This window comes from Arachis hypogaea, chromosome 12, assembly GCF_003086295.3.
Source record: "Arachis hypogaea cultivar Tifrunner chromosome 12, arahy.Tifrunner.gnm2.J5K5, whole genome shotgun sequence".
NCBI classification, from domain to species: Eukaryota; Viridiplantae; Streptophyta; class Magnoliopsida; order Fabales; family Fabaceae; genus Arachis; species Arachis hypogaea.
In genome coordinates, this window is record NC_092047.1 from 14,089,458 (window position 1) to 14,161,546 (window position 72,089).

At 33.8% G+C, this 72,089-nt stretch overlaps 4 protein-coding genes and 1 long non-coding RNA gene across 6 annotated transcripts; 3 read left to right on the forward strand and 2 right to left on the reverse strand.

The window, feature by feature from the left end:
• The first annotated feature begins 1,406 nt into the window (after positions 1 to 1,406).
• LOC112726940 (protein SPIRRIG-like) lies at positions 1,407 to 18,943 on the forward strand. Its single transcript, XM_072208878.1, is given in 22 exon segments — positions 1,407 to 1,482; positions 1,567 to 1,754; positions 2,374 to 2,382; positions 3,144 to 3,212; positions 3,321 to 3,406; positions 4,025 to 4,160; positions 4,247 to 4,303; positions 4,412 to 4,591; positions 4,936 to 5,127; positions 5,261 to 5,326; positions 6,462 to 6,576; positions 6,749 to 6,853; positions 6,856 to 7,892; positions 8,020 to 8,719; positions 8,820 to 8,922; positions 9,026 to 10,137; positions 10,240 to 11,887; positions 12,039 to 15,101; positions 15,360 to 15,668; positions 15,952 to 16,258; positions 16,374 to 16,520; positions 17,123 to 18,943. Coding segments are annotated over 21 exon segments (10,785 nt in total). The 5' UTR covers positions 1,407 to 1,482; positions 1,567 to 1,586; the 3' UTR covers positions 18,299 to 18,943.
• Positions 18,944 to 23,133: 4,190 nt separating this feature from the next.
• LOC112726941 (pentatricopeptide repeat-containing protein At3g63370, chloroplastic-like) lies at positions 23,134 to 29,815 on the forward strand. Its single transcript, XM_025776516.3, has 4 exons — positions 23,134 to 26,511; positions 27,665 to 27,777; positions 27,895 to 27,923; positions 29,622 to 29,815. Exon 1 carries the CDS (start codon positions 23,265 to 23,267, stop codon positions 26,199 to 26,201), a length of 2,937 nt encoding a protein of 978 aa, XP_025632301.1. The 5' UTR covers positions 23,134 to 23,264; the 3' UTR covers positions 26,202 to 26,511; positions 27,665 to 27,777; positions 27,895 to 27,923; positions 29,622 to 29,815.
• A 4,304-nt stretch (positions 29,816 to 34,119) lies between these two features.
• Positions 34,120 to 46,164, forward strand: LOC112726943 (uncharacterized). The gene is made up of 3 exons (XR_003165490.3): positions 34,120 to 34,842; positions 37,643 to 37,675; positions 46,019 to 46,164. It is a non-coding gene; the product is annotated as an uncharacterized lncRNA (long non-coding RNA).
• On the reverse strand, positions 42,422 to 44,381 carry LOC112726942 (uncharacterized). Its single transcript, XM_025776517.3, has 4 exons — positions 44,204 to 44,381; positions 43,545 to 43,702; positions 43,315 to 43,392; positions 42,422 to 42,691 (listed from the first exon to the last, which is right to left on the reverse strand). Exons 1-4 carry the CDS (start codon positions 44,277 to 44,279, stop codon positions 42,557 to 42,559), a joined length of 447 nt encoding a protein of 148 aa, XP_025632302.1. The 5' UTR covers positions 44,280 to 44,381; the 3' UTR covers positions 42,422 to 42,556.
• A 3,906-nt stretch (positions 46,165 to 50,070) lies between the features above and the next one.
• Positions 50,071 to 52,959, reverse strand: LOC112726944 (2-methyl-6-phytyl-1,4-hydroquinone methyltransferase, chloroplastic). Of its 2 annotated transcripts, none has more exons than XM_025776519.3 (4): positions 52,729 to 52,959; positions 51,995 to 52,617; positions 51,174 to 51,480; positions 50,071 to 50,338 (listed from the first exon to the last, which is right to left on the reverse strand). In XM_025776519.3, the coding sequence occupies exons 2-4, from the start codon at positions 52,585 to 52,587 to the stop codon at positions 50,183 to 50,185; spliced, it is 1,056 nt and encodes a 351-aa protein (XP_025632304.1). In that variant the 5' UTR covers positions 52,588 to 52,617; positions 52,729 to 52,959; the 3' UTR covers positions 50,071 to 50,182. The 2 variants fall into 2 exon arrangements, with proteins under 2 accessions (XP_025632304.1, XP_025632303.1); XM_025776518.3 differs by having other exon boundaries at positions 51,995 to 52,602; positions 52,729 to 52,935.
• Positions 52,960 to 72,089: the final 19,130 nt, after the last annotated feature.

Here is a 72,089-nt window from a genome sequence, read left to right on the forward strand (position 1 = left end):
TTTATTATAAATAAAGAAATTGGAAAGATATTGGCATTTGGCAACAACTCCTTCAGCGTAAAATGGCAATGCCCCAAAGAAAAGGAACCTATCTACGTCACATAACTCACAAGGCTTTGTCTTTAAGAAATTTAATGTAATTTAATCTGCTTTGAAATAATGCCTCTCCTAACATTATTAACAAATCCATGGTGGTCGAATGTCCGTTAAATAAGTTTTGAATTTTTTTTTATATATGTAGTAATTTATTGGTCATTATTATTATTCATTATGTATTATTCATGTATTATTGTCCAGCTCATAAGAATGAGATCCCGAATAATATGATAATCCTTTAATATTAACTTAATTAAATAAGAGTAATATAATGAATTATATTTTTTGAAAACTTTATAATAATTTAAAGCTCCATAGAAAAAAAAAATTCCATAAAGTATTAATGATGAATGGTAGATTTATAAATTCTTGACAGAATGTAATAGAAGACTGAATTAATTAATCAAGTAATATTTTAAGAATTAATATAATATATTAATAGTGTAAAACTTATTGCATATTTATAATTTATATTTGTTTTTTAAAGACTATTTACATGATAAACATAAAGATAACTACTTTACTAAGGTATAAAATTATTTATATTAATATGAAAATTAATTCTTAAATTAAAAGAAAGTGCAAATCAACAACATTGGGACAGGCCACAAATCAAATGTCAAACTTAATATTATAATCTTGAAGACCAAATCTCATGCAGACCAAAGACGCCAACAAAGTAGAGAGAAAGAGGCCTTTCACGTTTGCTCCTTCAATCACGGGCTTCCACGTGGATCCCTCCAATTCGTGGACCCTAATGCTGACATGGACAAAGGGAGTGAAAAGAGAACAAGAAAAACTGTACCAGAAAAAAAACACACACTAAACTCGCACATATAAATACCATCAGCAAAACACAAAAGCGAAATAGGTTGAAGAAAAAAAAAAAAAAAAGAGCCGTCCCAGCAACAATTTTAATTTTTTTTCCAAAAAATTCTCCATTTTTCCTTTTTACTTATTTTTCTTCTTCTTCTTCTTCCTATTTCTTTTTTCTTTTTCCAATTTATTTTCTCCTCAACAAACGAACAAACATCAACCTCTCACAAAGAGAAAAAAAAAGAAAAAAAACACCGTTTCGTTTTAGTCTCTTCTTCTCTTCCCCGCTTTCTAGGCTGCGAACATTTCGAGAAATAGAAAGCAGATGATCAAGACCAACGACGACGACGAGGAAGAAGAAAAAACTGAAAAATTAAAATATAGTAAAAAAAGGGAAAAGAACGAACAAAAAAAGAAAGAAAAAAAAACGCCGCGAGAATTTCAATTTTTTCACGAATCTGGAGGGATTTCGAATCGCAATCTGGTGGTGGTGGTGGCGGATCTCGGTTGCGCTGAACCTTCCCTGCCATTTTTATTTTTGAATCGGCACGGTTGAACGCATTCGGAGCTGTAATAATCGCAGATTTTCTTTCCTTTTTTCATGTTGTTGTTGTGGATCTGTTGAAATTAACTGTGTTGTTGATGTGTTTGAAGGATCGAGAGGTAGGAGAACGATGAAATGGGGGACGTTGCTTAAGGACTTCAGAGAGAAGGTTGGCTTCACTCAATCGCCGCCCTCTGTTTCTTCTTCTTCAGCTTCTGCTTCAGCTTCCGCTTCTTTTCCTTCTGCTTCTTCCCCTACATCTCTTCCTTCGTCTTCTCCTAACCACAATGCCTTCTCAGCTTCGCAAATCTCTCCTCTCTCTCCTTCCAGGTTTGTTCCGCATCAACATTCTTCTTTTAGCACTATTTTACTTTTCCTTAATGTAAATCTTTGAATAATTAGTTAAGGAATGCTTTGTTTTAGTCAGGCTAGAGGATTGATACTTCACTTCTTATTTTATTTTATTTTTTGTGTGTTAAATATAGTTTTTTGGCTAAATCTCTCTCAGTGTGAAGTTTGATTCAAATGCATTTGATTATGAGCTATTTTGAGTTGAAAATAAGTATGATTCAGATGTGCTAGTAGTTGTTTGGTTGAGTTTAAGCAATGGAAATTGTATTCTGTTGTTTGAGTGGGAGGATTTGAGCTTGGCTATTACATTGGCTTCGAGTTTTGCTTGTGAAGAATGGAAGGGAAAGGAGAGAGAATTGTGGATTTACCTTTCCTAGAAAACTTTATTCAGACAGTTTACTTCTGTAATTGGTATTTTGTGGGAAGTATGAAGGGTTATGGGCTTATTTCCAAATCCTTTATTAACTTAGCTTTCTATTTTCTGCCATTGACTTGAGTTGTCCAATTCTAAGCTGTAAGAAGTTTTGTTAGCTTAATTTAAGGCAAAGGATTATTGCTGGGTAGAGGAAAGCAGAGTCCCGTTTGTTCTTAAAGCCATGGCAGTTATCTTTGTGTGCATGTGTGCGTGTGTGTATGTCTCTTGAATAATTTAGATTTTCGCGAGATTGCTAGTGTTTGTTTTACCATTAGTTTTTGATTTGTCAACATGGTTACTAAAATTGTTATCTTGTAGGGAAGTGCATACAGTACAACTAATTTCATTTCCTTGGCTGGTTTTCACTAAATACTATAAATAGTAATGTTCTAGTTTGTGATGATGCATGGTGCAAATGGCATCGTATTAAATTTCAGTAATAGAAAGTTGGAAACTTAACTGCGTGATAGTTCATCAGTAGCTCAATTCGAGAATCAAATTTTTAAATTGCAATCACATAGGCTGATCTGCACATTTAGCTGTTTATGACATTTAGCTCCGAGCCACCAGGTGCTCATATTTATCGAATAGAAAGTTTAAAATTAGCCAATGGTTTATATATTAATGAAAGCACATTTACAGTTAGTTTTGCACATCCATTCATTAATCATTGCCACATGGGAGCATATTTTGGAACATTTCTCATGTTGGTTTATTGTTGAGTCTAAGTTTAAAGAATAAGATATGAACTCGTTTCTTTCATTTAGTGCCTCTAATTTCAAATTCTTGTAATTGATGTATAATATTTGGTGAGAACTGATTCTCAAGCTTTTTATTTTTATGTTCAATTTTAAATTATTACATCACATGCTTCACTTTTAATGTTACATATGATTATGACCTTTTCTAGCTTTAAATCAGGATAAACATGAACTGGAATTGGACTTCAAGAGATTTTGGGAAGAGTTTCGGTCATCCAGCTCTGAGAAGGTTCTTTCTCTTTATTGCTTAGGTTTCTGGTGGTCTCATTCATATTTGACCTTGAATTGTTCATTATGGTAAATTATCAGTTGCTTATGCTTTGTCATTTGCTTGCAGGAAAAGGAAGCGTCCTTGATTTTGAGTATAGATGCCTTTTGTAAATTAGTAAAGCAGCATGCTAATGTAGCTCAGTTAGTTACCATGTAAAGACACTATTTCTCCTTATCTTCATTCCATACTTATTCATGGATGCCTTACCTTATATGCAACATTTTGGTGTGATTAAGCATTAGGGCAAATGTTTTGTACTCCAGTAATCGCATTCCTTGTTTTGTAAATATAATTGTCTGTTGGAAATTGCAACATATTGCTTATTTTATTTACTATCCAGTTTGTGTGGTGCAGTAAATGCTTCTTATATGCTTGACTGTTCTTTTCCAAGTGCTTTGTATTGATAAGGATTGCTAAAGGTGAAAATGCCAATACTTAAATTTGCTGTAACTTATAATGATGACAATTAATGAACTTTGAACTGGTGGTTGATATATGTGTGGTCCAAGAGAGTAAAATCATCATACAGACATGTATGGTTTTTTGGTTGAAAAATTGTCTCATATAACCACAAGCAGGTCTAGAGATGTCATTGTCATAAAATAATCATATGGTTTATATAGTTATAGTTATTCTTTCTGAAGATTTTTGGAAAAAAAGGTAGATTGGTGTTTCCTTCCTGAAGATTTACTGTTCTGAAAGATAAAATGTTATTCATGTTGCTGGTGGGATTTTGTTAAGTGATTTTTTATTACATTGATGGCAAACAGGTTAGTTGAGACACACATATTCTCTTTCGTTGTTGGAAGAGCATTTGTAACAGATATAGAAAAGTTAAAAATAAGCAGCAAATCAAGATCTCTGGATGTTGCTCAAGTTTTGAACTTCTTCTCTGAAGGCAAAAAGGTATCTCTTGAACATTCTCTCTCGAAATTGCCCTTTTTAAAGCTGTATATCCTTTTGTGAATTTACAGTGATACCATTCTTTGCAGGATGACATCAGTCCAGGAGCAAATTTATTAGCTTCAGTTGAAATCCTTGTTTCTGGAGTATGCTTCTTGAAAGATTTTGTGAAAGATTTTATGTTTCCATCGTTGTAAATTCCTTGATTCTTCATAAGCATTAAGTGGAGTTTTTGTGTGTGCATTTTTCTGCAGCCTATTGACAAACAATCTCTACTTGATTCTGGGATATTTTGCTGTCTCATTCATGTTCTAAATGCCCTTCTAAATCCTGATGTAACCAGTCAACGAGCAAATACTGCTATTGATGATGAAGAGCAGTTGGTATTGCAAAAAGATTATAATGGTGATATTGGGGAAGGGCGCCGACTTGAGGTTCCTTTCTCTCCATACTATGTATATTTTATGCGTGTTTTTGTGGTTCAATGCACGAGTGGGTGGCATCTAATCATGTTTTAAAGATTTGAATTTTTCTTGTGTGTGACAAACTTAGGCCTAGCAGCCTTTGTTAATTTGAAAATATTGAACAATGATTTGGGCACTAAATTCTAATTGCTATTGCAGCACAAGGCATAATCACTGTATTGCAGTAGTTCGTATAGCAGTTCCTTTCTGTATCCATAGAGCATTAAGCATAAAATACACGAATTGGTTATCAGTTTATAACTGGAATTTTCCAATTCCTAAATTTGCATTTTAAACTAGTTTGCTTTATGTAGGTAGAGGCTAGTGTTGTGCATATCATGAAAGCCCTGGCAAGCCATCCATCAGCTGCACAGAGTTTGATTGAGGATGAGTCACTTGAGTTACTTTTTCAAATGGTTGCCAAGGGATCTTTGATTGTTTTCTCTCGTTATAAGGAAGGACTTGTTCCACTGCACAGTATACAACTTCATAGACATGCCATGCAGGTACGTGAAATGCATGCTTCTATGGTCAAAATAGTGACAAATGATGTAAATACTGTTTATGTGAGTAGTTTGAGCTGGTTTTGTGCATCTGATGATTGATTGCCTCACAGTTTTGGTGCTTTTATAATTTTAGATACTTGGTCTACTTTTGGGCAATGACAATGGAAGTACGGCCAAATACATCCGCAAGCATCATCTGGTATGTTGTTAGTTTGATTCCTTGTTCTCCCCTCTCTATTGTCAAATAACTTGTGTCACTAGATAGATATGATACCTTTTGTTGTATGTTGTAGTTATGTATATATTTTTTCAGCTGTTAAACTTTACTGTACAAGCCAGTGGTCACCAGCAATAGCCTAGATTATTGATTGAGCCTCCAACGTTGGAAACTTATTTTCTTACTATTGGGAATTGGCTCAAGGGTGGATTGATGTAGCTGTTGGATTTGAATATTGTGAGAAAAGATCTTCTCGTTTCTTCCTCTTGTCATTTTATGCCAAGTGAATAGAAAAACAAAGCATTCACAGCTTCTCATATGATAATCATATTGTGGACCTTGAGCTGCGTAATTACCTATACATGAAATACAATGCACGTTTCATAAAGGAAACATTGTCCATTCTGTAATAGAAAGGCAGATCTGTTATTTAAAGGCAAAAGTATTCACATCAGGCTCTTCTGAGACATAGCTTAAGGGAAGTACATGGGAGAAACCATCAGAACACAATGCAGGGGTTACTAACTTCTAATTTTTTGTTTAGGTGGATATGCTAATATATTATAAACAAGTTCCATGAAGTTGGATTTCTTGTGTTGTTAATTTGATTTTGTTGATCGGTTTGGATATTCTTCATAGAAAAGACAAGGCAATGGGCCGATTTACTCAAGATATCATCTGTGCAATATTCAATTAACCCATTTAAAACTCATGCAAGCATCTCTTCAGCAACCAATACTATATATTTCATTATTTCTACGTTCTTTGTAAGCATACCATGAAATTACTATATATCAGTGCTGAAATTTTCCTGTGCTTAACTTAAGACAGTTCCAAACATCTTAGGAAGTTGCTGTACACAGTAAAACTATCATGAGCTCAAATAATTTAACATCCTGATAAAATATACATGTACAGTATCATTATAAAATATCATGTATTTGTACCTTTGTTGCTTGCCACTGGCTATATTGTATAATGCTGAGGTCGTTAGTGTTTGCACCTTTTAAGCAGTACAATCGTTGTAGGATATTGTACTGATTATGATTTATTACCCCAAGTATTCATTTTATTTTGTTGAAATTTATGTTATGTGATATATCTTTTTGTCATGCAGATAAAGGTTCTTTTATTGGCTGTGAAAGATTTTGATCCTGATTGTGGTGATGCCGCCTATACTGTAGGGATTGTCGACTTGTTACTTAAGTGTGTGGAATTGTCGCATAGAACTGGTAATTTCCTAATCAATTCTTCCGAGTTACCAAAACCAAAGAGGAAGTATGAGTTTCTGATAGATGGCATAATTATTGGCTGCATATATTTCTTCACTGCTAGAAAAAATTGACAGCATTATTGTCCCATCTACTGTTTGGGTAGTTTTGATTTGTTATATTTATTTTACAGATGCCGGCAGTGTCAGACTTCGTGAGGATATACATAATGCGCATGGATATCAATTCCTTGTTCAATTTGCTCTCACTCTGTCCAACTTGAAAAAAACCAGGGCTTTCAGTCTATTCATTCCAACTCATCTGATGAACAGGATGGTGCTACAGATGGTTCCCAAGATTGCAGAAGAGAAAATTTCGATGACTCCATTCAATATCTTTCACCCACATTATCTAGATTGCTAGATGTTCTTGTTAGTCTAGCCCAAACCGGGCCAATTGAGTCTCCACATTCTGGAGGAAAGGGTTCTAAGAACAAGGGTGGGCCTCATAACAGAAGTCACACATCATCGATGGATTGGCTTGGTGATGATTTATGGGAGAAAGACATTGATAAAATTAAGGACCTGGAAGCAGTCCAGATGTTACAAGATATTCTCCTCAAAGCAAGTAGCCGGGAGTTGCAGGCTGAAGTATTAAATAGACTGTTCAAAATTTTTTCAGGACATATAGAAAACTATAAATTGTGTCAGCAATTACGAACTGTTCCACTTTTAATTCTAAACATGGCTGGTTTTCCTTCATCTTTGCAAGAGATAATTTTGAAAATTCTCGAGTACGCTGTGACTGTTGTCAATTGTGTTCCTGAGCAAGAGTTACTTTCACTTTGCTGCTTGTTGCAGCAGCCAATAACATCAGACTTGAAGCATACAATACTCTCTTTCTTTGTCAAACTCTTATCCTTTGATCAACAGTACAAGAAAGTTCTGCGTGAAGTTGGTGTTTTGGAAGTTATGTTAGATGATTTGAAGCAACACAGGCATTGGGGTCTGGATGCACAGAATGTTAACCTCCATCCGTTGGAGAGAAAAAATAGCTCGACCAGCTTCAAGAAACATCTGGAACAAAAGGATGCTATTATTTCTTCACCTAGGCTTTCAGAACCTGGTACCGGGAAGTCCCCCATTTTTGAAGCTGATGCTACAATTGCTATTGCCTGGGACTGCATGGTATCTTTATTGAAGAAAGCCGAGACTAATCAAGCTTCGTTTCGTGCAGCTAATGGTGTGACTACCATTCTGCCTTTCCTGGCTTCTGATGTACATCGCCCTGGGGTCCTCAGGATATTGACATGTCTTATAATTGAAGATAGTTCTCAGGTTGGTTTAACTCCACAATTTCTTTTTTCTTGTGATGTATCCTGCCTATTAGATTTATTAGTGCTGTTTTCCTTCCTCTTTACTTGAATCATCATGATGATCGTCTGATTATAATGTCTATTGTCAGGCACATCCTGAAGAATTAGGTGTTTTGGTTGAAATTTTGAAAAGTGGAATGGTGACTAGTGCTTTGGGGTTGCAATATCGGCTCTCCCTTGATGCAACATGTGATACTATGGGTGCACTATGGCGGGTATTGGGAGTTAATAGCTCTGCACAGAAGGTGTTCGGTGAAGCCACAGGCTTTTCCCTTTTGCTTACCACACTACACGGATTCCAGAATGAAAGTGGGGATGTGGACCAATCTTTATTGAGTGTTTACATTAAAGTATTTACATATTTGATGCGTCTTGTAATAGCTGGAGTTTCGGACAATGTTGTTAATCGAATGAAGTTGCATGCCATTATATCTTCACAGACTTTCTTTGATCTTCTTTGCGAGTCTGGCTTACTCTGTGTTGAGCATGAAAAGCAAGTCATCCAGTTGATGCTAGAACTTGCCCTTGAAATAGTGATTCCACCTTTCTTAGCATCAGAAGGTTCAACTAAATCAAATGCCACTATAGATGAGTCATCTCATAATCTTTTATTGACTGCGTCAGGTCCAATTAATCCTGACAAAGAGCGAGTTTACAATGCTGGTGCCGTTAGAGTTCTGCTCCGTTCTTTATTGCATTTTACTCCTATGGTTCAATTAAAACTTTTAGATTTAATCGAAAAGTTGGCTCGAGCTGGCCCCTTCAATCAGGAAAACCTAACCTCTGTAGGTATGTACTATGCCTTTTTGTTTTTGTTTTTTGTTTTCCCATCTCTCTTGACAAGCTCATGCACTTTCGTCCCCCTCTCCCCTTGCTCTCTTATCTATAGGTTGTGTGGAACTTTTGCTGGAGACTATCACCCCTTTTCTTCTGGGTTCATCTTCATTGCTTTCTTTTGCATTGAAAATTGTTGAAGTCCTTGGTTCTTATCGGTAGGATTCGTACTCTTTTTTTGTTATTGACTGAAAGTGATTGTGTTACATTTAATGTGCGCCTAAGTTTAAGTTTGAATAACTAAATGTTTCTGTTGATTAGGCTATCTGCATCTGAACTTCGTACGCTCATCAGATATGTTCTGCAAATGAAGCTGAAAAATACAGGTCATATAATTGTTGAAATGATGGAAAGATTAATTCTGATGGAAGATATGTCCTCAGAAACACTCTCTCTGGCACCTTATGTGGAGATGGATATGAGCAAGGTTGGGCATGCTGCTATTCAGGTTTCATTGGGGGAAAGATCATGGCCTCCAGCTGCTGGTTATTCCTTTGTTTGTTGGTTTCAATTTCAAAATTTTTTGAAATCACAGTCAAAAGACAATGACCCATCGAAATCTACTATTCCCAAGAAGCGGTCTGGCTCCGGTGGATTGCATGAGCGGAACTTTTTAAGGATCTTTTCTGTTGGGGGTACTGGCAATGAGAATGCAACCTATGCTGAACTTTATCTCCAGGAGGATGGTGTTCTGACTCTTTCCACTAGCAGCTCTTCCTTCTTATCATTTTCTGGTTTAGAACTTGAAGAAGGAAGGTGGCATCACCTTGCAGTCATTCACAGCAAACCAAATGCTCTTGCTGGGCTCTTCCAAGCAAGTGTTGCCTATGTTTATCTTAATGGGAAGCTAAGACACACTGGGAAGTTAGGATATTCACCGTCCCCTCCAGGTAAACCATTGCATGTCACTATTGGGACGTCAGCTGGGGTTGCTAGAGTAAGTGACTTGACGTGGAAAATGCGCTCTTGCTATCTATTTGAGGAAGTTCTCACTCCAGGCTGTATATGTTTTATGTATATACTTGGTAGAGGATATAGAGGGCTTTTTCAGGACACAGATCTTCTGCAATTTGTGCCTAACCAGGCCTGTGGTGGTGGTAGCATGGCCATATTAGATTCGTTAGATGCTGATGTTGCCTTGGCTGCTACCGGTCAAAGACTTGATACTTCCAACAAACAAGGAGATCTAAAGGCAGATGGGAGTGGAATTGTCTGGGATTTGGACAGACTTGGGAACCTTTCCTTACAGCTTTCAGGAAAGAAACTTATTTTTGCATTTGATGGAACTTCTACAGAGTTCAATCGATTGTCAGCTAGCTTTTCAATGCTCAATCTGGTTGATCCTATGTCAGCAGCTGCTTCTCCCATTGGAGGTGTGTGACTAAACTTGGAAAGTTTTGGATTTTGTTTTCTTTCACCTATTTGAGTTGCTGTTCCAGTCTGAGTCTTCTTATGGTCATTTTTTATGGTTGCAGGTATTCCACGCTTTGGACGTCTCTTTGGAGATATTTATGTTTGTAAACAAGGTCTAATTGGAGAGACTATCCGCCCAATTGGTGGGATGGAGCTTGTCCTTGCCCTTGTAGATGCTGCAAAAACTAGGGATATGCTGCATATGGCCCTTACTTTGCTTGCTTGCGTGCTTCATCAAAACCCTCAGAATCTCAAGGACATGCAAACATATAGGGGTTATCATCTACTTGCTCTTTTTCTGCATCGCAGAATGGCATTATTCGACATGCAATCTCTTGAGATCTTCTTTCAGATAGCTGCTTGTGAGGCGTCCTTTTCTGAACCAAAGAAGTTGGAAGCTACTCAGACCATTTTGTCTCCTGGATCTGTGCAGGATACCAGTCTTGAGGATCATTATTTGTCAAAGTTTCATGATGATAATTCTTCAGTTGGATCTCATGGAGACATGGATGATTTTTCTGTGCCAAAGGATACATTTAGCCACCTTTCAGAGCTGGAGAATACTTATACTGTTGCTGAAACTTCTAATTGCATTGTTTTGTCCAATGCGGACATGGTCGAACATGTCTTGTTGGATTGGACACTATGGGTAACAGCCCCAGTTTCAATACAAATTTCTTTACTTGGATTTCTTGAAAATTTAGTGTCCATGCACTGGTACAGAAATCATAATCTTACAATTTTGCGTCGAATTAATCTTGTCCAACATTTACTAGTGACTTTGCAAAGGGGTGATGTTGAAGTTCCTGTCTTAGAAAAACTGGTTGTATTGCTTGGTGTCATTTTGGAAGATGGGTTTCTATCTTCTGAGCTTGAAAACGTGGTTAGATTTGTGATCATGACATTTGATCCACCAGGATTGGTTCCACAAAGTCCAATAATGAGGGAGTCAATGGGGAAGCATGTAATTGTTAGAAATATGTTACTAGAGATGCTTATTGATCTTCAAGTCACTATAAAATCTGAAGAGTTGCTTGAGCAGTGGCATAAACTTGTTTCATCTAAGCTAATTACATATTTTCTTGATGAAGCAGTTCATCCCACAAGTATGAGATGGGTGATGACTCTACTTGGCGTGTGTCTTACTTCCTCTCCAACATTTGCACTTAAATTTCGCACAAGTGGAGGTTATCAGGGTTTGATTCGGGTTCTCCCGAGTTTCTATGATTCCCCAGATATTTATTATATTTTGTTCTGTTTGATATTTGGCAAGCCAGTTTATCCTCGATTACCAGAGGTTCGCATGGTGGATTTTCATGCCCTTATGCCAAGCGATGGAAGTTATACGGAACTGAAGTTTGTTGAATTGTTGGAATCTGTGATTGCTATGGCTAAAACTGCTTTTGATCGAGTAAGCATGCAGTCAATGATTGCACACCAAACTGGTAATCTTTCACAGGTTGGTGCAAGCCTTGTGGCTGAGCTTGTAGAAGGAAATTCTGACATTGCTGGTGAGCTTCAGGGGGAAGCTCTGATGCACAAGACTTATGCTGCCCGCCTAATGGGTGGAGAGGCATCAGCTCCTGCTGCTGCAACTTCGGTTATTAGATTTATGGTTGATCTAGCTAAGATGTGTCCCCCGTTTACTGCAGTTTGTAGACGAGCAGACTTTCTTGAAAGCTGTATTGACCTGTACTTTTCCTGTGTGAGGTTTGTTTTGAGATGAATTTATCTTTCAAGTATAGTTATCCTAAATTTTCTACGTATAATCATAGGGTGACTTTACATAACTTTATTACATTTGGTCATTCATAAACTGAAAGAGATCAACTTCTTCAAGCTAATCCTTTTGTGCTTACAGGGCGGCACATGCTGTTAAAATGGCTAAAGAACTCTCTGCCATGACAGAAGAGAAAACCTTGAATGATTGTGATGATACGTCCAGTTCCCAAAATACGTTTTCTAGCTTGCCTCTGGATCAGGATCAGTCTGCCAAAACCTCCATCAGTGTTGGAAGCCTTCCACAAGGACAGGTAAGTACTAGCTCTGATGATATGGTAGCACCAGTGAACCCTATATCTGGAGGGAAACCACAAAATGGTATTACTGTATCGACATCAGAGTCAAATAAATCTGCCCATGAATGTGTCCAAACTGTTCAGAGCTTGGATGGTGACGTTGCTGATCAAGGTTCTGCAACTTCCAGTGCAAATGAGTTTAGCTTTCAGGGTATCAAAGGCAATTCGGATATCCTCCCTCCAACTGAATCCCAGAGTTCGGCATCTTTTGCTGTACCAGATTCTCCTGTTTTTTCAGAAAAGTCCAGTTTTAGAGTTGCTGTTGCACCTTCGTCACCTGTTGCTGCATTGACATCTTGGCTGGGTAGTGCAACGACAAGCACTAATGAAGCTAAATCTCCTTTGACAGCCACACCTTCTTTTGATTCTTCCATGTCTGCTTGGGAGTTTGATTCACCTTCAGACCTGAAGTCTGGTTCTCAAGGTTCATCTGCCACAAATGCTTACTTCATTGTAACCTCAAAGCTTCTTTTGGATATAGATGATTCTGGATATGGAGGTGGTCCATGTTCTGCAGGAGCTACTGCTGTGTTAGACTTCATTGCAGAAGTTCTTGCTGATTTTGTGACCGAGCAGGTGAAAGCATCACAGGTCATTGAGAACATCTTGGAAAGTGTTCCGCTCTATGTTGATAATGAATCAGTGTTGGTTTTCCAGGGTCTGTGCCTTAGTAGATTTATAAATTTCCTTGAAAGGCGGCTGTTGCGTGATGATGAAGAGGATGAGAAAAAATTGGACAAGATCCGCTGGTCCTCAAATTTGGATGCTTTGTGCTGGATGATAGTCGATCGTGTATACATGGGGGGTTTTCCTCAGCCTTCAGGGGTTTTGAAAACTCTTGAATTCTTGTTGTCAATGTTGCAATTGGCAAACAAAGATGGTAGAATTGAAGAAGCTGCTCCTGGTGGAAAGAGGCTCTTATCAATTTCAAGAGGAAGTAAGCAACTTGAGGCTTATATTCATTCAATTCTTAAGAACACTAACCGAATGATATTATATTGCTTCCTCCCATCATTTTTAGTGAGTATAGGGGAAGATGATCTTCTTTCACGGTTGGGTTTGCTCACTGAACCTAAAAAAAGATTGCCCTCAACTTCCTCTCAAGTTGATTCTGGAATTGATATATGCACTGTCTTGCAATTATTGGTTGCTCATAGAAGAATTATATTCTGTCCCAGCAATACTGACACAGATCTTAATTGCTGTTTATCTGTGAATTTGATATCGCTTCTCTGTGATAAAAGGCAAAATGTACAGAATATTGCCATTGATGTGTTCAAGTATCTTCTGGTACATAGGAGGGCTGCATTAGAAGACCTACTTGTTTCCAAACCTCATCAAGGGCAGCAACTGGATGTTCTTCATGGTGGTTTTGATAGATTATTGACCAGAAGTTTACCTGAGTTTTTTGAGTGGTATCATACTACTGAACAGATGGTGAATAAAGTATTGGAACAGTGTGCTGGCATTATGTGGGTGCAGTATATATCTGGATCAGCAAAGTTTCCTGGAGTAAGAATCAAAGCTATGGAAGGTCGTCGAAAAAGGGAAATGGGAAGAAAGGCTCGCGAAGCTGCAAAATTGGATTTAAGACACTGGGAGCAGGTGAATGAGCGAAGATATGCTTTGGATTCAGTTCGTGATGCAATGTCCACAGAGTTGAGAGTCGTTAGGCAAGATAAGTATGGATGGATTCTCCATGCAGAGAGTGAGTGGCAATGCCATCTGCAGCAACTTGTGCATGAACGAGGGATATTCCCACTGAACAAATCCTCCTTGACAGAAGAGCCAGAATGGCAGCTTTGCCCCATCGAAGGTCCATATCGAATGCGGAAGAAACTGGAGCGAAGCACATTGAAAATTGATACCATCCAGAGTGTCCTTGATGGGAAGTTTGAATTGGAGGGATCAGAGTTGTCTAAAGTAAAATTTGAAAATGGTCCTGGTGGTGCATCAGATTCAAAACCTTATTTTCAACTTTTGGCTGATGGTGGGAGACAAAGTGATCCTGATGGTGAGCTGTTTGAAGAACCGTTTTCTGATAATTTGGATAGTCTCAAAGATGCAATTTCTGATAAGAATGAGTGGAATGATGACAAGGGCAGTAGCATAAATGAAGCAAGCCTCCATTCTGCACTTGAACTTGGTGCTAAGTCTAGTACAATGTCGGTCCCAATAGAAGAAAGCACGCAAGGAAGATCTGACATGGGATCTGCATGGCAATCTTCTTCCATGAAACTTGATGATGTCAAGGTTTCTGATGATAAATCTGATAAAGAACTGAAGGATAATGGGGAATACCTAATCAGACCTTTCCTGGAACCATTTGAAAAAATACGATTCAAATATAATTGCGAACGGGTTGTAGGTCTTGACAAGCATGATGGTATATTCTTGATAGGTGAACTCTGTTTGTATGTAATTGAAAACTTCTATATTGATGATTCTGGTTGCTTCTGCGAGAAGGAATGTGAAGATGAACTGTCAGTCATTGATCAGGCTTTGGGTGTCAAGAAAGATGTCACTGGTAGTGCAGATTTCCAATCCAAATCAACATCATCATGGACGACAGCAGTTAAGTCATTAGTTGGGGGAAGGGCATGGGCATATAGTGGTGGTGCATGGGGAAAGGAGAAAGTACATAGCACTGGAAATTTACCTCACCCTTGGCGCATGTGGAAGCTTGACAGTGTTCATGAGATTTTGAAGCGTGATTACCAGCTTCGTCCTGTTGCTATAGAAATATTTAGCATGGATGGATGTAATGATCTCTTGGTTTTCCACAAAAAGGAAAGAGAAGAAGTCTTTAAAAATCTCGTTGCCATGAATCTTCCTCGGAATAGCATGTAAGTGTTAATCCCATCAGCTTTGGTTGAGTGCTTTTATGCTTTTACATTCTTGTTGATGAGTCATGCATAAAACAGTTGAGAACTTCAAATATATACAATAACTCAATACTGTTCTTTTTAGACGCTTTAATGTTATTTTGCCATGCATCTTTATTTTCTTAGTTAATTTGGTTCTCATGCGCTTTCTTTTATGCGCGTGTTATTTTGTTTACTGCTTTTTGTTGTCCCTGATCATGATATTCTGCATTGTATCAGGCTGGACACAACTATTTCAGGATCATCGAAACAAGAAAGCAATGAGGGTAGCCGACTTTTTAAGATAATGGCAAAATCATTTTCGAAAAGGTGGCAAAATGGTGAAATAAGCAATTTTCAGTACCTCATGCATCTTAACACCTTGGCAGGACGCGGATATAGTGATCTTACCCAGTACCCAGTCTTTCCATGGGTTCTTGCAGATTATGAGAGTGAAAATCTTGATTTATCCAATCCTAGCACATTTCGCAGGCTTGATAAACCAATGGGCTGTCAGACACCTGAAGGTGAAGAAGAATTTAGAAAAAGGTTGGTTTCTACCAGTGCTGTCATGGTATTCTCCTGTTTCTCTATTACGTTGGTTATATATGATTGTGTTGTTTGCAGTCATTGATATGGGATTATTTTCTGAGTTCAAAGAGGTATGCAGACAAAATGTATATCTATGGAGATGCAGAACAATTTTTGCATTTGTGGGAAATTACATTTATTCCTGCTTTAATGTTACAGTAATTATAATATGGAAGGAGATTTGTAACTGTTGCATTTGTTTCGGTAGATCCTCTTGTAACACATTGTCTTTTTTTGTTAGATACGAGAGCTGGGATGATCCGGAGGTCCCAAAGTTTCATTATGGATCTCATTATTCTAGTGCTGGAATTGTCCTGTTCTATCTTCTCCGCCTGCCTCCATTCAGTGCAGAGAATCAAAAGCTTCAAGGTGGCCAGTTTGACCATGCTGATCGTCTTTTCAACAGTATAAGGGATACTTGGTTTAGTGCTGCTGGTAGAGGAAACACATCTGATGTGAAAGAGCTGATTCCAGAGTTTTTCTACATGCCAGAGTTCCTGGAGAATCGATTCAATCTTGACTTGGGAGAGAAACAGTCTGGAGAGAAGGTTGTCCTAGTGCCAATGTTTACTTAGTTATCCCATCCGTATCTATAGACTATAATCAAGAAAGCCAAAATTCAGGTGAAGTTACTATGTTTAACAACTATTGTCTATCTTTCAGGTTGGGGATGTTATATTACCTCCATGGGCGAAAGGTAGTGCTAGAGAGTTCATCAATAAGCATAGGCAAGCTCTTGAATCTGACTATGTCTCAGAAAATTTGCATCACTGGATAGACCTCATTTTTGGATATAAGCAAAGAGGGAAGGTGGGGTGTCTTATTGCATCACTGTAGATATTTGCACCTCCATGTTGTCTGGCTCTTATATTTTCTGAAGCTTACTTTTTTACATTGTTAAATTTTCCCGTTTTTGTTGTCAAGGCTACTCTACAAACTATTGCCACTAATTAGATCCCTGCATTCATATTTATTGAAGGCTCTGGTTGTTTACTTGTGGGGATTCATAATCATGGACTCCAATGACAAAAGAAGTCTCTTTGCTTCCTTTAGTTTTGTAGAGTTAGGAAACAGTTTTTTGATGCTTTAAAGTCTTCTATTTGCATTGATGCTTGATTGTCATAATATGCAATTTTACCATCATGAATTGCATCTGAACTTTGTCATAATTGAAGTTTAGTTATTGATCACTACTATTTATCCCTTATTAATTAAATCATTAGCCAAAATTTGTAGAAATTGAATCCCATGCTATTAAAAATTTATTGGTAGTTGTAAAACTGTGACATTTCTTGATGACACGGTTAGTAAGTTCAAAATCAATGCCTAAATTTGATTTTTCCTCTTTTTTTCTTTTGGTTGTTTCTTCTCTTCTGTTCCTAATCTGTATTTCCCCCTTGTACTTTGGACAGGCTGCAGAGGATGCAGTCAATGTGTTCTATCATTATACCTATGAAGGGAGTGTGGACATAGATGCAGTTACAGATCCTGCAATGAAAGCATCTATTTTAGCACAAATTAATCATTTTGGGCAAACTCCGAAGCAACTATTCCTCAAGCCCCATGGGAAAAGGCGAACAGACAGAAAACTTCCTCCCCATCCCCTTAAACATTCCACTCACCTTGTTCCACATGAGATCCGCAAAAGTTCTTCACCTATCACTCAAATTGTTACTTTTAATGATAAAATTCTCATTGCAGGAACTAACAATTTGCTTAAACCAAGAACATATTCTAAATATGTTGCTTGGGGTTTTCCTGATCGGAGCTTGAGATTTATGAGCTATGAACAAGACAGACTTCTTTCGACACACGAAAATTTGCATGGAGGTAATCAAATTCAGTGTGCTGGTGTTAGCCATGATGGTCAGATTCTGGTCACCGGGGCCGATGATGGGTTAGTTAATGTTTGGAGAGTTAGCGAGGTTGGGCCCCGTTTCGTGCGGCGCTTGAAGTTGGAGAAGCCCCTTTGTGCACACACAGCTAGAATCACATGTCTTCAAGTTTGCCAGCCTTACATGCTGATTGTGAGTGGATCAGAAGATTGTACTGTTATTATTTGGGATCTCAGCTCCATGGCGTTCATACGGCAGCTTCCCGAATTCCCAGCCGCCATCTCTGCAGTTTTTGTCAATGACTTGACCGGAGAGATTGTTGCAGCTGCTGGTATTCTTCTCTCTGTCTGGAGTATCAATGGTGATTGCCTGGCATTGATCAATACATCACAACTGCCATCTGATTCTATTCTCTCGGTGACAAGCAGTACATTTTCAGATTGGCTAGACACAAAGTGGTATGCAACAGGTCACCAGAGTGGAGCTGTCAAGGTGTGGCAAATGGTTCACTGCAGTGAACCCGAGAGCTCCCTTAAATCAGGTTCTTCTGGATTGGGAGCGTTAAACCTTGGTGGAAAAGAACCAGAATACAGGTTGATTCTACGGAAAGTGCATAAGTTCCATAAGCATCCAGTCACTGCCCTTCACCTTACAACCGACCTGAAACAATTATTGAGTGGAGATTCCGGTGGGCATTTGTTTTCCTGGACACTACCTGAAGAGAGTCTGCGAGGTTCACTGAATCAGGGGTGATATGGGTAAATGATTATAGTTGTCTTGACTTCTAAGCTTTTGGGGCCAGCCTTTGATCATTGAATCCTGACATAGGGTTGAGAGGGTAGAATCGGTCCCAATTTGTCAAAAGATGGATTCGTGTTCATTATTCATGAAAGTTCCAATGAAGATTGCGTGGCCTGGTCGAAACAGCGCGAACAAGGTTGGCAGCGAACAGATGAGACCGCACAGCACGTAGAAGAGGGCTAACACCATATGAGCCGTTGTTTCACTTGATTGGTGAAGTATCTGTAAAGAAAGATGGATGGGTATGTGGAAACAGGAGGAAGCAGAGTTGATTCCGGTGGGTATTCTTGTATTTTCGGTGGCTGGCAGAGCATATTTTGATTTTATTTTTCTTTTTTTAGAGAAGTCCACAGTTTTATGTTAATTTGATGTAAATATGTGAAACAGCTTTGTAGTGTGTAATTAAGTTGTATAGTAAAAGGCGAGTCTGTGAAATGGAATGTGATTTTTGAAATGGTGATACTGTTGTGGGACTGCTGATGGCACGAGTGTAATCCATTCTCGGAAATTCTTTTTCCAAGTGACACTGGGGCATTTCTTTTAATTAATGGTCCCCGTTATTAAAGTTAAAGGAAAACTTCAGAAAATTTCATGTCATTTTTGTATATTTTGTATAAATATTCCATGTTTTTGCTTTGAAAAAAAGAGTCTGGTATGTTCGTTCAAGATTGAACATTGGACTCAATAAAATAAATCACTTGCAATTGTAATTTCCAGTATCGTCAACTTGTTCAGATGTTGAAATCGTTCTACTTTAGATTATATTGATACACATTTCGTAACCTGCACAGTGAACTTATAGGGCTGTGATATCTCTACTACTAAGGAAAAAGTTGGGATGGTATAACCACTTCTGGTTAAATTTAATTTTGGAATTTAATTTTAGTATTGTAATAGATAATATATGATTGGATATTTGAATAATACAATGGCCTTATTTAGACGCTATTTTCGAAAAACATATTTTTTTAAAAGATCTTTTATAAAAGTAAAAGTGATTTTATGTTTGAATATTTCATGTAAAAAGATCTTTTCGTCTATCAATTATATTTGGGTAAAATAAGATAAAAGTATTTTTTTATTCATTTATTATGTGAAAAATATCTTTTTTTAAAGAAAAAAAAGCTTTTAAAAAAAAGATGTAAATTATAGCTTCTTAAAAAAGATATTTTTTTATTTTTTTAGTGCTTTTATTTTTACTATCAAAAATTTGTCAAACACACTAAAAAATAAAAAAAGATTTTTTTCATTGAAAAAAGATCTTTCTTGGAATAGTACAGACTTTGGCATCCATAAGAAGTTGTTGGGGGTTCAAGAAACTTCGTTGGAATTCAACTCTACGGTCTTCGACAATATTTTTATTAAAAAGAGAGAATTGGAGGCTTATTTGAATTGTATTCAACGGAAAATGGAAGCTGACGATGATCCGATTTTGAAGCACAAAGAGGAAGAATTGAGAGCTGAGTATAATCTAGTTTTGGCCCAGGAAGAATTGCTTTGGTACCAGAAGTCAAGAGATCAATGGATTCGGTATGGTGATAGAAATACTAGCTTTTTCCATATGCAAACCATCATTAGAAGAAAATCTAACAAGGTTCATGGGTTGCTGGTCAGTGATGGGTCCTGGTCTGATAATCCGGAAGTTTTGCAAAGAGAGGTCGTTCATTTTTTCAAAAATATTTTTTACTCTACTGAGCCTGTTGAGGTTAATTGCATGGGAGAAATTCTTATGCCATCTCTTAGCCAGGATACTTGTGATAATTTGTCTAAACCAGTAACAATGTTGGAGGTTAAAGAAGCTCTGGATAATATGAGCTCGTTCAAAGCTCCTGGGCCGGATGGTTTTCAAATTTTTTTCTTCAAGGAATATTGGGATGTGGTGGGTCATGAGGTGTGACGTACTGTTCAGAAAGCATTCTTAGGGGAGACTTTAAGCCATTCTTTGTTGGAAACTTTGATTGTTCTTATCCCTAAATGCGACCCTCCAACTAGATTGAAGGATTTTCGGCCAATAAGCCTTTGTAATGTAATTTATAAGTTAGTGACTAAAGTGCTGGTTAATAGATTACGACCTTTTTTGGATGAGATTGTTAGCCCAACTCAGGGAGGGTTTATACATGGTAGAGGAGCGCCTGATAATATTATTGTGGCCCAAGAAGTTCTTCACTTTCTTAAGCGGACAAAGTCTAGAAAAGGAGCTATGGCTTTTAAGATTGATTTAGAAAAGGCTTATGATAGAGTTGATTGGAATTTTCTTGAGCACACTCTTGAATCTTTTGGCTTTCCTTCTCTAATTATTCGGCTTGTAATGAATTGTGTTCAGGCTTCAAATCTTTCCATCCTTTGGAATGGGAATAGATTGGACAGCTTCCAACCTCGCAGAGGGCTCAGGCAAGGAGATCTAATTTCTCCTTATTTATTTGTTTTGTGCATGGAGAGATTGGCGTGCTTCATTTCTAAACAAGTTGACGAGGGTATTTGGGATGGTGTGGCTGTTTCTAGAGGAGGACCTAGAGTTTCTCACTTGATGTTTGCAGATGACCTCCTCCTTTTTTGTAAAGCGAAGAAAAATCAAGTTCAGAATGTTGTGCACACCTTGGAGTTGTTCTGCAAAGCTTCAGGTATGAAGGTTAACATTGAAAAATCTAAAGCTATTTGTTCTAGAAATATCTCTAATAGAAGGAAGGAAATGTTGTCTGGTATTTCTCATATTCCTTTTACTAGTGACCTAGGCAAATACTTGGGGGTGAACCTTAATCATCCTCGAGCTGCTAGGTCTATTTTTTCGAACTCTTTAGAGAAGATAAAGAATAGGTTGGCTAGTTGGAAAGGTCGGCTCCTTAATAGAGCAGGCAGGCTTTGCTTAATTAAATCTGCTGCTTCTTCTCTTCCTATTTATCAGATGCAAGTGACTCTTTTTCCTACTTCGGTTTGTCAAAAGATTGATTCTGTACTTAGACAATTCTTGTGGAAAGGAAAGGTAGGGGAGCGTTGCTTAAATTATGTCAAGTGGAGAAAAGTTGTCACTCCAAGAAAATATGGAGGCTTGGGAATTAGAGATACCCAGTGTGTAAATTTTGCTTTATTAGGAAAGCTTGTTTGGCAATTACTGCATAATAATAATAAGCTTTGGGTAAGAATTATGTTGGCAAAATATTTATCTAGGAGGTCTTGCTTTTCACCCAATTTTTCTAATAATGTTTCAAGCACTTGGCGAGCGATTTATAAGACAATAGAAAAGTTTCGTGATGGTTTTGATTGGTGTACAGGCAGGATGTCTCAATCCTTTTGGTATCATGCTTGGCGACCATGTGGAACGCTAGCTCCTTTGGTTCATTTTGTACACATCTCTGATTCTCACTTGAAACTAGAAGATGTCTGGTACCATGGACATTGGCGGTGGGATATTCTTTGCACAATGATTCCGGAAGAAGTTAAACTTGATTTGATGCTCTTTGATCCTATCAAGCAGGCAGGAGATAAAACAGGTTGGTTTTGGACAAACTCAAATACTCTCACCTACTCGACTAAAAGTGGGTATGAATGGCTATTGAAGAAGAAATTTGGCTGGAACGATAATGAAAATTGGCTTTGGCTTTGGCGCTTGAGAATACCGGAGAAGATAAAGTGTCTGCTCTGGCTTTGTCTCAACAACGGAGTTCCCACAGCTAGTTACCTGTTTCAAAGAGGTCTTGCTACTTCTGATTTTTGTCAGCGATGTTATCTTGCTCTAGAGGATATTAACCACTGCTTTAGGACTTGCCAAAAAACTTATCAGATTTGGATTAGATTAAATTTGGGAATGACCGTTGAGGACTCTAGTTTGAATTTTGTGTCTTGGATTCGTTCTAACCTCAACAAAAATGAGTTTCTCTTTGCAGCGGCCTTTTGGTGGATTTGGAGGGATAGGAACAATGGCATCTTCCATCAAGATGATCCATGGAGTAAGGAGAAAATTATTCACTTAGTTCAACATGCTGCTCGTGATTTCTCTAAGGTTGTTACCAACCAAAAACATATTATTCCTTCCTCTTTTCAATATAACTGGGAACCACCTCCAATGAATGTCTGTAAAGTGAACTGCGATGCAAGCGTTTTTGAAAATGGGCAATTAGCTGGCTCTGGATGTATTATTAGAGACAGCATGGGAATTTGGATGAAAGGTTGTTCTGCCAGTATACCTCTTTCTAGTGTTCTCTCTTGTGAGCTTCATGCTATTTGGAGAGGGCTTGTTATGGTTTGGGATTGCGAGTGTAAAGAGGTCATATGTGAAACTGATAATCTTGATGCGTTTCTTCTTGTTTCGCGAGGCACAACCAGCATGATTACGAATGACTCGGATCTGCTTGACAAAATCAAAGAGATGCTTTAGCGCAATTGGACAGCTACTTTACTGCTCATCCAGCGTACAACAAACAGAGCGACTGATTTAATGACTAAGACTGCTGCTTTAAACAAGCAGGTGTATCTAGAGTGGTTACAGCCCCCTAATAATTTAGACATTATTATTAGAGAAGAGTACTACTCTTTCTCTTAGATGTTTTTTCTTTGTGTTATGTTCAGTCACCAAAAATTTAATGACGTCCAAACAAATATAAGATCAGTTCGTGCATTCAGTTTTACATATATACTTTGTTATATAATATTAGGTTAATAAAAAATAATTATTTTTTATATTTATTATGTGAATTATCTAAAATAAGATATGTGATTGGACTATTACGTAGAACATCAGAAATTAAACTCATGAGAATTAAATTCTTGATTTTGTCCAAAATGTCTTCTTTGAGAATAACTTGTTTATTATAAGTTTATAACTAAAGCTAGCGTTGGTTTGTACCATGATGGATGCGCTTCTAGCAAAAAGTGGAGTCTTTAACTTTCACACAACCACGTACTACGTTGTTGTAAGTATTGCATGAGACCTTTGTTCAGGTGCAGCGCACTGCACCTACTCCCCTGTACCCTTACCACCACCATGGCCACTTCAACCCTTCTCTCTTCCAACTTCCACCGCTCCTTTCGTGAAAATCCCCGCCTGAACCATGTTGCTACCGTGATCCCAAACTTCTCTTCTCCCAAATCCATTTCTCTCACCACCCCTTCTTCTCTTACACTGAGCCACACTTTCAAACGCACAACTCTCAAAGAAGCTTTTCAATCCTTGATGACCCTCTTTCTCACTCATCCATTCTCATTCCAGTTCAGTCACCCTGAGGCCTTTTCCATGGTCCTTGAGCTTTGTGGCAGTGAAAAAGCTGTGCTACAAGGGCAACAGGTGCATGCCTTTTTGGTTAAAATTTGTGGGTTGTGTGGTTCTGTGTTCCTTGGTACAAAGCTTGTGCATATGTATGGGAAATGTGGCTTCTTTTCTGATGCAGAGAAGGTGTTTGATAGAATGCCTGATAGAACTGTTTTCACATGGAATGCTATGTTAGGTGCCTATGTGTCAAGTGGGAACCATGTTAAGGCGCTTGAATTGTATAGAGAGATGAGAGTTCTTGGAGTGGAGCCTGATGCTTTCACTTTCCCTTGTGTGCTTAAAGCGTGTGGTGCTCTCACTGATCGCGATTTTGGGGATGAGATTCATGGCTTTGCTCTCAAGTGTGGATTTGGTACATTTGTGTTTGTGTGTAATGCGCTTATTGCTATGTATGCAAAGTGTGGTGATCTCGAAGGTGCTAGAACTTTGTTTCGTAATATGGAGGATAAAGATGACCCCGTTTCATGGAATTCTGTTATTTCAGCACATGTATCTGAAGGTAGGTCCTTAGAGGCATTATCACTATATAGAAGAATGCAGGAGGTTGGAGTTGCTAGTAATACATACACTTTTGTTGCAGCACTTCAAGCCTGTGAAAATCCATTCTTTGTTAAACTTGGCAGGGAGATTCATGCTGTTATCTTGAAAGCTAACCATTATTCTGATGTCTTTGTTGCCAATGCTTTAATTGCTATGTATTCAAAATGTGGGAAGATGGAGGATGCTGAAAGAGTATTTAAAAACATGCATTTCAAGGATAATATATCTTGGAATACACTGCTCTCTGGTCTTGTCCAAAATGATTTATATACTGATGCTCTAAACCACTTCCGGGGTATGCAGAATTCTGGTAAAAAACCTGACCAGGTGTCAGTGCTAAGTATGATTGCTGCATCAGGTCGATCAGGGAATTTGTTGAATGGCATGGAAGTTCATGCGTATGCAATAAGAAATGGAATGGATTCTGATATACAGATAGGGAACACCTTGATAGATATGTATGCTAAGTGTTCTTATGTGAAATATATGAACCGGGCTTTTGAAAGTGTGCCTGAAAAAGACTTGATTTCTTGGACAACAATTATTGCTGGCTATGCTCAGAATGAATGTCATCTTGAAGCTTTAAATTTGTTTCGGAAGGTTCAGTTAGAAGGGGTGAACGCTGATCCCATGATGATTGGAAGTATTTTGTTGGCTTGTAGTGGTTTGAAATCCAAAAACTTAATCAAAGAAATTCATGGTTATGTTTTGAAAAGTGGTTTAGCTGATATTTTGCTGGAAAATGCCATTGTCAATGTATATGGAGAGGTTGGGCACATAGATTACGCACGACGCGTCTTTGAATCTATTGAACCCAAAGATATTGTGTCTTGGACAAGTATGATTACTTGTTGCATTCGTAATGGACATTCGACTGAGGCTCTTGAGATTTTCTACTCTCTAAATGAAACTAATATTCAACCTGATTCCATTGCTCTCATCAGTGCACTTTCTGCAGCTGCTAGTTTATCTTCATTGAATAAAGGGAAGGAGATTCATGGATTTCTTATTAGGAAAGATTTTGTTCTGGAGGGAGCCATTGCTAGCTCCTTAGTGGACATGTATGCTTGCTGTGGAACTGTGGAGAACTCAATAAAGATATTTAATTCTGTAAAGAACAGAGACCTAATTTTATGGACTTCTATGATTAGTGCAAGTGGAATGCATGGACATGGAAATGAGGCCATTAATTTGTTCAAGAAAATGATTGATGAAAATGTTATTCCTGATCATATAACCTTCTTGGCTTTATTACATGCGTGCAGCCATTCAGGGTTGATAGCTGAAGGTAAGAAGTTTTTTGATGTGATGAAACATGAATATCTGTTAGAGCCCTGGCAAGAGCATTATGCTTGTCTGGTTGATCTCCTCGGCCGTTCCAATTCGCTAGAAGAGGCTTACGAATTTGTGAGAAACTTGCCTGTCCCACCTTCTTCTGAAGTTTGGTGCTCTCTTCTTGGTGCTTGCCGTATTCATTCTAATAAAGAATTAGGAGAGCTTGCTGCAAAGAATCTCTTACAATCGGATATGGACAATTCCGGAAATTATGTACTGATATCAAACATCTTTGCAGCTGATGGAAGATGGAATGATGTAGAAGAAGTGAGATTGAGAATGAAAGGAAGTGGATTGAAAAAGAAACCTGGATGCAGTTGGATTGAGGCTGAAAATAAGATCCACACCTTCATGGCAAGAGACAAGTCTCACCCAAAATCCGATGAAATTTATCTAAAACTAGCTCAGATTACTAAACTTTTAGAGGAAAAAGGAGGCTACAGGGCTCAAACTAAGTTCGTATTCCACAATGTTAGTGAGGAAGAGAAAACTCAGATGCTGTATCAACACAGTGAAAGATTAGCACTTAGTTATGGTCTACTTGTTACCCCAAATGGTACTCCTATTCGGATCACAAAGAATCTTCGTATCTGTGATGATTGTCATACATTCTTTAAGATAGCATCTGAAATCTGTCAACGACCCCTTGTTGTAAGGGATGCCAACAGGTTTCATCATTTTGAAAGAGGACTATGCTCATGCCGAGATTTCTGGTAAATTCGATTATATGTTGAAACGTATTACAGGACACTACTCTTTCAGAATTGGTACTGGATAGATAAAAATGATGACGGGCACCTGTGGTTGGGTCCAGACAGTTACAGAATTTCATGCTAAATTGCGCCGAGTTAGTCGTTTGGAATTATATGAAAGCCATGCAGAAAACGGTAAATTGTCTTCCTGTTTATTGGCTTGTTGTAAGTGGACATTGGACAAGAACCAGCTGAGATGTTGAAGTAAGAACTTCACTTGCAAGAGATTGCTGTCCTTGCTTCAAATAGTAGTGCAGAAAACAAAGTCCACAGATGTAAGTCTGTTTAATTTTTTTATGTTCAATCACATTCCCTATATTCATTTTTATTGCTTGGAATATTTTTTTCATGAATCTGTAACTCCTAGCTAAAACTACTAATAGATTTCTTTTTGTTGAGTTATATATCAAGATCTCTCATTCCTTTGGTATATCCGTTAAGAAAGATGCACTATGCCTCAACTCAATTTGTTTATGAAACTAAAAAAATTGAATAGTGAGCAGGGCATAAATTTATTTGCTGAAAGAGAATTTATTGTACTTGTTATTTATAAAGTACTCCCTTTGTTCTCTCTTATTTTGTTACTGAAAATTTGATGTATGATTGGATCAATGTATGTATCTTGATAGAATACCAAATTTAAAAATGAGAGAAAAAAGGGAAGAAAGGGAGTATAGTAGGAACTTTTTAGAGAATCATGTTATGAATTTATAATGATGTACAATCCTGATTTCTTCTATTATATTAGTCCTATTTGTGAAAGGAAGCATGTTTTGCTGGGTATACGAATAGATGGAAGAATGAACTTAGAGAACCAATTCATATTGACTAAAAAGATTAGATTAAAGGTTTTGTGCTGTTTTAATTCAACATGTTAGTCCTATTAGTCCTAATTTATCATGCACACAAACTTGGTTTTAATTCAACCTGACTAAAAGGATTGTGGTAAACAAAAAGGTTGTGTTCAAATAAAAAATGCTTAAAAGAAAGAACATTAGATTAAAGGGTTGTGTGTTGTTTGATTCTAGGTAAAATTAATTCTGCATAATTGACTGAACATAATCTATGTTAGTTGTTCTTGTAAAGTTGATTATGATCACTTCTCACAATCAATTTTAGAAGATGTGAGTGAGCAACCAAAGGCAAACAAAAGCTGAAAAATCACTTTTCCACTCCCACCCGGCCCCGCCCAACCCGGCCGGCCGGCCCCTCCCCATATTCAATACTAACTGTGCTCAACCTGTTACCAAGCACACAATTTTTAATTCACTGGTTATTTAATGTAACAGTAAATCCTATTTAATTTCTATTGCTCTTGTCCTATATGCAAACAATTTATTGAAGATGTGTTCAGTGATAAACTATTACATTTTGTTATGTTGCATTTTGAAAGTGGTCCTAAACTTTATCTTAATGTCTGTCACACAGATTGAAATCACCATTTGCAAGGAAACTCTGATATGGGGACCAGTGATCCTTTTCCTCAACCTTCCAAAGGGCATGTAAGAACCTGTCACACCAAATAGAGCTTGAATGTTATGGTATGCAACCAATTTTTGAACTCTGATTTTATGATCCTTTCCTCAAATAGTCCAGCAACTTCATTGCAATGGAATTGCTTCTCATTATGTGCTTGTTTTTTATTTCACATTTCACAGGACAATACAATATAGTACTTTCAATAAAGGTAAGCAAAATAAAAATGTAGTTTCTATTTTATTGTTATTTGGTTTCTTTCCATTTCTTGTATTTTCAATATTTGGTAAGAAAAACAAGAAAAAATAGAAATAAAGAAAAAGACTTTATATCATCAATAATTTCAATTTTACCTTTAGAAAATCTTAAAAAAATAAAAAAGAAACGTAGGAAATGAATATAGAAATCACACAGAAAAATTTTCTCCCTTTTTCTTTTTTTTTTTTTTGAACTCTGGTACAAATATTACATCCAAATTTTTTAGGCAAACAATAGGGGTACTTTATATATTATTGAAAATTTTTCTTTTCCTCAAGTATATTATTTTTGTATTAATAGACTGAACAAAAGGGCCAACTATGGGGCCACTTTACATGAAGTCTCAGGTAGAGGTAGTTATGGTACAAAGGAATACATATGAATATGAGAATGAAGGGTAAAACAAAAGCAAATAAACAAAGAGCATCAACGTACAGAGCATAATGTACCAAATAAATTTAGCAGCATACTCCACTATATGACTAATGTCTTGATCATATCAGATTTTTCATAAGTTGTTCACTCAATTATTTTTTTTTTTAGTTTATGATAAGCTTTCTTGTGATAACATTTTATTCTTTAAACTATAATTTAAAATGTAGTTATGTAGAAATATATTATTTTTTATTTTAATTAAAAAATTCTTATTTATATTTTATATACCCTCCTTTCCCTCCCTCCACCCATCAGTTGCTATTTTTTAATTACATAATTTGAAATTTTAAATGTGATAAAAAATAAAAATAATAATAAATAGGATTATCTTATGCAAAAATTATTAGAGATCAGATTTTTTTTTTTTTTAAAAAAAAAGGGAATCTTACATAGTCACACGGCATATGGGCTCATATGCTTTTGCCCTTTTGAGGTGTAAACACCTAAGTGCTAAATTAAAATTTCTCTGGAATAAATTTTGAAGTTCTATCCATATCTCCGGACAGAAAATTGAAAATTGATCCAGTTAATAAAAAATTGGTCACCCAATCAATTTGGTTCAAAATAAAAATTAATCCGTAATGAATCGGTTGGAAAATTAATTAAACAATTAATTAATTGGCCAAATCAGTTTGATTTTATAGTGGTTAACTAATTTAAAATAATAAAATAAAAATATATTTTTTAAAAAATTATATATTTTATATATAAATATATCATTTTATTATATCAAATTCAATTCTAGTTGAACCTTAATTAAATTTTTAAACTTTTAAACTTTTATCCTTACGAGTTTGGTCACCAGTTTAATCTTCAGAACTTTGCTCTTTACATTTACAATGCTGACCAGACTAGTTGTACTTTTATCTTTCATAGTTACATAGCTGTGTAACACTAAGGAGCACAAAATAATACACTATTAAATAAAGGAAAGGAGTCTAGATATAAATAAAATACAAGGACGGACTAAAGCTTCCAAGTCCAAATATTCTTAAAATCCTAATTCTAATTTAATTTAATGTTTCTTTTTATATATTCAATTTAGTATTTGATTTGTAGTGCATATAGCATATTGCTTATTATGAATAGACTAACTAAACTAAGTGACAGAATATAATTTAAAAAGCAAATTAAATTAATTTGAAAGATGAAAAAAAGAATAGGCATATGGAAGAAAGCCAACTGGATAATTAATTGGATTGTCCATACGTTACAGGTCTATGAGGCTATACAGAGACAGAGAGGTTTGAATCAGAATCAGAAATCACAGAACTTAGCTGTCCAAATTTTACAACGCATGCAGAGATCCCTCAGTGGGATATCATCATAAATATCAAACCTTTTCTCACATTTACGAATGTCTGTCCGTGACCAAATTTTATAACGGTAAATTATACTCATTTTTTGTTCTCTTTCTACTATTAAATCATTTCATACAATATGATGATGTGAATTGTATTGCAAAATTATCCCATCTAATTTTTGTATAAAACTTACAAGCTATATGTATTCCTATCTGTGGTGTTAATATAGACATCTCAAGTCAAAAAAGATATCACCTTGTGAACATGATACAATGTTGCCAAAAGTGTTTTGAAATAATGTTTCTAGTAATATTTTAGTGAAATAAATATTAAAAATAGAATAAAAAAAGTTATAAAAATTTTACCATGATTTAGTTCTTTATAAGAAGTATTTTAAGTAGCGGTTGTTTTGAGATATTGGGACAGAGACTGAAAAATTAAGATTTAATATCATGTTTGTTGGCTCAGAAATTGGTATTAAAATTTTAGTCTTTATTCTCAAAATTTCAGTACTTCTAAAAAATGGAGATACAAGAGATTAAAATTTTTGGAAATAGAAATTAAAATTTTAATAATATTTTATACTTAAAATATTTCTATTTCAATTAATTAATTTCAACTTCACTCTTTGTACAAATTAAATTAGAATTTTGTTCTTATTTCAGTCTATTTTACACTAAATATAATACTAAAACTTATTTCAATTTCTGTGAGTCTCAGACTCTTAATTTTTATCTTTTTTTCAAACACTATCTTAAAAAACAAATAAAAAATTAGTCATTCAATTAATTATTTATATAAAATATATATTAAAAATAAATTAAATAATATATTTATACATAAATATATAATAATTAAATTTAAGATGTACACATTTTTATAAAAGAAAAAGTAAACTTTATAGAAATTTCTTTTAACAAGTAATCCTTATCTGATTAGACTAGACTACTTCTAAAAGATTTTCCCTAGTAAAAAGTTGGATCTTGTTAAATTTTACTTTAAAAATATATTTTAAGATGATTATAAAAAATATTTTGTTAAAATAATTAAAAAGGTAATTTTTCATATTTTTAATGTATTAAATATATAAGATATTTTAAACTTATTATACTACTCTTAAAATATATTTTTAAAATATCAGGTAGTTAAATCTTAAAAGATTATGCATAAAAAGAAAATCAAGATGTACTGGGTTAAAGGAATATGAATGGAAAATGCTTTCGTTGTCTCGTTGACTATAGGGCTAGCTAGGGTCCAAATCCAACGGCTGAATTCAGGAATTGGCACTGTGAAGATGATAACGATGATAATAATGATGAAGATTAAATGTACTTTGTATATAGAAAGAATCTTTATAATAAATGTTTTAAGAATATCAATTAAAAATATTATAAATAAACGATTGTAATAGAAAGTATAAAAAAATTTTAGTACTTTAAAAGATTCTAATCGAAAGTATAATTTTTTTAATATTTTTAATTTACTGAATACTTAATAATAAATTAAATTTTTTTTACTTTACATTCTTAATCAATATCTTTAAGATACTTTCAATTAAAATATAAAAATTACTTTTTTCTTCAAGGTAAATTTTCATTTCAAATAATAAGAAATACAATTCTCCGAAACTAAAGACACTCATTCTTAGTTTTTTTAATATAATTATTAAAAGTTATTTATTTTGCAAAATTGTTATACAACCAAATTTTTTTTATAATTAAGTTCAATTAAGTTTGTGACGTTTTTTTTAGTCTTTTTATCTACGTTTCTTTTTCTTTTTGTTTATTTTTTCGTCTTTTTCCTTTTTTTTTTTTTACATTTTTTTTATCTCCTTCACCTTCTTTTTTAGTTTTATTTTTTTATTATTTTTTCTCCTCTTTTATTATCATCATTATCATTATCATTGTTGTGATCATTTTCTTTATATATATATATATATATATATATATATATATTTAACAAATTACTAAATACAAAAATTTTGATAATTTTAGTGTACAATATATAAATTTTGTGATAATTAATACAAAATTTTGTAAAAATCACATAAGCTAAAATATTATACTCAATCGTCAAAATATATTTAAGATCTCAAATATTATTACAATTTAACACAAAATTATTAGATAAAAATAAAAAATTATCAAAAAACAGCAGTAGTATAAATAATTTTTGAATTATGTAGCAAAATTTTTTAGATTGTGTGTAAAATATTTCTTTTATTATATCAATAAATTTGTATGTTAGGTATAAATTTTTGTATTATATTGATTTTTGTTGAATTGATACAAAGAATAAGATTTATTTTGTTTTCAAAGACACAAATAAATATATTTTAAGAAGATATTAAGAAGTTTTGAATGAAGAGGGTAGAAAGAGGAAAGAAAGTGAAAGGATATGTGTTATGAATATGGTTGGTGGTGCTAAGTGCTAACTCCATTCAATTTAATTTTTTATTTGAATTAATTTTCTCGATTGCTGAGAAGGTGGGAAAATGTTACATTGAATTGAAGTAACTGGAAACATGAATTGACAAGTGAGGTTGATCAAACACACATATATAGAGATTAGAGAGAGAGGGCCATATACATCCAAAGCCAGCCTGAATTTTCTTTTGCATAGAAATTCTAAAAACCAAAGTCATCTTCTTTTGTTTCGGAACCCAATAATTGTAGGGGCTGTGCCTTTTTGTCCCTTCCTACAACCTTCAACAGTGCAGGAATGAATGAATGAATCAACTACATAATAATTTCCCCAATAAAAGTTAAAATTTATTTAGGAGACATTCGGATGAATTTTTAAAATATAAATTTAAGTAATTTTTTAAAAAAAATATTCTAAAAATAAAATAATTTAATATTTACATATTTTGTGTAGAAATATTTTTTATTTATTAATTATATTTGAATATAACAATATAAAAGTATTTTTTATTTATTTATTATGTTAAAATATTTTTAAAAATGAGAATGATATTTTTTTTACAATGCTTTTATTTTTATTTAAAAAATTTAGATTAATGCTGAATTTATAGTGCAGGAATGAATTAAGTGCATAATTTTTTTAAAAGGCAGGGGTAGACCTCACCTCACATAATAAATTTAAAATACATATTTCTTTTTGACATTAGTATAACTATCTTAATTCGTAATTGATTAAAACCACTACTAAGGTTTCTTGTGTGTTTAATATTATAAAAATATAACTTAAACATTTTTAATAATAAAAAAATTTCTTTTTTATATTTTTCAAAGAGTAGTTTTAAATTTTTTTTGTTAGTAAAATCTTCAATTTTTTATTGTTAATATTGGATGAATTTTGAGATCCAATTAATAAAAGTTCTTATTACATTCTAACTGTTGGAATATATTAGGATCAATTAACATTTATTAAAATTATTTAGTACATTTAAATATTTATTATAAAATATTATATTTTTATTATATCGATTCTCTTAATTCTATATTGTATTATTTTACACAACTTAAATACACACAAATATTTTTTCTATTATTCTCTCTTACTTTTCCAACACTAACTAATGATAAATAAAAGATGAGAATAAACTGACTAAAAATACAAATAATATTAATCTTAAAAGTTAAAAATGAAATCTATAAATGTTCTTATATATGTTAATAACACAAAGCAATAGAGCCATGTTAGTTAAGATTCATCCATGATCTATTTCGTGCTGATGCTGTCATGTGTGTTATTTTTTAATATTTATTGTTAATGATAAATTTACTAGAAAATGTTGTGATTCACTAACATAAATTTAGTTTATTTTCAATTAAGTTAATATAGTGATGGAAAAAAAATATAATTTATTCTCTTAATTTTGATTTTTGAGTACTATATACTTTAAACTTTTAATATGTATAATTTGACTTCTTATAATATTTGTTATTTTTAAAATTTTGGTGTATTAAAAATCTAATATATCTAAACATATATTAATAGTCAAATACATTATATTATTAATAATAAAAAAATTACAAGTTTGCTAATATTTTCTTTTATATGCTCTAGTTATTCTCTACTATCCAAGATTCTATTATTAATATTATTATTATTTAAAATAATTTTATATAAATAAATTTTAATATGTTTATATTTATCATGACTACAGTAATTATAAAGTATTATTAAAATTAAAATGATATTTTTTATATTTTAATAACACTTTTAATTTTAAAAAATGTTACTAATAATAAAAATATTATTTAAATTTTAAAAATATTATAACCACCATAATGATTAAAACATATTCATACTAAAATGAGTTTTTTATATATCCTAATCATAGAAAATAAAAAATAAAGATTTATTATGGAAAAGTAAGTGGTGAGTGAGAAGCATGAGATATAGATAGGGTTTAGGTTCATGAGTGGCATGCCACCCTAGCTTAGCTTAGTAAGTAGCTGCTTCTCTTTTATCATATCTGATTTACTCTCAGTTCTGACCCTAACACTAAAAACCCTAACCCTAACCCTAATCTAACTAGCTAGTGTCTTAGCTTAAGCTTAGCATCATCATGATCATCATGCCTTCTCAGCTGTTCATTTCTAACTTTCTTAGCTGTATGGGTGTGTTCAATTTTTTCCCTTTAATTTATTTTTTGTTTTCATAGTTTACCACTATTGAAGGGAAACTCCATATAGCCATGATCACATTTTCTATTGATCTTTCACATTTGTCCCATTCTTTCTCTCTCTTTCTCTCTCTATATATATTCCTTCTTAGTTCTTAGGTTTACCTTTGTGGCTTCAAGTTGAGTTCTTCATGTGCCCATTTAGCCCTTTAGGTTTAGGGTATCCCTTAATTCATATTCCCTATTTTCTCCTTTACTCACCTTCAAAGTTTTTATCTTTCTTGACCCTTCTTCTCAAATAATTATGAGGGATTGATGAAACTAAGTAAATAATAAAGATCACAAGGGAAAAAGTGAAGCTGCCAGCATGATCTAGCTTTGGTTAGTGAAAGCTATTAACAAAGATTATTAGTACAAATTATTAACCTTTACTAGGTCATGCTGTGCCAGCCTCACTCCTTCCTATTTGGAGACCAAACCAATCAAAATCTTATTCATTTATTCATTTCAACACTACAAGCAAGGTGATGATGATCAAGGTATAGTTATGACTATATAACAATAATATATATATATTTTTTTCACTGTGTTAGCATAGTATATTCTTTTAGTCTAAGATTCTATTGTGTATACCAATAATAGTTTCTTTTTCCCCTTTTACTTGGTTTTCTGTTGTTACCTTTGCATATATTCTTTTGATCTTTCCTTTGTGTTTTCAGTGCAAACTATTATTGCTTGCCAAAATGGGAGATAATATATATATAAATGAAAGTACATGTATTTTTATGTTATATCCATAGATTGCAATGATTCCCTGTTCCTAACTTTATATTTTGATTTGCTAACAACACCATATACATTTGAAGTAGCTTTCTTCTTTGTTTTCTTCTTATTTCTTTAACCACACAAATCTTGATCCACTTGTTCAGATTCTGCCTAGTTTTATTTCTTGAATACACTAGAATGTAATTAGTTTGTACATAATATTTTTAGATATGGTGTCAACATGCTCTAAAATGAAATTATTGTGTTAAATATGTAGCATGAACATTTTTGAAATGTTTCTTCTGGGCTGCATAAAATGCCAATGAACACAGCACAATAAGATTAAATGCATTATGTTTGATTCAATGCATTTTTTTATCTAAAGTGAAGATTAAAATAGTGTGTAACTGTTTGTTGAATGGAATGTTGAAAGATCTTGAAGTGCAACACTATAAATTAGTGTTATATTTATGCCTTATATGCACCAATTATTTTTTTTCTTGATCTCAATGATGATAATAAGGATCTTAGAAATACAAATGAATATATAATCTTATTTTCATATATATATATAGAGAGAGAGAGAGAGAGAGAACATTGCCTAGAGAAATATTCTTTTATTGGTATTGTCATTCTGAAAATGATTGTTCTTGCTGGAGAATAATTATATTATGTATATGATAAGATATGGCTATATGCATTTTTTGGTAGATATTATCTGAACATGTGTGAATGTATGATACAGATAAAACTTAAAAGGATAAGAGATGTGAGGCTTGCATCATATAATAGAAAGTTTAGTTTGCTTCATCTACCAAAAAATGATAATGATAGAGTGTGTATTTTGCTATTCATGTAACCTTCAATAGAGAGAGGTTTTTTCTATGTTCTTTAATTTATTTTGGTGTATGTTTTTATTTTAGTTTTTTGCTAAATATTCATTATTTATTTATCTATTTATAGCATATGGTGTTTGTTTCTTATCCTTGCCGGTTTCATCACTCATCATCTGAGACTAGATAATCACATGATCCCAAATTGTTTCTTATATTATGACAAAATTTAATTTCTGGCATTATATTTTATTTATTATATTTGTATATATTTATTAGGAAAAAAGAGAATATTGAATGATAAAAGTTAATTTTATTGGAAGTACCTTACTTTGTTTTATAAATTAAACGTCAATTAATTCTTACAAATTCTCTTTTATTTAAATTGCAATGCTCTTGCCTTAGTCTAATTTTATTATGGTCTAAAGAAATTCAACTAGCAGTTCAAAATTTAAGAATGAATTAATAATGGTGATAGGAAGTAATGTCATAGTACATAGGCAGTACAAATCGATAAATTTAAATATGAAAGTAATTAATTCATTGGGTTTTCATTTGGCTGCTGTATTTATGACACAACTTCTCTTGTATGCTGATTCGATTTACAACAAAAAAAATATTATTTGTACATCAAAATTAGTTATTAACGTATAAATACATATATAATAGTTGATTTTAGTGTAAATAAGTACTTAATGAATTAATAATTATGTTATCTGTAATTTTAATATGAATTTGATTATGATTTTATTATTTTTAATTTTAATATAAATTTAATTTGTATTTTTTATTTTATTAATACTTTTATTAAATATGTAGAGATGATAATGGGTATTATTTTTGTCACGAGTCTCCATTTAGTTATCTTCTTAGGGATTGTGGATATATTGAGCTAATTTTTTTTAGGTAAATTTTGTTAATATTACGACTTTTTTTTTTGTGACTAATGTTTTTTTTTTTGCTGACTATAAATATTACGACTTTGATATAATAGAAGTGTTTAGAATAAATAAAAATTGTGAGTAGCGATTTTAAATAAGATAAAAAATTAAAAATAACCAAAAAAAATTTTTTTCACGATTTTAAATAGGATAAAATCTGAAAAATGATAATTTTTTAAATTTAAAAAAATTGTAATTTATAAAATTATGAAACACGATTTTTTTTTTTTATACAAATCGTCATCTACGATTTTTGTTACTTCTTACTTGACTCTTAAGTTTATCACATTTGTAGAATGCACAGGGTTAGATTCATATTAGTATATTATACAACTTAATCTATCATATATCATATGAAATATAATTAGGAACTATATGATAGTATCTATGAATATATTTTAAAAATTAAAAAAATAACATAATATAATAAGTCAAATTACCATAATTCAATTTAATCCAACTCAATTAAGTATAAATCGAACACAATTTATCATAATTTAATTTACACACACAAAATTCATAATGTATTTATTATAAAAGTAACCATTTAAAAATTAACTTAAAAATAACTTTTAACATAATAACACATAAGTTAATTTTAAAGGTACTTTAGTAATAGTTTAAAAATAATATTTAGCGGGGCTGTTTTTTTTAAACAGTTTTTTGTTTTTTTTTTTTGTTGTTTTTTTTTTCAGTCACAAAAAAAAAAAGACGCTTTAGTAATTTTACATATTTAAAAATCCAGGGAATTTCTATAAAATGGGTACTTATTGCTGTTTTCGTTTCTGTTTAATTCGCAGAGGGGGTTTAATCTCTGTCTCCATGGATAGTTGGTAAGTCATCATTTAGCCTCTCAATTGGTAAATTACCATTTTAGTCTCTTATTGCGGATACTAGTTTTGTCTCTTTCTTTATCATTCTTAGAAATATAAAATAATTAAAAAATATAAATATATTTTTAAAAAATTTTGCATTAAATATTTTTATTTTTAAAAAAATTTTAGAAGTGTGACACAAAGATTTATAGATTTTATTTTTATGAAATTTAAAAACTTTAATGTAATAAAATTTTAGAGATTTATTTAAGTATATATCCATAACTAAATATTATATTTTATTAAAAATAATTGTTTTTTTTTTTTTTTTTTTTGTGGATAGGGGTATGTAAGGTCGAGTGAAAATTGAAAAATATAAGGGCTTAGACAAAGTTTGGGTTGAAGGTGGTGTATACTATATGAGTAGGTTGAGTTTTAGAAAAATGTTAAACCTTTGAAAAGGATTAAGTTAAAGTCTAAATTCTAGAATAATCTTTGCATTGGCAATTCAAGTTAGAGCAAGGTTGTGAGAACCGGATCGGTCATTAAATTGGTTGAGTAACTTGTTTAATGGTTTAATGGTTCAATCGAGGTCGAATCGTGGTTGAATCGGTTTAATTAAATATACAGTAAAATTATTTAAAAAATTTAATATATAATTTTAAATATTTAAATTCAATAATTTCTAAACTAATAAAATTTAAAATTTAACAATTTAATACAATAAATTATTCATAATTATTATTAAAATAAAAATTCATAAACAGTTTCAAATATAAAATTTTACGACTAAAAAAAATCAAAACACAATAAATTGCTTTTTCAGATTTCAACAAATTCAAATTATCTGCTTTCTTTAGTTACTATTATTTAATAACACTTAGAGTTAGGGCTGACAATGGGTAGGGTAGGGTAGGGTTTGGACTCTACCCTAACCCTATCCGCGGGTTGAGAATTTCTCAACCCTACCCGCACCCTAAAGTTCTAAATCCTACCCTATTCTATCCGCAGAAATATCAAATTTTTTCAAAGTAAATATAAAATTCAATCATTTCAAATTTTATACATATTAATAACATAAAAAATAAAAAACTAATATTTTAAATTACTAAATTAACTAATTAGATTAGTGGTTGTTCACTTATTGTAAGTTATTACATAAGGAAAGTTGTGGGTTCAACTCTCACTTACTTCACTATATACTTATTTTTTAATAAAATATGTGTTATATATAAGGTGCAGATAGGGTACACCCTAAACCCGTACCCTACCCTACCCGCAGACATACCCGAACCGTACCCTACCCTATCCGCAGCGGGTTGGGTAGCCTATCCTACCCAAACGGGTTGGACCGGGTTGGGTACCCGCGGGTAGGATATGAATTGCCAGCCCTACTTAGAGTAATGCAAGAATGTGTACTCATTCTATCTAGAACACCATTCCATCCTAATACTTCAACAATGCATGTCATTGTTACTAATGCACTTTTAATGGTAGAATTACATACACCAGTCATTACAATAATTACAACAATTTAGAATCCAAATTATATCAAAATTCTATATAGCATTCAAAATTCAGAATCCAAACTTAAACTTATATCCAAATTATATTCAGTAAAATTCAGAATTACAGAATGATTAACCAAATAAAAAAATCAACTCAATTCAAATCAGTGGACAAAACTCATAAAAATAGATTACGGAAAAGCAAAAGAACTGCATCAATTCATATAATTAACCAAATACAAAAAATTAACTGAATTCAAATTAGTGGACTAAATTCCTCACTCCAGCAACCAACAATTCATATAGTTAATAAACAAAAAAATTAATTGAAAAACCATTAAAACTCACGGTGGCAGAAGTGCAGAACAGACGAGCAGACGACATTGACAGAGAAACTTTCGACAACCAAACGAGCAGACGACGTCGACCGCGGAAGTTTCGGAGTTCAGACGACGGAGGAACGAAACAGGCGGCGAAAAAGGAATGAAACTCAACTGCTGGCGGCGATGGCACCTACCCTCTGGCTGAGGAGAAGAGTTCGGCGACGGCTTCTGGCTACTACTACTGCTGGATGAGAGGGGCAGTGGGTTTTCAGCGACCGGAGCAAGCGGCGGGTGGAAAGAGATTTAGGGTTGGGTTGGCGTCACACAGAGAGTCAGAGAGAAAGGGGTGGGGTGGGGACGACGACGGAGAGGGAGATTGCAGTGCTGGGTTGGAGACGGCTGGGAGAGAAAGAAAATGATTTCAGAAGGGAGAGGGTTAGTGGGTTACGCGTTAGGGTTGATTTGGGACTGGGTCAGTGAAAGTGCATTTTGTTCTCTTTTTTTTTTGGCGTAAAAAACGACGCCGTTTTTTAGTAAGAAAACAAAACCGGACCTTTAAAAAATTCGGCCGGTTCGTCCGGTTCATCTGTTAACCACTGGTTCAGCCAATTTTTTAATAGGTTTTTTGTAAGATGGTTTTGTACGTGGACCAGACCGGCCAACTGACCAGTTCCTGGTTAACCCGGTTGAACGGTCGGTTCGGTCTGGTTTTCAGAACCTTGAGTTAGAGAACTGTATATGCAGTTACTTCATTTTTCCTTATGCCTTTTTGTTTAATCGGAGATAGGGAGACTCGCAATTTCTTAAATGAGTATAGAGAAACTATGCTATTTGAACTATAGCTCATTGGCTTGTTTTTTTCTTATGTTATTAATATTGCACTCCCCATAATTTCTAACTTTTCTTTTATCTAATCTTTTGTTACCAAACATTTTTTATTAATATTTTACTCCACTCGAAATACAAGAATGATTCATTTTAGTAATAATTAATGATTCATTTTTTGTCTAATTTTTTGTTGTCAAATATTTTCGATTAAATATAGTTAGTTATTTTATAATGTTAAGTTTTAACTCCTATACTATTTTGGAGGGCTATACTTTATATTAATTTTTTTAACATCAAAAATTTCGGTAATAATTCTTTAAATGCTAATGAGTTAAAAGATAATTTTTAATAAATTTTTAGAAATCGTTTAATATTCTGTTTTAACTTTATAGGTTTATAAAAAATAAGTTTATAAAAATATAGATTTTCTAAAATTTGACACAAAAATTAGATTTCTATTCTTATTTATTTTTATTTTTTTTGATATTTTACTTGAATTCAAATGAAAAGTATTTCCTTATTGATATATGTTTTAAAGTTAATATAGAATAAATAAACAATTAACTTATTTAGTAAATGTCAATAATCTATATCAGTATTAAATCGAATTAAACTGATTTGATTAACGAACTACATATGGGATGTTCACTAGTAAATCGAATTAGGTCAATTCAAATTCGATTTACTAGTATGCACTATGTTTTATGTCAATTTGATTTACTACTAAAAAACTAATTCGAATTAGGTTAATTCGATTTATATAGATATGTATATGAGACTTTAACGCAACGATTTTTATTTCAAAAAATTCATGTAATTTTGAGATACTTTGGTTTAGTTATGCATTTACCTTTGTTTTAAGAGACATAGTTATATAATATAATATTAATTTAATTTAATTTAATTTGTTGATCACTTTTAACTTATATCTATATTTTTTTACTCAAATTCTTTTTCCATATCCTTCACAATATCACATGACTTGAAGATTCTCACCCTTAAATACCAAAAAGTAAATAAATCTCACCCATCCACCCTTGTCAAACTCATTTGGTTCAAGTTAGTCATTCGAACATGTCATTGCTAATTAATTGCTAGTATATAGTATGTGAGGTAAAATTTGTCAAATCTCATTTTAATGGTAATATGTTACTAACAGAAAAATAACAAAAGTATAAACTTCTATTTATTTAGAATTACGAGAATAGTTTAGAATTCTCAATTTTTTTAATTTTTTATATAAGAAAAAATATATTTTTTGTTCTTTAAGTTTGGAGTTTCACTACACACTCAAGTAATTTTACATTCAAGTTCATCCAAGTCATTTAGTTTACGCTGTCAGACTTCGTCTTCTTTTCTCCTCCTCATCCTGCTTCTTCTTCTCCTTCTCCTTCTCCTTTTTCTTCATCTTTTTTCATTATCGTCATCGTCACCACCACCACATTTATCTCCTTCTTTTCCTCCTCCTCCTCCTCCTTTAAGTTTTATTTTATTTCAATTTTGTTTCAAAAATTTTTAATTTGTATCAAATATACTTCTGACAACTAAATTTTCAGAAAATTTAGAACTAATCTAATAATAATACATGACAACTATATCTGGTTTATATGTGCTGATAGTTGTGTTCTTGTAAAATTATTGGTGAATTGGTCCTAAATTTTTTAAAAAATTAATCATTAGAAATATATTTTATGCAAATTGAATACTTTTTGAACAAAATTAAAACAAAATAAAATTTATGAATATTTTTAAAATTTTTAACAAATTTTAAGAATAAAAAATATATTTTACCCTTTTATACATATAATTTCACATAATTACCTATAAAATTTGGGTTCACCTAAGTATTTTGGATTCTTTTATAAGTGGAAGAGGTGAATTGAAATAAAAGGAAGCAACTTTGTTAGATGAAGACTATAAATAAGGTTAAGTATATATGAAGGTTAGTTTTACGTATTCAAAGACAAATAAATCAAAGTCTTTGACCTTAATCTCACCAAGCTAAGTTACATCACCAAAGACCAAACTAGGTTGACTTTACATTATCTTTGACTTAGGTGAAAGTCTCCAACTCACGTGTATAGTATTTTCCTTATGTAGTGTAACAAAAACATGTTATGTTCAGCCTTGAATAAGTCATAAAAATTATACAAATGAAAATGAAAATGATTAGACTAAATACAAAATAAATTAAATTAATAATGCATGTTAATGGCCTCATTATTTAAATTAATGTGAGATCAATTGAGCAACATCATTCTTGCAAATTCTTCATAGCTGACTTGACCATCACCATCCAAATCTGCCTCTCTTATCATTTCTTCAGCTTCTTCATCTGTTAGCCTCTCTCCCATTTTCATCATCACTTGTCTCAGCTAAAAATACATAAAATAAATAAATAAAATTAGCTCTTTCTAGTCATGGTTAATTCATAAGTTAGAATTGAAAAAAAAATGTCCTTTAGATTATATTTGAAAAAGAGACTGAAATTAGGAGACAGAAACTAAATTACGTTTTTGTACTATATTTGATATAAAAAGTATTAAATTGAGTTATATTTTAATATTATGTTTAGTTTAAGATAAATATGAAGATTGAGGATAAATCTGAAATTTGAAATGTTAAATGAGGATATTTTTTTTAAAAAATATTATTAAAGTTTCAGTCTCTTTCCTAAAAAATTTTAATTTCCTGTATTTCTACTTTTTAAAAATACTGAAGAGACTGAAATTTTGTGTCTCAATATTAAAATTTTAATTTTAGATCTAATCACTGAACAGTGAACACAATACTAAATTCTAGTCCTCTAATCTCATTCTCCATTTTTAAAAACAAATGCTACCTTATATTGTTTGCTATTACAGAAGAGAAATATTTAAAAGACATAGTATGCTATTGGATTAAATTTTCACTAACAATATTTAGTGTGTAAGATTTTTACATTAAAAAGAAATTCCATTACAAATTGATCAGCAATACATGGCACATTATTTTTTACCTCAGTGGCTGATATGTATCCATCATTATTTCTATCAAACACTTTAAATGCATCTTTTAACTCCTCAGCCTGATTTTCCTGTTACAATAATTGACAATAACATCATTATTAATCTCAAGCAAATACTTCAAATATTTTTATTTAAAAAAAAAAGGAGAAGAAAATGCTCAAAGTTCAAACTTGGTGGCCTAATTAATAAGCAATTCCTCCATGTATATAGTTTTTCTAACCTTGATTTTCCTTCCCATAAAAGTTAAGAACTCTTCAAAATTTATTATCCCATTTCCATCAATATCAGCTTCACTAATCATTTCTTGGACTTCTTCTTTTGTTGAATTTCCATCTAATTGTTGTAAAATTGCTATAAGCTCTTCCAAAGTAATGAATCCTATATAAGACACCAATTAATAAGAATAATGTCAGCATAAAATTGAATCATAAATAAAGGCAAACATGATAATTAATTAATAAGAACATATATAATTGGTGCATATTAAACAATAAATGTAAACATTTAATATAATTTTGTTGGTTTGTTTCACTAAGCCGAAAGCCTAATGACTAATCTATACTGTAGAGACATATAAAATAGACAACCTTATCAAATAAGCAAACTCTATTTTTATCTTTTAGGAAGAATCGAATTCGAAGGTGATGGTTAAGAAATACTATAATTAAAAGAATTTAATTTTGATGCACTGTCAGTGTAAAATTATTTTACACGTATATCCAATCACATAACGCCATATTAGTAAAAATAACTACCTTTTACATTAACTGCGTGAATGGTCATCCAAAAGAACGGTTGTGATTGCGCGACTGTATAAAATGCTTTACACTATTCGTGCATCAAAATTAAACTCTAATTAAAATGCACAAAAGAACTCACCATCAGAGTCCTTGTCAATTACAGAAAAAGCTTCCCGAAATTTAGCAATCTGATCTTGTGTTAATGAAGTTGCCATTTAAATTCTTGTTGTTGAAGGTACAAAAACTGAAGTGTATATATATAGTAGCTTGAAAATTCTCTAATAGTATGAATTGGTTGTTGGGGTGAGAGAGAAAAAATGTTTGTCTTATGTCTTATGATGCTGTTTTCTTTGTCTCCTTCAGTCCTTTGTGCTTTTATAGCTGAAAGGGGAAATTTTTATTTTTATTTTTATTTTTTATTTTTCTCTTTGTTCCTTCAATTCATTGATTAGTCAAACTGTCAACACACGCTCATGATGGAGAAATCATAAATCAAAGTGGAGAAAACTTCCAGAATCCACAAGTCTTGAGTCCTCTATTAAATCGTTGAAAACTTTCAATTATATTGGATTTCATTATTCCTATGTATCTAAAACATTAAATCGTTTGTTAGTCTTTTAATTTTCTTTTCTATTGCTTTTACTTCTTTGAACAAAGTTTACCGATACAATTTAATACCCTTTTTTCTTTCTAAATAAGTGTCTATTTTTGAAATTTGTGATGATTATCGTAAATAAGTGTCTAGTTCAAATTAATTATGTTACGTGGACACAAAAATTTAATTACCTATTAACCTATTATAAAAATACATATTTGGTATTTATAAGAAAAATGATTATATTGCTATAAATTAACATATGTTTATTCTATCATTACAGTATTGATTATTATGTTATAAAATATTTAATTATTCTAACAATTCATTACTTTGTCAAATAACATGTATGAAAATATATGACAATTAATTTTATGACTTAATTTTTATGTTGAGTGAGCATTTTTTATTTGAAAAAGCTATGCAACATAATTTTTTATACTAGTAATCTTGTTAAATACTAGAGCAAAAAGAATAAATAGAAAGAGAAGACAAATATAAAAATTTTAATAAATAAATGCGACACTTTTGCGGGTTTTTTTTTTTTTTTTTTGCTATGAAAGTAAAAGTAGTGATATATTCTAACTTATAATTTTTTGTATTTTTCAAAAGTGTGAAATGTACATAAATTGAAAGGTTCGATTTTTGTACTTCAAAATTTTTTATTTTTTTTAACAAAAATCTCTCGATTCAATTTTTGTACCTCTTACAAATTGGATGGTCTAATTTCCACTTCACTAATTAACTGTTCCATATTTAAAAATAATACTTTATCAGTCCACATTTTAAAAAAATGCCATTGTCACTCCAACGTCAAAAACAAAAAGTGCACTTCTTTTGTATAATTAACTGAATTATCTAATATATTTAAAATGATTTTCCTAATTCTTATGCATAAACTAAATTAAACATTTATTTAGGCATAGGTTACTTTCATTGACCTACCAAAACAAACACACATTAATTGTAATTGGAAACAAATGGAGTAGGTAATAGATAATCTAGAATAATGGAAACTAAAAAAAACCTTTAGCTCTTATATCATTTATTAACACTTTTCTATCCGTGCATTTGTTGAATTAAACATTAAACTTTGAATTATAGGACATTTCAGAACACTCAAAAATTTAGTAAAAATTAACCAACAACTGTCATATTTGAACACGTGCATTCTATTCTAACCTTAACCCCAAATGGTTGACACTTTTGTTATTTCAGCTACGTTATAAGTTGTTGACCAAAAAAACAAAGTTTTCAAGTCGAAGATAGATTTTGCTTTTTTTTTTCCTGGTTCATAACTTGTTGAAAATTCCATTAGTGTGGTTTGGAGTAATTAATTTGTGTTCTTTCTCTCTGCAGGTCTCTGAGGGTAGCTACAATATTTATTCCGGTATTATACCCGATAAAAATTAAACAATAAATTACTCTTTTTTATTTATATATTATCGTCTATCATTTTTTGTACATCTTTTATTTGATAATAAAATATTATGTTTTGAGTTAAATTCTAAATAATTAATTTATCGCTCGTATCATTTTCATTTTGATGGGATTATTAAACCTGAGAAATACTCGTGTAAATCCATGTTTCAAAAACGTATTTTTGTCCCAACTTTAAGTATGCTTTAAATTGATTAAATGTATAATTATTTTATATAATAAAAATGTGTAAAATATATTTATTATATTTTTTTTTATGGAGAAATATATTTATTATATGATACGATACTGTTATACGTACAAATATTTTTAGTAACCAGTTATTTTATAAAATAATATATAAGAAAATGATAATTTATTTTATAATTTCAGGAAAAAAAATATTAGAGCAATTGCTTTCGATTTATCTACATTAAAATACTATTTACATATTAAAAATTAATTATTAAATCAATTATCTTATATTTATGTTGTATAATTTAATTTATTTTTAATATATATTTTATATTTTAATATGTATTTTTTATTAATAATTAATTTTAATAATTGATTTGATTGACGATAGAAGAATATAGTAAATATTAAATAAACAAGAATTGTGAATTAGTTCTTTTTAAGTAATTTTTGTCTTTTTTTTAAATTCCCCGGCTATGCACCTCATGATTAGTTCTTGTTGACGTTAATTGCATTTTTTTTTACTAGATGCAAAATATGGTTTATCCTTAAATATTTTTTATTAAGTAAAGAATATTATATTATTTATTAATTAAATAAATGTTAATTGCTAATTATTTTTGTTAGGTAAAATCGAAAGCCTACTAACTTATTTATTATCTCTAATAACATATTATTTTCTTAAAAATACTACACTTTCTACTTTATTTTTAAAATGTATTAGCATTTTTTTTTTATCAGAAAGATGAATTAGACGATCTCTAATCTCAGTCAAGTCTCGAATCCAAATGTATCTATTACACTAGGCTATGCGTGCAAAGCGTTCACATTCTAAAACGCATTAACATTTGAAACATTCATATAGCTTCTATCCGGAGCCAATGATTACCCTGTGTGAATGTTTTTTTTTTTTTTTTTTTTTGTTATCCACGGTATTTTTCAGTCCGGCAAATCAAGAACTAATCCGTTACGATATTAAGTTTTATAAGGGTTTGTCATTAGCCAATAAATTATTATATACACAAAGCGAAATTCGAATTTTTGACATCACTTGTTTAATAAACTAATAACTAGACCAACCCAACTTGGTTACCTTGTGTGAATGTTGGTAGGTTCCCAGAAAGCAAACATTTTAGGCAGGCCTGGTCCATATAGCAAGTGACAAGAGTGCACTGAACTTTCAGTGTTAGATGGCAATGTGCCATAATGAATTGGGTTCGTTATGGCCCAACTTGATTGACCACACTTTCTTCCACACATTGTAATGCAAATTTGATTCAAATGTCTTCCTTTCCCACTTCAACTGCTAATTCCATCTTGACCAAAAAAAAAACTGCTAATTCCATGCTCACCTCAAAAAATACCAATTTCATGCTGGACCATATTAATATTTTTTAATAAATTTAAATTAAATTACACTATTATAGGTGACATTCTTGTAACAAAAATAATAACAAAAGAAGGTATAATAAATATTACACTAATTATATGTAAGATTAAAGTTACATAACATTTGATAACTTATGTTTTGTAAATTGTTGACACTAAAGAGAAGTTAATACAAGGATTTGTCTATGGTGGAAAAAGAATTTTGTGGTTCTTTAAGGACCCATTGATAAGATTCCTAACTTGTGGTTAGTATTGCAGCCATATAGTATTTATGTGTGTTTGTATTGTGACCCAAAATATTTTATAACAGCAAATGGGTCTCTTATAATTAAGGCAAGCAAGCATGATTTGTAGGCCTACATTCTTTATTTGTAGTCTATACATTGGCATTCAAAGAAAAGGTTTTATGAATGATTTTTTTTTGTATAACACTTTTTTTTTTTTTTAAAAGTATAACTCTGATGAATATTTTTATTGCGTTGTTATATTTATTTGCTAGTTATAATGAATAATTTGTTTGCCTTGTTATATTTATTTGTATTTTTTTTAATTTGACAAAATAAATATAGTAATTATTTTAAAATTTTAACCTTTTAGACTTTTTTTGAATTATAAAAATATTCTTGGTTTAAATTTAAAGAAATTAGCAAACTCCATAATATATTAAAGTGCACATTGTTGTTGTATAGTTCAAAGAGAAAATTTCAAAAGACTAAAATTTTAACAATTATTTGATACAATCATTTAAATAAAAAAATGTTCACTATAAAAAGCTAAAATTTGAAAATGTCAAATCTAAGAATATAATGAGAAAATAATTTTGTATTATTTTATGTGAAGATAATTTTGTTTGATAAGGTGTAATAAATGAGACTAAAATTTATAGAATTAAAAAATATTAAAAATTTAAGATTATGAAGAAAAAATATTAATGACTAATTTGTTTAATTTTTAAAATTTTAGGAATGAACGTATATATTTTTAGGGATTAATTTGACGAATAATGTTACACATCCAAGTGTTTTTGTTAACCAAGTTAGTCTAACATTAATAAAAATTAATTATAGATAGCATTACTACTCCAAGTATTATTGTTTAACTTAGTTGGATTTGGTTCATAAAAAGATTTGGATATATAGTATTACTCGTAACGTGTTATTTAATGTAATACATCATCATCTAATTGACAGAAGGATCAATTTGACTTTTGGTTGTATCTTTTAAAGACTAATATGACTAATTTAATATTTAGAGGACTAATTTAAAAAAGGTTTAATTTTCTATTGGTCCCTATAGTTTTATCAAATTTTTAATTAGATTCCTATACTTTTTTTCTTACACTCCTTTTAATTTTATAATTAAGGCATTCATAGTGTAAAAAATAATTTTATAATTAAGGCATTCATAGAGTAAAAAATATTAGAATTAACTGAATATTTTTTTATAAATTGAAAGTATTCATAATTAAAAACCTAACTAAATGGTTGACTACATGTATTTTGAGAGAAATATTATATTAATTTTTAATATTTTTGATATGAAAAAAATCTAATTATAAAATTAAAAACAAAGACTCAATTAAAAAAAAGTATAAAAATCTAATTAAAAATTTAGTTAAACTAAAAAAACTAACAGAGTAGTTAAATATTTTAAAAATAAATAATCTTTCATGAATTTGAACATTAACCCTTTAATTAATATATCAAAAAGTATATTAATCTAAAAATATTTTGTTAACAGAAATTCTATCACAATGTTTCTTTGTTATGTTCTTCGTTCCAATTATTTTTTTTAACGAATCTTCAAATTTTTTTTACAAATCCAAATATAATTAAGAAATAAATTGAAAGATCTTAATTTTTTGTCAATAATTTATTTTTTGTCAAATACTATTAGAACACTCGTCAAAAAATAACTTATATCTATGAAACGTTTAAATAAACTTTTTCACAAAACTAGTATTAACAAAACAACACCCCACACTTTTTTATATTATAAAAGTATCCATGTCCTTAAAGGGACCCAAAGATACTTTCTCCACCCTAAAACCGTCTTTAATACAAAAATGATAAACAAATAGTTATGTATAATGTCACCTAATTTCACAAAAGAACTAGTGTAATTTACTCTTTTTTTAATGGTATATTTTTTACATAATTCTCATTACATCACTCTCTATAGATAAGTATTATAATTTTAAAAAAAAGTACAATATAACAACACTGACTTATTCAAAATATAAGATATTTTAGATAACCTTAATACTAAATTTCTTATTTTTATTTGTTCATAGTCTCTTTTTTTTTAAATGAAGTTTCTTAATTTTAACTGAGATTAAATCTTAACCTTCATCATGGAAATTAAGCTCAACTAGTTAATCAATTAATTAACATGACTAATTGTTGACATTGGGCAAACTGTATTAATCTTTCATTTGATGAAAAATGTAAACAAAACAGATAAATTGATAATATCTCAAACTACCACTTTTTATTTATAGAAACTAACCACAAACGGCTCTTAGATTGGCTGACCCTTGGGAACAATTTGATCCTTGAGCCACATGTAAATAGGAACCAACACAAACCATGTAGCTGCCAATGCACCCAAAATCAAGCGATATAAGAACACAAAGGGTTTAACAGGCTTCTCCACATCTTCTTCCTTTGGACCAAGCTGCACAACAATATAGAAAACCAAGGTGCACATTAGTATCTTGTGTTATTAGTACTTCCTATTATCATCCTAAGCTAAGAAAATATATAAATGCACTACCATTTTATCAACAGCAATTACCATATTCATTTTACCCTTAAAGATGTTCCATCGATGGATCATATTACAGATGAGCAAGCATTCAATAATGTTTTCACTAGCAGTGGCAAACAAAGTTGAAAATTTACGTGCTTGGTTGGAAAATCTAGTTTATTCAAAGAACATAAAACAATTGGGTTTGATATGGGGGTAAATACCAAAGTCACCCTGGAAGCTCAATAACATACTGTAAGCTCAGAAAACAGCAGTACATCACAAAGAAGAGAGAAGAGAAAATAAACCTCCTTGAGCATTCAGGTTAGAGAGAGAGAGAGAATTAGGGGAGTTTATACAAAAGATCATTGAATTTGTTTAGGTGGAATGAACCTTCGGAGAAGGTATATCAACACATGGTGTTGATTCAAATAGCCAACTCCATCTAGTGAGATCAGTCTTGGTTTTTGTCATTGTCGAGCAACCAAGTGGCTCTCAAATCCCAATTCTACTTTTTTCCTCATTCGTCTCTCCTTTTATATGCTTGGATAATTCATTAAGTTAACCAGAAATGGAGGGGATAACAGCAGATCACATCAATCAGAACACCATGTTAATTACACAAACGGATATTCATGAAGCCATCAACAAGATAGATACTCATACAAACCACAACTCAGTTTAAAGTAACAACAAAATCCCCAAAGAAAACAACGGAAAACATCGACAAAGATATTGATTGAGAAGCCAAGATGACAAATACCTGCAAAGGAGAATCACCAGATGCAGGCTTAACACCGGTAACTGAACAACCCATAATCAAGCCATGGCGCCGAACACCACGATACCACTTTGGGCCAATCCGTTTTAGTTGGACATCCTTGAATCCAGCCTTTTGAAACCACTCAATGTACTCTTCCTCCTTGGGGAAAAGCATCCAAACATCAGCAAAGAATCGTGACAACCAGAATGTTGGGTAGACGGGACCAATTACACATGCTTTGCCCCCAAGTTTCAATACCCTGTATGCTTCCCTGATGCCGCGCTGTGGATCCGGCCAGTACTCAATGCTAAGATCAAGAAACAACAGCACATCATCAGCATTGCCTCTTTAAGACAAGCTACTTTGTATCATAACATAAAGTAACCTCAAATATTTCAAGAGAATAAATTGATCACTTGATAACATTATAACAACAATGCAACTAATAGCATACTAATCCATACTTATCATCAAGAAGGGCATACATAATAGATCTTTATAGAAGTTCATTATATTCAATTATATGAATTGCAGATGAAATGTCACAATAGAAGCTTTTCAGTGTTAACTAAAAAAATATCAGTTTTCAAATATTTGGATAAATTTTATAAAATAACCCAGATGCGAAGATTTTTTTTTTTTGGCAGAAGCTGACAATAATAGCTTATCAGAAGGATCATTTTTCATCTTTTCAATTATACTTAAGATTTTTTCAGAAAATGAAACAAACACCCTCGCCGTAAATATAAGTGGAAAGTGGTTTTGATGGGAAACTGAGCTAATCCAAACACTTTACAAGCTTACAACATGCAGTGCAGTACCTTCCAGCAGACACATATCTGTCAGCATAATCAGTTCGAAAGGGGAGATCCTCGGCATCCCCTTCGATAATCTTGCAATCCTTCAAGGGCTCCTTCTGCTTGGCCTTGGCGAGCTGGTGCGGGGACTGGTCAAGAATGGTGACATTCTTGGCATCCACATGCTTAACAATCCCCAATGTGGTGAAACCGGTGCCGCCACCAACATCAACAACAATCATGTTCCTGTCACTTAGGTCAGCAGGCTCAAGTGCCTCATCTCTCATGTCCTCAGTCCAATGGCCAGGGTTTATGACATGGTCATACACAATTGAAAGGAACCTATAGAACCAAAATGCTTCTTTTTTGTGCTGAATGAACCTAGGTTGTGATGTTGGCCTAGAAGCTGATAAACTACATTTTGGTACTATGGTTCTAACAATCCTATTACTATTATGACGAACCCTAGCTTTATTACTGAAATTGAAATTAGTAGTGCTAGAATTGAAACCTATTCTTTTAGAGTGAAAAGTGGAAGCATTGAAGCACAAACCGTTCGGGGTTTTGCTACTGAAAAGTGTGAGGCTTTCGGTTCCACTGAACATTGATGAAGCCATTGTTGAAGAAGGAACCTGAAATTGCAAAGACTGAAAATTGAAGTGGAACTGAAATCAAGTGGAAAATGTGAAGTGTAGTTGAAGACTTGAAGCAGAAAAATAATAATTAAATTAAATTAATTAAGAAAAGAGGGGAAAAACCTTTTTGGCGTGAGAAAGATGGTGGATGAGAGAGGAGCACGAAACTTTAGGCTTGACACAAGGTCATGCTCAGACAAATGCCAAATTTTCAGCTACACAAAAAGGAAGGAAAATAAATATATATTTAAAATTTTAAGGTGAATTATTATATGGTAAGGATGAAGTTGGTATAGAGATAGATTGAGGCAACCAGGAACGGACACGTATGGCTGTGAAAGTGCTGGACGTATCAGATGAAGCAGATGGTGTTATCATATGATATTTATGTTTTTTTTTTTTAAACAAAAGAAGCTCAACACATTAAAGTGGAGCAAATAAAAGAAAGAAGAAGACACATAACCAGCTACCAACAAATAAACCAACCCCCACTATCCCCAGTACTCTCATCCTCCCCCAGGCTCACCACCACTCCATTCCGTGTAACTCATCAACGTCTTTGTGTGTATGACCTCCAGGCTTGCTCTTGCATTCTTGAAGATTCGTGCATTCCGTTCCAATCAGATGTTCCAAATCACTGCAAAGAATACTGACATCCACATCTTCTTCCCCTGTTGTCTATTATGCATTCCATGTCAACTCTCAAACATTTCTTTAACAGTTCAGGGAATCACCCACTCCCTTCCTAGTAACCTCAGCCACTTGCACCACACCTGCCATGTTACCTCACACCTAAGGAATAAATGCTCAACAGATTCTAATTCCTTGGTACACAGTACACACATACTATCCCCCAGAATGTTGACTCCTAGTTTAGTCAGCCGCTCCTTGGTGTTAACTCTACCCACTAGCACAAACCACCCAATGAGCTCAATTCTCGGAGGGACGAAACCTTTCCAAATGGAACTCGTGAAGCTATAACTCGTTATCTCAGCTGATAATGTCTCCGCTTGTATAGCCTGGATCACAGAACTAGTAGAGAAAATACCTTTATTTTCAAACTTCCACACCACATTGTCCTCCCTACCTGATGACAACCTCACTGGCCTTAACCTCTCATGCAGTTGATTGACAAGCTCCAGCTCCCATTGGAACATCGCCCTCCTCCATTGAAAATTCCAAATTCAATCAAGTCCATCCCAAAAACCACACTCCCCGATGACAAGTCCTTGCTGACTGGAAATAGAGTAGAGTCTCGGATAACTTCCTTTCAGAGTACCACCTTGAACCCAGTTATCTTCCCAAAATCGAGTCTGCATACCATTGCCTACTTCCATTGCCAGTCCACTTACCACTTTATCACGAATCCGCGGTTCTTTTATATTCAGCTGACATATGTCCTTCCAAGGGCCACCCTTTACTGGTAAAGGCTGAGTTGCTAACATGACATCCGGGTTCAACTTATTACACGAACACACAATCTTCTTCCACAGCGGGCAATCCTCCTTTGAAAACCTCCACCACCACTTAAACAGAAGCGCTGTGTTTCTCAGCACTGCATCACCAACCCCCAATCCCCCAACCTTTTTTGGAGCCTGAACTATCTCCCATTTTACCATAGGTATACCATAGTTCCCGTTCTCCTTGCACCACATAAAGTTCCGTTGTAAAGCAATCAGCTTGTCCGCTACCGCCTTCGGCATCTTGTATAGACTAAGGTAGTAGATGGGGAGACTATTCAGCACCGATTTGATAAGGACCAGCTTACCTGATTTATTCAAAACCTTGGCTTTCCACAAACTCAGCTTCTGTTCCACCTTATCAATGATTGGTTTCCAAGTCTTCACCAAGCGCGGATTCGCACCTAGAGAAACTCCCAAGTATCTAACCGGTAGAGAAGCTTGTTGGCATCCCAGCAGTCCACATGCCTGATCAATCCATCCTTGCTCACAGTTCATCGATATCAGATTCGATTTATCAAAGTTAATGCTCAGCCCAGACATCAACTCAAAGCACCGTAACAGTCTCTTATAGTTTACAATTGTTTCAGTCTCCGGTGGGCAGAATAAAATAGTGTCATCTGCAAATTGTAGGTGCGACAGTTCAATAAGATCTCCCCCTACCAGCAGTGGAGCAATGCGGCCATTCCTCACAGCCTCCCCCAACATCATATGCAACACATCTACAACTAATACGAATAGCAATGGAGAAAGTGGGTCCCCTTGTCTTAGTCCCCTCTCCATCTTGAATGGCTTGGAAGGTGCCTCGTTTACCAAGACTGCCATGGTGGCCGTAGTAACACACTCCTTCACCCAGCTCCTCCATTTTTGGCCGAAGCCCATTTTCTGTAGCACAATGTCAACAAAATCCCATCTCACTCTGTCATAGGCCTTCTGAAAATCCAGTTTGATAATGACTGCTGACTTTTTCCGAGTCTTCAACCAATGAACCGTCTCGCAGGCTATGAGTGCACCATCATGAATTTTCCTTCCCTTTACAAACACAGTCTGAGTCTCTCCAACCAGTCCCGACATCACAGATCGCATCCTGTGCACCAACACTTTCGAAATCACTTTGTACACACACCCCACCATACTAATCGGCCTAAAATCCTTCACCTCCTTTGCACCTTCAAACTTTGGAGCTAGTGTCACCCACGTTACATTGACATCCTTTGGCAATTTCGCACTTTGAAAGAACCCCATTACCGCAGCAGTGAATTCCGGCCCAATGTCATCCCAGTATTTCTTTATGAAGTTCATGTTAAACCCATCACTCCCTGGGGCCTTGGAAGATTCGCAATCCCACACAGCCTCCTTAATTTCCTCATCCGTCGGCATCACTTCTAAAGCTACAGCCTCATCCCTATGGATACACTTTACTAACCCATCTCTGATTCCAATCCTCGGAACATATTCCTGTCGATATAAATCCTTGTAGAACCCTCTAATCGCACCTTTTATTCTCGCCTGATTCCGCACAAGTCTTCCATGTAACATCAGAGCATCAATCCTGTTATTCCGTCTTCTGGCCGAAGCAATGTTATGGAAGTATCTGGTATTCCTATCCATGTTTGCAGCATGCTTAGACTGAGATATCTGTTTCCAGTGCATTTCCTTTCTAATATACCATTTTGAACAAAAGCTCACAAGCGCCTTCCTTCTAGCCTCCGTTGTACCATCATAAACTCCATCACTGACTGAATTGTCCAGCTTGGTGAGCTCCTCCTCAAACCTCATGAGTCTCTTATCCATGTCCCGGAAGTTATCCTTGTGCCATTGCCGCAGTTGTATTGCTAGAGCCCTCAGCTTGCACGGGAACTGCGCTTTTCCGAGGCTTCGCCACTCATCCTTCACCATTCTCAGAAATCCCTCATGTGTAAACCAGGCGTCTAAACTTCTGAATGGTCTAGGGGGCCCCGTTACTCTTGTTAGTTCCATGATCACTGGGCAGTGATCAGACAATCCCCTTGGGCCACCCTTAATCCTAATATCCGGAAACACCTCAGTCCATTCAACATTAACCATCACCCTATCAATCCGACTACCGGAACGCCCCCTAAACCATGTATACTTCCTATCAGTAAGAGGCAAATCTATCAACTGCATGTCTCGCACCCATTCCTTAAATTCCTCTGATGACGCCATCAAGCTAGTAGCTCTTTTACGATCCTCTACTTGTAAAATTTCATTAAAGTCTCCGAGAAAACAGAAAGAAATCTGACACAACCCCGCCACATAGCTCAGTTCCTCCCACACCCCCTCTTTGCCTCCCTCCCATGCGCCCCGTACACCAAACAGAAAGCACATCGGAAGTTGGTCTTTGTTAAAACGCCTTCAACACACAGCCACCTCTCACCTTTATACCTTTGATCTACTTGAAACACTCCTTCATCCCAAATTAATAGCAGACCCCCCGCCATTCCTGCAGATTTCACAAACTCCCAACCAGCAGTACTAGATCCCCAAAGCCTTGCAACCTCATATTTAGTAATCACTTCTTTTTTTGTTTCAAGCAATCCCAACATGTTCAAATTATATTTATTCTTCAAAGATTTCAGCATGCTTAATTTACCGTCCCCCCTCCACCCCCTAATATTCCAACAGCTCACAATCATTTAAATAAAGATTTGCTCACCTTATTTTGATTTTTTGGTCGACTCCTTCTCGCCTTTTTCTTTTGCTTCGCCAGTTTTCTCTTAGCTGCTATTTCTTCATTTTGTGCTTGAAAAATCGCCATAATATCTTCTTCCTCATCGCATAAAACCGCTCCTGATTCCACAGCCAATGCCCAGGTTGCTTGATTCTCCTGGCGCTGCTCTTCCTGTGTCCCCTCGCCTTCTAAATGGCTAACTGTGCCCAGCCTAGCCCCTGCTCCTGCCCCCCGGGCATTGCCACAGGCAGCCACCTCTGGGACGTCCCTCACTGCGTTTCCCTGTGCCCCCGAGGTACCATCCTTCCCCATTAGGCAGCTCAATCCCGCTTGGGATCCCTCATCGTGCAAGCCGGCCTCACTTATCCCATCCTGCGCCCCTTGCTCCTGCTGGTGGACTGCCGCCCTGATTCCCATCCCCTCCTGCGTAACCCTTCCCCCATCAAGCTCAACTACCACCCCATCGATCGGTCCTCCGCCCCCCACCATCTCCTCTAGTTCCGGGTTCTTATCCACCGACGGACCCCCGAGTTTAAGCGGCAACCCTCTCGCCTTAGGATCCTTCTCCGCTGGTGAGCACCCCAGCCCTCGCAAACCTTCCATCGGCGCCGCTTCAAACAGCTCCCGTGGATCCCTCCGGATCCTCAGGCCGCCCGACCCATCGTGGCCTCCAATGGAAAGAGAACCATACGCCGTTTCAGTTAGGAGGCCATCCTGGCCCAGCCCAACAACAGGCTCCCTCTCAATACTCATGTCCCTTACGGTCAGCCTCCCCCCTCCGTTCTTAGTTGGTGTTGGGCCAATTGAATGCGAGCCCATACTGTTACAATACTCCAACCGTGTCCCAGCTTGGTCCCAATCCGGATGGGCCTCTTTAGTCATACCAAATGGATCAGCCCACTTTGCATGAACTCCTCCCACCCCTCCCCATACTTGCGTGACTGTATTCTCCGACTCCCCCTCATGAACTATCTCAAATCCCTTCAAACCCGCTACTTCACCGTCCTTGGTACTAGCTGAATCCGGTACAACCGTATCCTTTTTGAATTTCAAAAAGGCAACATCCACATCATTCAATAACACATCAGAGATTACTATTCTGTCCTCACCGTGCTCAGCCTCCGTAGGCCTACCAGTAACCAGTTCCGCCGCCGGGTCCCAACTACCCTCCCCCTTCTTCATGGCCGTGCCAGCGGTGCCAAAAACTTCATTCTCCGCATAGACATTTCTGCTTCTCCCCATGCTGACCGCACCGCCCTCCTGTGGTTCTACCTCCTTCACAAAGATCTCAAACACCGTCTTCCCAACAACAATTTGCATCCATTCTCGGATTACATCAAATACCCCCGTCTCAACTTGAATCCTCCCTGCTTCAAACGATGCTCCTTCCCCCGTCATTACATCACACTGGACCACGTTGCCCCACTGCCCTCCTATTCTCTTGAACGTTTCCGGCGCCCATGCATGTAAAGGAATTCCGTAGCACTCCAGCCACGCTCGTCGAGTAATACACCGTTCCGATTCCTCCCAACGCGAGACCCTATGGAATACTTGCAACAAATTATCCATCTTGAATGTAAACACTCCCTCCGCATGCTGCACAGTATCAAATATTACCAGCACTTTGCACGGCCCGATCTCCCTAACATACACAATGTTGGGCAGATTTTTAGACACCACCTTCTTCACTGATCTGAGGTCCACTGGGTGTAAAGTGTGCCCCACTAAACTCCTCGCCAACCATTCCATATTTGCTTCAACTACCGGCACATCAATTCTTTTCACAGGTCCACTGCCCTCTGTGGCATTCTTATGGTCTCGCACTGGCTGTTCCTTCATAGCTTTGGCCGCAGCCACCCCATCCCCCTGATAAGAATCCAATGCTTCACCGCCAATGGGACTTGTTATTTCCTTCCGCACTGTGCCACCCATCTGAAACTGTCTTCGATACTTAGCTTCCCCCGTAATCTCCACTGGTTCATTTCTGCAATCGCCTTGAGAGCTCCCCCTTTTGTCGTGTACCGAACAAAGGCAAATAAATAGATCACACCACTCTTTCGTTTACGGTCAAGATAAATGTCGTTAATTCTTTTCGTCCAACAAAATAAGTGATACAGCTCCCTCCTTGAGATATCAGCCGGTAGATTATCCACAAACACAGAGAATGAATCATTTTCCAAACGATGATATGCCTCCCGATTCCAAATTCTAGGATCCTTTGGTGTTAACTGTACTCCTCTCGTACTACCCCCTGGAGTACTCACCTCTCACAGCCCCTCTGCCTCCCATTTCGTTCCCCAGTTCCCACTTCTCCTTTTAGTGTAAAGAGAAAATTTCAGGACAAAAAAAAAAAAGAAATTCAAGTGCACCATTGCACCATTATGATGAAAAACATAATATGCTTCAACTAAGTTTTGTTGGTGATCCATGTACCATGTTACTCAAATAGTTGGACTTGCATTCAAGATTAACTGATAAGAAAAACACAATCTTTTTACATAGCTGTTGTATCTCAAACAACTGCTCAACATAGTTCAAATTTAGAAGAAAACAACAATGAAACAAATCTTTGGCAACAACAGCAATGAATAAGGAAAACTATCATCATTAACATTGCAGTAAAGAGTCTAGTTAAATCAAAAGTGTGATTGGAAGGATTTCCATATGATATTTATGTTAAATTGTTAATAACACCTCTCTTTTTATTTTTTTTAAAAAATTAATATTTAATAAATAATTATACTAATTATCAATTATTTTAATTATCAATCATTTTAATTATATTAATTATTTTAATTGACAATAATTATAATATAATCCCATAAAAAAATAATTATAATATAATTGTCAATCATATATAATTAACATTTACATGATATTTACACTTAATAATTTTGTTATGCACGTGGGTATTAATAACAGATAAATTGATATTAATATTAATTTCAATAAGGTTATATATAGTACTATACTAAAGGTTATATATAATACCACATATAAGGTTTATGAGTCTAAATTTTAAAAGCAAAAAATTTTATTTAATTTTTTAGTTTGTTATTCTTCTTTGACTACTTCATAGAATAAGAGTATATTCTTTATTTTTTATTGAAATTATCCTTTTAAAATATAAGTTATAATTTGTATGATATTTTATTGATATACTCATTCTATTATTCTTTTGATAATTTGATTATTGTTCTCATTCAAGCTTATTTTTTCATCTAACATTACATTGTGATTCTTTTTTGCCGCAATTGTTTATAATGCACCACATCTATCAAATACCACATTGCGTTGTATTCAATGATCCGGGTTCTAATTACATGGACGTAAGAGTTTAACAAAAGGCAATGAACTTTATTTTATTGAAGGATAGTTGGAACTACTCATATATTATGACCAACCTAATAGAATGTGAATAAAGTTTATTTTTTTTTACGAGGACTTCAACTTTTTATTGAGCAAATATTTTCAAGAAACTTTATAAGCCAATTTTAAATAGGGGTGATAAATAATTTTTTATGGATCTTATCATTTTACTTTGGATATATTCTTTATTTGAGTATTTTTTTTACTGACTTAAAAGAAAACAAACAACAACTAAGAACAAAAAAATAAACAGGAAACTGCTTAAGAAAGACAGTTTCACTGAATACTATTCTCAAACTCCTTCCAAGGCAACGGAAGCTCCACTTGGGGAGAAATGGTCCTTATTGCAGTCTTTGCCATGATGTCTGCTACTGTATTTGCATCTCTCAAGATCAATCGGAGATCAGCACGCTATTTCCAAGACATGATATCTCGGATTTTTAACACCAAAGGATTAATAAAACCAGAGCAATCCTGTAAATTATTGACAATAGTAAAGGCCTCCACATAGTCTATTTCACATATAATATCTCTTTTTCCCAAGTCCCATGATAAAAGAAAGCCTCTCCAAATAGCAAACAACTCTCCTTGCAAAATGCTACGACTCTCAATTGTTCTCAGACAGCCTCGTTGCCACCTTTCCTTCCAATCTCTGCTAACACAAGCAAAACCAACCCGAGTACCATTGCTAGGATAGCTAGCATCACAATTAATCTTAAAGGTACCCACTGAGGGGGAAATCCAAGAGCCACTAATGGTGGAGGGGATAGACAGTCATTGCAACTCAAAAATATTTTGGAACTCCTTTTCCAAGGACAAAGCCATAACAGTCACCTTGTCTGTGGTCTAAGGCTCGTAAGGATGAAAGATCTCATTATTCCTCGAACGCCAAATCCACCAGAGACCAGAAAAGAATCTAAAGGGGCGTTGTTTGCTATAATATAAGAACCAACTCATCAAATCCACTGGTTGACCGGAGATCCCCAAAGCTTGCCAAACTATCTGGGCTTTTGGACAATTCCGAATGCAATGTAAAACTGATTCTTGACCTGAGAAACATCGTGAATAGCTATCCATGTGCGAAATGCCCCTCCTAAAACGAAATGCAGCAGTAGGAAGCGCCTCCCGAAGACATAGCCAGGCCAAAAATTTGTACTTTTCCGGAACATGTTGACGCCAAAGCCAAAGCCAATTACCCCTATCCTCCTAACTAAACATCTTCTTACTGAGCCACAAATAACCACTACGAGCATCATAAACCTTTGAAGCCGCACCAGTCCAACACCAACTGATGTTTGAACTAGCTTGAACATCCGGGTTGTAAGAGTTAATGTTGTTCTGCAGAGACTGATTCAGATGAGAATAGATATTCTCAAGGTTCCATTGTCCAGATGTCCAAAGGTCCAAGATCTTGAGATCCGAATCAGAAATGTCAACATAATTCATCTCATGACACAGTCGCCCCTCTCTTCTCCATTTAGAAAACCAAAAGTTCTATTCCAAATCCCCAATGCACCAAATAAAACCTTCCTTCAGGATATCCCAAACTCGACATATACTTTTTCAAACATAAGATCCCCTTCCTCGAGACCGACTGAAATATTAGCACAAAAAGATCTCTAATTCCCAGACCCCAAACTTCTTAGGGGTGACCAATACCTTCCAGTTAACTAGATTTAGGCCTCTACCATCAGCTTGACCCTTCCATAGAAAGTTTCACATCATAGATTCTATCTTACTAGTTACCCCTTTATGGAAGAGAGATACTTGCATGCGGTAAGTAGGAATCGCAGTCACTACCGAATTGAGCAAACAGAGTATGCTCACCTTATTAAGCAATCTCCATTTTCAGCTGGCTAGCCTTCCCCGAATCTTGTCCAAAACATCGTTGAAAGTTGCACGTGTCACCCGAGAGTGATTAAGGTTCACCCCTAAATACTTGCCCAAGTTCTGGACGAAACTGATGGAGTACACTCCGGTGAAAATCTCTTTTTTTTTTGTCGCTGACACATTCCTGGAGCATAGTGCTTTAGATTTCTCCACATTAACCTTCATCCCAGAGGCTCTGCAGAAGTTTTCCAAAGCTACCATTACAGTTTGAACTTGCTATTTTTCGGCTTTAAAGAAAATACGTAAATCATCGGCAAACATCAAATGAGAAATTTTTGGACCCCCTCTAGAAACCGCAACTGGCTTCCACAAGCCCCTATCAACTTGTTGATTAATAGAATAGGACAATCTCTCCATACACAACACAAACAGATACGGTGATATAGGATCTCCTTGCTTAAGACCCCTGCTCGGAGTGAAGCTATTTAATCTCTCCCCATTCCAGAGGATAGACAATAAGAAAGCAGTGACACAATGCATAATCAGATTGACTGTCGGAGGAGGAAAGCCAAAACTCACAAGGGTTTGTTTCAGAAACTTCCAATCCACTCTATCGTACGCTTTCTCCAGATCAATCTTATAGGTCAGGGTGCCTTTATTTGACTTTGTCTTCTTCATGAAATGGAGAACCTCTTGTGCTACAATAATGTTGTCTGGGGTTCCTCTCCCTGGGATAAACCCTCCTTGAAGGGCCCAATAATCTCTTTGAGATGGGGACGAAGTCTATTGACCAGGACCTTCGTTATAACTTTATAAACCACATTACAGAGACTAATAGGTTGGAAATCCTTCATGGAAACCGAATTTTCTACCTTCGGACTAATAACCACAAGAGTTTCCATCATCCTTGGATCCATATCCAAACCAGAGAACGCATGACAAACCATAGTCCAAACATCAAAACCAACAATCTCCCAGTATTCTTCAAAGAAGAAAGCTTGAAACACATCAGGGCCCGGCGCCTTAAAAGAATGCATATTGAAAACAGCCGACTTAACTTCTTTCAAAGTAACTGGTGCTGTGAGGCTACAACAGGCTTCATCATTCAGGAAAGACAGCGGCACATCACCAAGACAACCTAAATCTACATCCTCCGACTAGCAAAATAGGCGTTTATAAAATGATTCAGCTTCCCTTCTAAGGACCTCCGGATCCGTTTCCCATACCCCATCTTGAAGAAAGAGACTATGAATCTTATTATGCTTTCTCCGCACAAGAGTCTGGACATGAAAGAACTTGGTATTTCTATCCCCGAATTTTACCCACTGCTCTCTGGATTTCTAAAACCATAGAAGTTCCTCCTGCACAAGCATGTTATTAAATTCCTCAATCAGCTGTTGTTCTTTTTGCCGCATAGACAAATCTTCCATTGCTTCTAGTCGCTTCTGAAGGAAATTAATCTGTCTTTCCAATTCGCATGTCCTAACGAAAATATTGGCGAACACTTTAGAATTAAACTCCAAAGAATTCTTCTGCACTTCTGAAAGCTTGCCATCCATCTCTCTATAGCCAGCCTGCCATGACTGGTTCACAATATCTCTGTACCCCGGATGAGTTGCCCAAGCCGCAATAAACCGAAAAGGTCTATTCTTTTTCGGTTGGGAATGACCTGTACAATGCACTAGAATAGGACAATGATTAGACTGAAGCCTATTTAAAATTTCTGCGTAAGCCTCTGGAAAGAGAGATAACCATCCACTGTTGATACAGACCCGGTCAAGTTTTTTTGCCACCTCAACATCATTTTTAACCCTTCTGTATCAAGAAAATCGTCTTCCAATAGTCTTCAAGTCAAACAGATCACTATCCCATAGAGAGACCGTAAGCCGATCTGCATGGTGACTCGAGAAGAGGCAACCCTTAGATTCGTGAGAGAATAGTAATTCATTAAAATCACCAAGAACAATCCATGACCCGCAGAAAGATGAAGACTGAGTAACAAGATAATCCCATAGCAAAACTCTGGTATTAAACTGAGGACTACCATATATACCACTGCACCTCCAAATCACATTATTTACCTGAACCTCAACTGTAACACACTGATCGAAAGCATCAACTTGTTTGCAGTGAGCACCTTACATTGCAGAAAGGAACCAGATACCCCCTTATGACCTGATGCCTCCACTATACCAATAGAGTGATAACCAAGTCTTTCCCAGAACAGTTTCAAGTGTTGAAAAGGACAGTGAGTTTCAACCACAATAAAAATTACAGGTTTAAATTTCCTAACCAGCTCTTTACAATTCATTCGGGCTAACTTATTAGAAGCACCCCTAATATTCCAAATTATTATATTTAAACTATCCATAATATAAAATATAAAAATATAAAACAAGGAAATTAAAGTGCTTCACCAACCTCAAACCGAGGCTTGCCCCACGGGAGTGACTCCCGTGACCTTCATATTTGCCGGATCTCCATGGAATATATCCTTATTCTCGCCTACAGATGCAGCAATAGTCAGCAACACACCTTCCTTCTCAAATGGAACCGACACGGTAACACTCTCCTTCACGGCTGCAAGAGGACATGACGATGCTTCCACCGCCGTGCCTCCACTATTCTCAACTGGCGAGCTCTGTAGGGAGGCCGGCCTTGGTCGTTTCTGGAGAGAGGAGCTGCGAGGCACTGGGGTGTGTCGGGTTGAGGAGATCGACGTCTCACCAACACGGGAAGCGCGGTGTCCGACCTTGACCCGTGACCCGACCCTGGCCCGATAGGAGTACTTTATACCAACCGTTTGATCTCATTATTCTATTAATTTTTTTATCTCATTATTCAATTCGTAGTGCTTCTCCTCTTACCACTAGATGCACTTTTCTATATTTTTACTGTTGCCGTTCTTCTCCTTCCTTCACCATTGCAATTGTATTGGCTCCATCTTTTCCTCACCTTCATTCACTACAATTACAAATTTTATACCGTTTTACTACAATTATTAATTTCATGCATAACTTTCACTTTCATTTTTCTTTCTCTTTAGTTTACCCCAATATGTATTCATTCTTCTATCTTTTTAATTTGCCTCTAGTGTTTCACATAAAAAGATAATACACTGTCTTTTTCTCTCATCAATTTGATTTAGAAAAAAAGAGTACGAAGAAATTGAGCATTCAAATAAAAAAAAAGTCAACACCACCACCTGATTTGGTGAATTACAAAGAAAAAACAACAGTAAATATGAAAAATACTTTATAACTGATGATGTTGCAATAATTGATAAACTCAAAGAACTTGAAACGTCACAATGTGACTATTATTTTTTTTATTATTTATTTTTCTTTAGTTGAAGTTAAGATGATGGCATTGATTTTTTTAACCTTTTTCTACTTATTAGGTGCATTTTTTATTAGTTTATTTGTGAATTCAAAAATTCTTGCTACATTTTCTATTCTCACCAGAAAAATATCATGCTATATTTTGATTTACAAGAGTCTGATCCTAAAATAATTTCAAAACCTTTACTATTCTTTTAGATTTTATTTTATATATATATTTTTTATTTAAGAGGCATAATTTATTGGAATTGCATTTATTCATCATTAGGTAAGTATTTTAATTATTCTGTCTCTTATTCTCTTTGATAGTGGGACTGCTAGATTTTCTCATGTCATGTGAAGAATTTGTATTGTGGGGTGGGATGGATTTTGATTTGGGGAATTAGAGAAGACAGATTGTTGTTGATACAAAAAGAATAAACGAAATAAGATTATAATACTTCCAAATGTGATAAAATATGGAGTCATTGCTTTGGGAATAATGGCCGCAAGTGATGTGTTCTCAGAAGCAAATCCAACATCATATATTTCAGAGATTAGGAAGCAAGCAGATTCTGCCTGATTCCAAATTAATTCACACATTCCATAAACTATGACAAGGTAATTGTTTTAAGTAGACTTATGTGGGACAAAAAATGATTGACTATCTAACAACATTAGACTAATCCCATTCTTTCACATCCATGGCATAATTAGAATTTTGATGGACAATGGTAAAAGTGTATCTTTTACATATTTGTACACGGGTAATATAAAAAATAAAAACAAGAGTCAATAACTTGCCAATAAGCTAATACTGAAACCTTCTCTTGAATATCTATATCGATTTCTATATCTTTCACTATTGTCGTATCACTATATACCAGTATAATCTAAAAAGTATTAGTTCTCAAGTTATGGAATCCTATGCTAACTATAAAAGGTTATAGTTATCATGGTGTGAAAATAAAAGTGGCTAACTGAATACAAAGAAACCAATCGGATTGAATAAAAAAATTAAGTTATTGTGCATTCTAATTAAAAAACAAGCAACTATTTTTGGTTAAATGATTTAACATTGCATTCTAATTTATTTTTGGTTGAATGATTTAACATTGCATTCTAATTGCACTTCAAAAATATTTGTTCACAAAATGAAATATCTAAACTCTTAAGATAACTCATATTTTTCAGGATATAATAGAAAAAAAGATATTGAAATATTCACAGGGTCTGATGTAAAAGAATCTCAAGAATTCAAGAGAGAAGTTTTGGAGAAAAAATTATCTGCAAAAAGAAAAATAATTGTTGAGACAAAACTATTTCAATACATTCTTGATATATGTAGAATTTGTGTTTAACAAAGAACGGGAGAAAACTGGAATAAACTATATGAAAATAGATATAATAGATTAGGTCAATATTAATTTTGTCTTAAGTAGTAGTATTATGATAATGGTAGCACACATGATGAAGGCACTATCCCTTTATGAGAATGAATTTTTGAGAGCGAAATGAGATTATAGTTATGTTAGAGAATGTGATTGCTCATAGTGGACAATGTGTTATTTTTGTTATTAACTATGTTTGCTTAGAATTGATATTTTGTCAGTTTTAATCTTACATATAGATTGATTTCTGTATGCATATATTTAGTTTTACATGTGGTTTAGTAAGATTTTTTTTATTTCTTTTTAAAAAAATAATAATACTTTTCTATCCCATTTGATCTGTTTTTTTATAGAATTTGTCTGGGATCAAGATTAAATTTTTAATCTAAATGCATATAAAACCATATTTTATCAATTTTGTAAATATTTTAAATTGAATTATTTTTTGTAAGAAAGTTTAAATTTACTTATAATCATATATATCTAAATGTCATTGTTCAAAATTTAAAATTTGTTGTCAAATACAATCACTAATATTTATAAAAATTATCATTTTTTTTAATAAAAATTTAGGCCCTTTCCAGATTAAATACATGCTTTGTAAGAAAGAATAATTTGAATTCAAATAATAATATTTTTCATATTTTTTTTAGTAAAAACTAAAAAGTTATTAGTCTAATATGTATTTTTTATTTGAAACTAAAAGTAATAACAAATAAATTTGTTTTAGTGAATTAATTATAAAATATTTATAAATATTATTATTCATGCTCATGCCTAAAACAAAAATGTCTTATTAATGTTTTGAAACAAACTATAACTAAATTATATTATCACTTAAGTATGATAAACTGGATGTAGTTTTCGATTAGAATATTTTTTAAATCTTTAAAAAAATCACTTAATCTACTTATATATTAAGTAAATTAACTCTTTCAATATATATATATATATATATATATATATATATATATATATATATATATATATATATATATATATATATATATATATATTAATTTTTTTATTAATTTTTACATATAAAGCTTTAATCTTTTTTTTTTTGGGTGACTCTAAAGCTTTAATTTTTGAGTCATATAGATTTATTTTTTCGTCGCCAAACAAAATATAAATTTATTTTTAAACAAACAGTTTTTACACATAGACAATTTGATATTACAATTTTATGAGTTATTAATAAACATAAATTAAAAATTATTATATTACATGATAAGTCAAACAATTTTATTAAAACAAAACATGTCTAAAAATTGAAATAAATAATAAGTATACACTTATACCGATGAAATTACATCAAAATAAAATCTCTACGTCCAAAAAAAAAAAATAAAACCTATAAAAAAATGTAATCAAAATTACATCGTCAAAAAATTGAACAACTATAAAATTAAATTCCTTAAGATAAAAATTATTATTACATAATCTGATATTTACCTTAATCGTAGATTTTTGCTGCCGCAGCACCACTGATCTCGTTCGAGCAGAGAGAGTGATGGCGGAATTGGATGCTGCTGAGTCAAAAAAAACGAAAAACGGCACAGTTTGAAATGGCGAAGGAAGTGTGCCTTTGCCTTGTGTCGTATGAAAGGTTGTTCGTGATCAAACTAAGCAATTTAAAGAAAGAAGAAGTTGATGTCAAAGATTGGACTTGTTTGTCTTCACCAAATTTCGATTTGGATTTGGAACTTCCAGAGCATGATCTGTGTCCTTTCGTGTTCGACTCCAAGATCTATTTGGCGACCAGCGAGCTGCCTCTAATTATCAAGCATGAGGAACCCGTTTCCATGGAGGATCTGAAACCCTGGTCTGGCTGGCCAGTCTATGAATTCAAATTTGAGGAGGGTCGTTTTGGGCGTGCGGAATCACTGGATGATGCACCCCTCCCTCTTCACCAATCAACCATCGCAAACACGCCAGGCTCGGGCGATGTTTACTTCTATATGAATCTGAAAACATGGGTCAAAGATTCATCTGGATTTTACGTTCTTTCTCCTGGTTCTAGAGTTTGGAGACCGTTAATGGCTGCTCAGGCCATATGTGACACACATCTCTCAAATTGCTTGTTCGTTCTGGATAACAACCTCTTTTTTTCATCCTTCAAGGGCACAGACTCCTGCTTGTCCCGCTTCGACCCCATAAAAGAGTCTTGGACGGTTGAGCCCTCCTCTGCTAACAATCTTTCCAACTTCATAATTGGTAGGGTCATTGAGGACCCCCTTCGTCTTACTTTTCCCCCACACATTTCTGTGTCCCTTCCCGGTCTTGGCAGCCGCAACTACACCGTTTGCCTTACGCATGAGTTTGTGGAGTTACCTCCTGATATGACACCTTTGGACAAGGTCCTTGCCATTCTCGTTAACCAACAGAGTGGCCATGTCGCATTATATCAATACCTTGATCTGTGTTTTCAAGGTATTCAACCGGAGTTGGTAGAATGTGGCAGACTTATTTTTGTTGACCTGGGCAACGGGAAGCTGTGTGCAATACTCACTGGGGATTCTTACTTGTCCGATTCAGTGACGCTCTGCATCTCAGTTTTCACATTGTCCGCGGACTTTACAGCATTGCAACTTGACAGTGGGGCTCCTCCCATGGAGCGAGATTTCTTACAAGTGACTGTCCATAGTAAGAGTGTCTACACCATGAACAGAACGAGGCTTGCTAATCATATATGCCACGCCTTTGTTTGGCCACCTACTAAGGGAGGAAGATTTAATGATAGGACAACTCGACCATTCTAACATTTCTTGTTATTTCTTGTGGCTTGTTATCATCCTTTGTTGTCATGAATGAACAATGAATTACATCATTAAATTTAGAAAGAATTTAATATATTGCTAAAATTTGTATTTTTATTAAACCAAGTGAAATGTATATGAATTTAAGGAGATGATATAAAAAATTGTGTACTATTAATGAGAAAGTGATGAGTTGTCAATTATAATTATAAATCGGATAAACTACATTATACTCTGAAATGAGTTAAGTCTCAAAATTGTCCCTGAAGTTACACTCGAGATTCAAAGTAGTTCCTAAAGTTAATAATTATCCATTTTTGTCCCGGAAGTTGCATTTCGAGATCTAGAGTCGTTCTTCAGGCACATTTCGTCCACTTGGCACCACTGGAAAGCTGACGTGGATTAGTAAACTTTTTTAATATAATTTGGTCCCTAAATCAAAATTAAAAACCCTAATCTCTAAATTTAAAGATCACTCTCTGCAGTACCCCTTCTCTTCTCTTCTCTGCAATATCCCATTCTAAAAGTGAGCTCGAATTTCCAAGAGAGCGCCTTATAACACAATTTGAAATAGACAATAGGTCTGAGGGATTCTCATTGTTTGATGTTGATAAGGGAAGTAATAATGAAGATAACTGTGTCACCTGGAGTCCAGGATTGTTCTACAAAACAAAGATAACTGTGCTTGCAGCAGTTAAAGTTAATCCAACTCCCCAGCTTTAACAGATAGCTGCATGATAACGTGTCACATGAAATTATTATCTTAAGCACAAATACTAACCAATACAACAGAAAAGATGCTTATAACGGAAACACATCGAAGAAATGCACAACGGAAAATACCACCATACAACAGCCGCCTTGATATATATGATCCTTTTCCTGGAAATCTGTAACCAATTGTTGCCTTGATGCACACCGGGTGTACCTCCATCAATCCAGAAGCAACCCACTTTTTTCTTCTGGAAATTTTCAACGGTTTTTGTAAATGTTTATAATTTCCAATATAAAAAAAAATGAGTAAATCGAAATGGTCTTACACGAAGGCACTCATGTATTGCATTTATCATTGGCTGATGGTGCGCAAATATAAGAAACTTGCAACCTGCCTGCAGTGATCCCAACATATTACACATAATAACCACCTAATTCATTCAACTTATAGTCCTGCAGTGATCACAACATAGAAAATGGCTTAAAATGCCCTTATGCTATGCAAAACAATTTAAAAAAAATGATTTAAAAAATGTTAGTACTATTATAAAAGTTTGTAATATTTTAGTAATTTAGGTAAATATTGGTTATAACTATATTTTTTAAATTTTTAAATTACTATTGACTATATAGAGTATTTCTCTAATGTCCTAAGTCATTAGGACATTACAAATTTTTATAGTACTCCTAACATCTTTTATGCCATTTTTTAAAATTATTTTGTATAGAATAAAATATTTTTTGTGGTATAATTTAAATAAATTTATTAAAAAAATTTTTAAAAAAATATTCATGAACTATTAAAAATGGGCAAACGAATATTATATGAAGTTCGACTTGATAACTCATTAATATTTTAAAGAAGTCTCGTAATTAAATATTTTGTTAGCTTTTTTTTAATGCACGAAATAAAATATATATTTTTTTAATTTTTAAATTATTAATTTTTTTTAATCAATTATTAATTTTTTAATAAAAGAATGGGCAGAATTAAATCATGAGTAATTCGAATCTGGCCAATTCAAATTACTATGTGCAGCGTGTGTGAGTGTAATTCGAATCATCCTGATTCGAATTATTATGGGGGTGTAATTCGAATCAGGTTCGAATTAGTGGGTGTGTGCGTGTGTGAGTAGTTCGAATCAGTGTTATTTAAATTACATGTAATTAGAATTCGAATTAGACTGATTCGAACTATATATAAATGAGTCTTGGTTGATTCATGAACCAGTTTTTGGTTTTATAATTTTGTGTATAAATAATAGAGAAAAATACAAATAGGTCTCTTGCCTTTTCGCCTGTGAATTTTCTGAAAATTTAAAAATATATTTAAATTTTTAACCTCCTTAAAATTTGGTTAAATCAATCCCTTCATTAGTCACCAAAAAAAAAAAAAAATCAATCCCTTCATTTACTTGGGTCCGTCAAACCTAATAAAAAAATCTGATATAACTCCTGTTGACTTGGTCGTTATGGATGCACATATGAAGAAGAAGTTTTCAAAACAGGACGAATTAATGACTTCGTTTTGATTCAAATCCTAATTCATCAAATTGAGAGTTAGGGTTGCTATCGTCACCTTCCTCCTCCTCCTGTACTACTACACGCACATCCTTCCTCAAACACCACACCCGCTTCAGTGACCTCTTTGTCCTCGGCTCCACGGGGGGATCCATCTTTCTCTCCCTCATCCAGCGATTCTCGATTCCTGTAGGTGTGTATGGGATGATCATTTTCTGCAAAATAAATTTTCTACTGTTAAAGCAAATCATTTTAGTTTGCTTAATTCACTGATCTGATGAAAACGTATTCACTAATTTTAGTTAAAGCAAATCATTTTTCTCTTTTATCTAAATCGGCTTCATTTTTATAGTTATTGTTTCTATTTGAATATCATTGTGGTAGCTATTCATATGATGGATATATAAGCTTGCATAATTATATTGTTA

Excerpts from the sequence above, each read along its gene's own strand:
- LOC112726942 (XM_025776517.3), bottom strand. The coding sequence starts at position 44,279 with ATGGCAACTTCATTAACACAAGATCAGATTGCTAAATTTCGGGAAGCT. Across the intron at positions 43,703-44,203 it reads AATTGACAAGGACTCTGATG|GATTCATTACTTTGGAAGAG; the intron begins GTGAGTTCTTTT and ends TGTCTTATATAG. Across the intron at positions 43,393-43,544 it reads TTATGGGAAGGAAAATCAAG|GAAAATCAGGCTGAGGAGTT; the intron begins GTTAGAAAAACT and ends TTATTGTAACAG.
- LOC112726944 (XM_025776519.3), bottom strand. The coding sequence starts at position 52,587 with ATGGCTTCATCAATGTTCAGTGGAACCGAAAGCCTCACACTTTTCAGT. Across the intron at positions 51,481-51,994 it reads AGATATGTGTCTGCTGGAAG|CATTGAGTACTGGCCGGATC; the intron begins GTACTGCACTGC and ends TCTTGATCTTAG. Across the intron at positions 50,339-51,173 it reads CTGGTGATTCTCCTTTGCAG|CTTGGTCCAAAGGAAGAAGA; the intron begins GTATTTGTCATC and ends ATTGTTGTGCAG.
- LOC112726941 (XM_025776516.3), top strand. The coding sequence starts at position 23,265 with ATGAGACCTTTGTTCAGGTGCAGCGCACTGCACCTACTCCCCTGTACC.